Here is a 71,256-nt window from a genome sequence, read left to right as displayed (position 1 = left end):
GCGGCCTGGCCCGGGAGCACCGCCCGGACTCCGTTCCGGCAGTCCGGGGCCGCTGGGCAAGACCGCGGGTCAGTTCACGGGAGTGAAACTCTGTTGCCTTCCAAACCCCCTCCTCACGGTAGAGGCGAGCCCTCGGGGCTTCCACATACACAGACTAGCTCGGCTGTATTCACAGCCACGGGCAAGAAAAAACAGGCCATCCTTCATGCTGGAGCATCGTGTCATCTCTCATCGGAGAGAGGCTGAGCTGGGGCAGTCAGCAGGCATTTCTGCGGCCCCTGCCAGCCTCCTTCCCTCAGGCCAGGCCACTCAGCACGCCGCCAACCAGAGGCCACAGTGAGTCCCATGCCCTGGGCGCGTGTGCCCCCCGGGAGCACGACGCAGAGGCCTCAGGGGCAGTGAAACCCGCCTGAGAATGATCAGGAAACCAAAGCCTACAGGAAGTGCAAGGCAAGGGGTGAGCAAAATTGGCTCTGGGACAAGCTATGCCATTCATTAAAACATGAAAATACATGCGGGCAGCATCTCTCTGTGCATGCCCCGCTGCAGGAAAAAAAGCTTTCTGGTTGGTGGGATGTCAAGGCTTTTATTGAATCCTTCTCCCCCATTTCCCTGGGTAGCCTTGCTTCAGAACATCTCTGATTTTAACCACTAGTCTTGTCCCTTCAAAAAATGGAGAACACAGCCCTGGCGGAGGCCCGGGACAGGGCTCAGCATGTCATTCCCCTCCCTGCTCCCTACTCCCACTTAGTCCGGCACTGAACACAGCAGCAGCAAGACGCTTGAGGAGAATCTCAGCCCTCTGGGTCTCCGGGTGAGACAGCAAACGCCTCAGCTTCCTCCTTATCGTTTCTATCATAGAGAAAGAGCCACTAAGAGAAGCCAGAGGGATGTTGGGGAGGTACTGCCTTTTATGGTGGGGACCAGTTGGCTGACAGTGTTGTTCACATGCTCCACATCCTTCCTAATTTCTTGTGTGCTTGTGTTATTGACAGTTGAGATGTGGGTACTGAAATCATTAGCTCTGCTTGCGGATTTGTCTGTTTCTTCTTACAGTTCAATCACATTTTGTTCCATGTATTTGGAAACTCGCCACACAAACATTTAGGGTTGTTATACCCTCTTGACGAATTGATCCCTTTATTGCCAAACGATTCTCTTTCTCTTTGGTAATATTCTTTGCTGTGAAATCTACCTTGACTGATATTAATTTAACCACTCCAGAGTTCTTTGATTTGGGTTAAGATGGATTATTTTTCCATCCTTTTACTTCTAACCTATTTGTGTCTTCATATTTAAAGTGATTTTCCTGTAGGCAGCCTATATTGGGATATCACTTTTTGATACAATTTGATCATCTTTGCATTTTCATTGGATTGTTTCCATCATTTGGTATGACTGGGTTTAAATCTACCATCTTGCTATTTGTCTTCTATTTCTCTTACCTGTTCCTTATTCCCTTCCTTTTTCTGCCTTCTTTAGATTAGTTAAATATTTTTTATGATTCCATTTCATCTCTTCCGATCGCTTTTTAACTATATCTCCTCGTGTTACTGTAGTGGCTGCTTTACTCTCTGTATATACATCCTTACCACAGTCCAACTTCACTTGGCATGTCGTTCACTTGATATGTACAGCATAAGAATCTTACAATGGTATTGTCCCATTTCTCCCTTCTCGGCCTTTGTGCTGTTGTACAAAATACAGTTTGACTTCCGCATTTGTTGTAAACCCCACATTACATAATTAACAGTTTTGCTTTTAACCATTGTCTGCTGTCAACCTGGTGTCACTCTCCTTCAGCTTGAAGGACTTCCTTTGACAAGTCTTGTGCTGATAGTCGGCTAGTGATGAATTCTTTCAGTTTTTGCATGTCTGAAACATCTTTATCTCACCCCTGTTTTTGAAAGATAGCTTTGCTGGGTAAGCAATTCAGCACAGACAGAATTCTTTCCTCTCCATTAAAGATATTGCACTTCCAAAGGAAAGTTCACAGGATTAAGATTTTAAGATTGGAACACTTTGAACAAAAGTGAGAGTTAAAATATGTATCTATTTAAATTTGCAAGTCCTCTGCATACCTTAAAACCTAACTGCACACACGTGAGTGCACATACACACACTCTCAGAAAAAAGGAAGGAAGCATCCCTGAACCAACAGCCATGGAGATGAGCGCTCCATTCATGTGTTTTCTTTCTATCTCAGGCTCAGGGAAGAATGGAGGCAGAGACTGGAAACAAAGCTGAAATTGCAGAACAATCCAGAGGAGACTGAAAAGCGAGCAAATGTTGGCCGACAGCTTCTTGCTTCATTGACACAAGAGGATCCCAAGCACTGAGGTCCTCTGCTAGGAGAAGTCAATACACGTCCCTGAGTCCCTTGGCTATAGCAACAGATCTCACACTGTGGTTTCCCCACCTGTGGGGGTTTACCTGTCATCCCTTCCCAGCACTAAATGGAAATTACTAGCCAACTCAGTCCTCTCCACATAGGCCCAGGATATTATCCCAAATGTCTCTAAAGATAGTTTATTTAATGTCGAAGCTCCATGCAGTATACGTTATTTCCAGATTTTAAATTCTAAGCACACTACAGGGATGATCTTCATGCATAGTAGTTTTGCTCCTATTTCTAGGAAACTGTTGCATGTCATCCTTCTCCTTGTTTTCTTTTTATGACAAGAGAAATGCACCTACCTGCAGAAATAAAAATATCATGAATAGTCATTAAATAAGCTTAGCAAATAAATTAACCTAATATAATTTTTTCTTCATATGAATTCAATTGGCTTATTCAAAACCATGTTTACCTAGAACCATTCAATAAGCTCAGGATACTTTTAATCAAACTTGGCTGCCTTGCCATCGCTGGGGTGCACGCTGTTTCACTGCCTCCACATGCTTGCACTGGTTAGCTATCAGCTCAGTGAAAGTAGGTCAGGCCACCCCAACAAGTGTTTGCCACATAGATTCTGGATTTGAAATATCACTTCCCAGCCTTCTCTCAGCATAAGGTCGGTGCTTCTAAAAGTGCAAACTATAACTGGGCCTGGGGCAACCGCTCCCAACCCTGGCAGGGGAACAGAGAGCTGCGTGTTGCCAAGTACCTGATGGCTGTCGATAGCACCTGCAAGGCCGTACATGCCCAGGGCAGTGCTACCAAAGACAGAGAGCAAGGCAGGGGCGCTCTGGACAGGAGCAGGTGTGGTGTTGCAGTCCTGTAAATGCCCTGATGTGCCAGTAAGTGCTCCACCCACATCCTCAGGGAGCTCAGAAGGCTCCATCGGGGCAAGGGGAGCCCCCAGGAGGTAAGAAGCGTTGGGGGAGCATTTCCCCAGGTCCCCTTACTTATGTGAGCGAGGAACTAGGACTCCAAACCCGCCCTTCCACGATGGTCTGTCATCTATTCTGGGATTCAGTTCAACTGGCAAAGTATGAAATTCATCTGGGTTCATTTGAGAGCATTTTAATGAAAGATGCATTTCTACTGGATATAGAAAGAAAATAGGAATTAAATAGAAGGAGGAGACAAGACAGGGCTTGCAGGCTGAGGGGCCTCAGAAGAAAGGCCTGCCCCCCATGAACTGCAAAACGCTGCAGCTGGAATCGAAGTGCAGCTGTGAGGCTGAACACGCAGGGGAAGGTTTGATGTTCACTTCCTTGTCCACCACACATCAAGCCCAGTGCTGGACAACCGGAATGCAGTGCAGGGAACCGGAGCCACTGGCTCTGCAGGCTACAGTGTAGGGAAGTCAGCAGGAAAGCCCAGGTCATTAAGTGTGAGGGACTTTAGCACTGTAAGTCACACCCCCTATAGGGACCCATTCTCACCTGGGGAGGACTTAGTAAGGACAAGCTAGTTAAGCCCAAGCAAGCATGACCCAGATGAAGCTGAGGCACACAGCTCAGCAGTCCTCGGCACCTTGAGGAAATGCAATCAGCAAAGCTAGATTGGGAGTGAGGAGGTGTTGCAAGAGCCAGAGCTGCAGAAACCAGCATCCAGGCCTTGCTGGCTGGGAGCCTAAGCTTTTCCGAAGGCACAGGAAGCCACTGAAGGACATTTGGCCAGGGGAGTGCCACAGTGGTCACAGTCCTGAGGTTCACCCTGAATGGAAAGGCAGGAGGACAGAGGTGGGAAGGCCAGCCAAGATCTGCTGCAGATGCCCCTCGAGAGGCTGGAGGGCCTACGCTAAGGCCTCAGTGCCCTGGAAGCAGGGACTGGAAGGAAAGGGGGAGACAGGCGTGAGTGCCACTTTCTCACAGTAGAGGGGGCTGGAAGCCCAAGGTCAAAGTGCCAGCAAGGTCAGCTTCCACGGAGAGCTCTTTCCTGTCCTGAAGGTGGCTCCCTTCCCAAGTGTCCTCCCCAGGCATGGGGAGAGAGGGAGGGACAGAGAAAGGGAGGAGAGTAAGATCTCTCTGGTGGGTCATCTTCTAAAGGCATTAGTCCCATTACAAGGGCCCCACCCTCATGACCTCATCCCAATCTAACTGCCTCCCAAAGGCCTCATTCTGAATACCAGCACATCAGGGCTCAGAGCTTTACTACATGAATTCAAGCAAGTGGAGGACACAATTCAGTCCATAGCAGAATGGGGTGCTTTAAATCAATGTATCAAGTCCGGCACACTTCTCATTTGTAAAACTGACCAGGATCAACTCAGCAAAAACCTCGGAGAGTGAACTATGGTATGGAATACTGCCCAGATTTCACACTGGTCTCTGGGTAGCATACAAGCAGCAGACCACAAAAGCATAGAAAAGGCTTTGAAAAGTAACCGACATTTAAATCATAGCCCACAAAAGTGGGCCAGCACAAGAATTCTTAACATTAACAGATGGCCTGCTGCTAAAATAGACTTGTAAAGGAGAGAGTGTCTCATAACCGTGTACTCAAAATGTCCACGATGCAATCCAAAATCACTCATAACAAGAGCCAAGAAAACCTCAACTCCAGTGAGAAAGGATAATTAACAGACACCTGTACCGAGATGATACAAAGGTCGAAATTATCCAACAAGGACTTTAAGGCAGTTACACAAATGCTCTAACAAGCAATTACAAGCACTCTTAAAACAAAGGGGAAAAGTAAAACCTCTCAGCAAAGAAATGAAAGATAGAAGAATCAAACGGAAATTTCAGAAATGAAAAATACAATAACCAAAGTAAACAAAACAATAAAAATAAAACTGGATGAGCTCAACGGCAGAATAGAAAAATCAGAGGAAAGTACCAGTGAACATGCAGATAGTTCATAGAATTATATGATATGAAAAACAAACGGAAACAGTTTTCTTTAAAAAAGGGAACAGTGCCTCAGGACCTGTGGGACAATAACAGAAGATCTAAACCTTATGTCACTGGAGTCCCAAGAGGTGAGGATATCCACTCTCACCACTTCTGTTCGACACATTACTGGAAGTCTAGCCAAGGTAGTTAGACAAGAAGAAAGAAATAAAAGGTTTATTCTGTTTACAGATGAAATGCTCTTATATTTAGATAACTCTAAAGATTATATGCACACACAAAAGAAACTTTTAGAAGTATTAAATGAATTCAGAAAAGTCACAGGGTACAAAATCAACATGCAAAAATCAGCTGCATTTCTAATATAGCAAGAATAAGCTATCTTGCAAAGATTATGAAAACAATTCCATTTGCAATCACATCAAAAAGTATAAAATTCTTAGGAATTAATCAAAGGCCAAAGACTTATACACTGAAAAGTGTAAAACATTCCCATACTAAATTAAAGAAGATGCAAATAAATGGAAATACAGACTCTGTTTATGTATTAGAAGACTTAATATTGCTAAGATGCCAATACTACCCAAAGCAATCTACAGATTCGGTGTAATCCTATCAAAATACCAAGGTGCCTTTTACAGAAATAGAAAAATTTGTCCCAAAATTTATATGGAATCTCAAGAACTCCAAACACGAAACAATCTTGTAAAAAAATTAAGTTGGAGGGCTCACACTTCCTGATTTCAAAATTTATTACAAAGCTAGTAAACTAGTAATGAAAGCAGTGTGCTACTGGCACAAAGACAGACATAATACGATAATGGAATAGAAAGCCTAGAAATAAACTCTCATAGATGTGGTCAAGTGATTTTCGACAAGGTTGTCAAAATCCTTCAATGGAGAAAGGACAGACTTCTCAACAAACGGTGCTGGGAAAACTGGACACCCACATCCAAAGGAAGGAAGTTGGACCCTTACCTTATACCATATACAAAAATTAACTCAAAATGAATCAAAGCATTCATTATTGGCACTGGATTTGGCAATGATTTCTTAGATATGACCATAAAAGCATAGACAAAGAGAGAAAAAGAAACAGGAGTACATAAAATTTAAAACTACTGTGTATCAAAGGATACAATCAACATTGTGAAAAGACAACACATGGAATGGAAGAAAACATTTGCAAGTCATGTATTTGATAAAGGGTTAATATCCAGAACACATAAACAACTACAAGTCCACAACAAAAAATTAACAACCTAATTCAAAAATGGGCAATGGACTTGACTAGATATAGTCAAGTAGAAATTCAATAGAAATCTCCAAAGAAGATATACAAATAGACAATAAGCACATAAAAATATGTTCAACATCTTTAATCATTAGGGAAATGCAAATCAAAACCACAATGAAATACCACCTCACAGCTGTAGGATGGCTACTATCCAAAAACCAGAAACAAGTATTGGAGATGTGGAGAAATTAGCACCCTGTACACTGTTGGTGGGAATACAAAAGGGTGAAGTTGCTATCAGAAACAGAATGGTGGTTCCTTAGAGAATTAAACATAGGATGACTACATGATGCAGCAATTCCACTTTTGAGTATACCCTCAAAGGAATTGAAAGCAGGGTCTTGAAGAGATCTTTGTACACTTGTGTTCATAGAAGCAGTATTCACAATAGCCAAAAGGTGGAGGTAACCCAAGTGTCCATCACAAACAGATAAGCAAAATGTGGTATATACATAAATAAAATGTTATTTAGCCTTAAAGAAGAAATGTCTGGCACATGCTACAACATTCATAAACCTAGAAGCCATATGCTAAGTGAAATAAGCCAGTCACAAGGGACAAAGATTGTATGATTTCCACCAGACCTACGTGGATGGGGAAGAGGCAGTTACTCAAATAAAAAGTGGCAAGTATACTGGGTACAGAATTCTGATGGTCCCCACAGAGCCAAGAGGACAGTGACCAAATGGCACAGACCTCCTCGATGGGGCCCAGGCATGCTCCCAGCCTTGACTGTTCTGAGCAGCGTCTGCCCAGAGCTAAACTCAGAGAAGTCTCTGGTGATTCCTCTCCAACTCTGGGGCCCCCACACAGCCGTGTTTGTACCATGCAGCCCCGCCGTGTTTGGTTCAGAAGAGAACACAGTGTAGATCCAGCAGACATTTCCCCCAAGTGTGGGGTAGGGACAAGAAAGAATCCATTTCCCTCTGGGCATCTGAACTAACACGGCGGGAATTTGGGAGCTCTGGGGGCACCACTGTGAAGGCAAAAGCAGAGAAGTCCAACAACTGGGAAGTAAGAGGGTAGCAGCAGCTGGGAGAAAAGCACAGGCGGCGCCCCGGCGCCCCCTAGTGTTCGGGGCCGATTTCCACCCTCAGCTCTGGTCCTCGCCAGTCTGGCTGCTTTCCTCACCTGGCCTCCAGGAGTACTGCTGCACACATGTAATAAATTACTTCCTTATTAGCTGCCTGGATTTCTATTACCCAGAGAGTCACAAGTATTACAAATTCAAAGGGGGTGTCAGGGTCGGGTCTAGACCAGGGCACAGGGCTGTTCTTTAGAGAGACGGCCTCCTCCATCGCCTGTGAAGTCTGTTGGTTCCTGAGGCCCCAGGTGTTAGGACAACGCTCCACAGTGCTGGGTCACACCGCTAGGGGAGGGCTTGGATCTGAGAGTGTGGCGACGTGGCTTATTTGCCAGGAGGACAGCTCCCAGCGACCATTCTTCTCAGGAATGAAATCCTGCACCTACGGGGGAACCTGGGCTGTCCAGAGGAGGCCTGACCTCAAATGTGCTACCAATCTTGGATCTCGTGTCACAATTTTTGGTGAAGAAATGGTCACCATGAATGTATTCCAAGAGGATTCCAGTGACGTCTCAGACACGTCCCTCAGATTCACCTTTCTCAGCAAGTAAGTGGCACTGCACATTCTGTGGTGAAGCATCCAGCGATCAGAGGAAGCTAAATGGACAAAAAAAAAGAGCGTGGATTTCACAGGTACCAGGGAGCTGGTGCTGTTTTGAAGCCATGAAGGACCTACTTATTGGGCTAACTTTCTTTATAATGCAAGTACACAGAATTCTACTGTGCATAATTCTAGTCAAGTTATTTAAGATCTGAGCTCCAGCTTTGTCATCTTTAATATATGGTTATAACAGTACCTTCATTATTAAAGTACACTGCCTGACACATAGTAATTTACTGTAAGCGAACAGATGGTGTAAGTGGCTAAGTCAAACCGAACAGATGCCGGAGTTTCCACAGGTAATCATTGTTTGAGTTACAGACGCGCTTCAAGTGAGTGCCCTTAAAGGCTGCTTCTCCATTTAGACTTTCAAGATCTATGCATATTTTCTTCTAAAAATGTTATTCCAGAAATTTCCTCCACATCCACCAATTTCCACCAACCCTCACTCTCACTGTCTCCATAAACGGTGCCCAGTTCACCCAGTCAGTTACTCAGGCTAAAATCCATCCACCCACAGCTCCTCTTTCTCTTAACCCATTCATCTAAGCCCCTCAAAAATCCTGCCAGTTCCACCTTCAAAATATCAGTTCCACCTTCTGAAGTTTACAAAATTTATAATCTAACTACTATCAACCTAGTTCAACAGGGACAGTAATCTTAATACAATTAAAATGTATCTTTATGCTGCTCAACTGTAAAGAGGTCAGAGCCCCCATACCCGCCAGGACCACTTCTACGGATATGGCATGAAGATCTGGCATGTGGGTCAGAGGTTATAGAAGGCCACTCAGGAAGCTTGGTGGAAGTGGTATTTGTTAAGTGGAGTGTGACATGGAGGCAGAATTCTATTCCCAGGTCACCTCCCAGATGGTCTAGAACATGACCTCCTCAGGACACTGTAAATACTATAAGAATGGCCATCTTGGGGCCTGTTTTGTTGTCTGTCTGGCCTCCTAAACAGGGGGGATAGAAACTTCGTCGAACTCTTGGCTGGCTTCATGCCTGTCTCCAGTGCAAGTGATCTGACCAATCAGAAAGAATGATGAGTTAATGGCCAAGGGGGTGAGTGAGACTGAGTTTGGGATTTGGAGATCCCATTCCTTTTTTCTTTTTCTTTTTTTTTTATTGAAGGGTAGTTGACACACAGTATTACATTAGTTTCAGGTGTACAACACAGTGATTTAACATTTATATACATGATAATTCTAGGTACCAGTTATCACCATACCAAGTTGTTACAAAATTTTGACTATATTCCTTATGCTATACACTACATCCCGGTTACTTATTTATTTTACAATTGGAAGTGTTTACTTTTTTTTTTTTTTTGTGAGGGCATCTCTCATATTTATTGATCAAATCGTCGTTAACCACAATAAAATTCTGTATAGGGGGGTCAATGCTCAATGCACAATCATTAATCCACCCGAATCCTAATTTTCGTCAGTCTCCAATCTTCTGAAGCATAATGAGCAATTTCTTACACGGAGAACAAATTCTTACATAGTGAATAAGTTACATGGTGAACATTACAAGGGCAGTCATCACAGAGGCTTTTGGTTTTGATCATGCATTATGAACTATAAACAGTCAGTTCAAATATGAATATTCATTTGATTTTTATACTTGATTTATATGTGGATACCACATTTCTCTCTTTATTATTATTTTTAATAAAATGCTAAAGTGGTAGGTAGATACAAGATAAAGGTAGAAAACATAGTTTAGTGTTGTAAGAGAGCAAATGTAGATGATCAGGTGTGTGCCTGTAGACTATGTGTTAATCCAAGCTAGACAAGGGCAATAAAACATCCGCATATGCAGAAGATTTCTCTCAGAATGGGGGGGAGGTTCTAAGCCTCACCTCTGTTGATCCCCATTTTCTCACCTGATGGCCCTCCTGCGACTGTGCCTGTCTTAGGTTGTTCCTCCCTTGAGGAATCTTACCCGTTTCTGGTTAACCAGTCATCTTCCGGGGCCATACAGGGAAATGTTAAGTTGGTAAGTGAGAGAGAAGCCTTATTGTTTGAAAAGGTTAGCTTTTTACTTCTTTGCATATTTTATGCCCTGTGGCTTCTATGCCCAGCATTTGTCTTGAGGTGTCTTTACCACTTGGAAGAATTATGATACTCGGTAAATTCGATATGAGGCACGAATTCTACTTAAGGGTTATAATTAGGAAGGAAGAAGAAAAGCTATAGAAGTAGCAGGTGGAAGAAAACCTGGGAAGATTGATTATTTCTTTGACATATCTTCTTGTAGAGTAACTTCAGCATGTATAGGTTTTAAACTACTAATTAAATTGCACACACACATTAACATAATAGGAGTACAGTTACATAACCAAAGCATACCTGTAATTACCAGCCATCTCCAGGGAAACCAAGAAAACCAGTTAGGCACCTTAAGCATTTGTGAAAACTTATCTATAATATGGTGAATATTGTCCAACTGAACTTGAACAGTCTGAGAGAAATCAGACAAGTTAAAACAACCCATTCCTGGGGACTGTTCACATCCCATATGTTCTTTTAACAGTAAATAGTCCGTAGTTGTAAGATTTTGGAGTGCTACAATTTGCACTTCTCCTAATTCTTGGTTGAGTTCCAACAGTTTAGATCCAGTCAAATTTGTTGTTTTGCTGTATGCACAGGCCAGCTTAGATATCTCCTTCTTCATTCCCTGGCAAGTCCAGGAACTGGTGGGATGAGTGCATCTATACCTGTAGCAGTGCATGGATCTTTGTTGGGGTTTTTTGATGGTCATCTTCTGGCATGAGTCTTCCCGAGAGTGCTGATGTTGGAAGTTCTTTTTCATATCGTATCTTAGTTCATTTTCGGGGTAGTCAAATTAGGCTTTGATCCTCTGTATAAACACAAACAGACCCTATGCCTACACTTTTATATGCCCTTTATATCATTGTGTAGAACTCACTGAAGGTCACCACACAGAAACTGCTTTTTTTTTCTTATCATTAATCTACACTTACATGATGAATATTTTGTTTACTAGGCTCTCCCCTATACCAGGTCCCCCCTATATACCCCTTTACAGTCACTGTCCATCAGCATAGCAAAATGTTGTAGAATCACTACTTGTCTTCTCTGTGTTGTACAACCCTCCCCTTTCTCCCACCCCCCCATGCATGCTAATCTTAATACCCCCCTTTTTCTCCAACTCCCTTATCCCTCCTTACCCACCCATCCTCCCCAGTCCCTTTCCCTTTGGTACCTGTTAGTCCATTTTTTAGTTCTGTGATTCTGCTGCTATTTTGTTCCTTCAGTTTTTCCTTTGTTCTTATACTCCACAGATGAGTGAAATCATTTGGTATTTCTCTTTCTCCGCTTGGCTTGTTTCACTGAGCATACTACCCTCCAGCTCCATCCATGTTGCTGCAAATGGTAGGATTTGCCCTTTTCTTATGGCTGAGTAGTATTCCATTGTGTATATGTACCACATCTTCTTTATCCATTCATCTATTGATGGACATTTAGGTTGGAGATCCCATTTCTATGGCTAACAATTTTATTATGGGTGTATTGACAGGTGCAACATTTTGTAAGTTTCTGTTTCTGAGTATTAAAAACATGTCTATCTTTTAAAATACCCAAGCACTGATGACTTGTTGGGGCTCTATCGTATTCCCAGGCTGAATCTATACTGAAAAGATTTTTACTGATTGGTATGTTTTGGCTACAAAAGTTTTTAGATGCCTTTTTGTAAAGCACACAAGTACAAGCAGAATGGAATTACTCTTTTAGGACTGATACACAAAGTCAAATTTTCATGTCCACCTATATGGATATCATGTATCACTTTTAAAGCTCCAGTGGAATTCCTGTTAGGAAAAACATGTTTCCATGGAACCTGACTTACTTCCTGGAAAATAACAGATGTAGACATGGGATTTGTTTGTTTAAGGTCAAAAAAAAAAAAAGAACCTTAAAGGATGAGTCAGGCTTGAAGTCCAGCCCCCCACTCATTCCGCCCCACTGACTTAGTGTCCTCTCAGAGATCTGAATTGTCCAAGTGTTGATCCTTGGAAAATATATCCCTGGAGATGAGCAGACACTGCTACCTTTTCTCTCATCCATGGAAGGGTCACCAGGAGAAAGCACCTATGGGGTTGGAGGCCAGCTTTGGGAGAACTTGAAAAATGCAAGGGGGAAAGCCATGAAAGGAGGGTCCAGCTAAATGGTCTGGCTGTGGGGAAAGTGCAAGATAAATTAGGACAGGGCCAGAATGATGCAGGACCTAGCTCAGCGGAAGCGGAGGCTGGATGTGAAAGCAGAGAGCTTGACTGATTTGGCATCTGGCACATCCCTTGGGTCTGGAACAACACTCATAATATGCTGGGGGACACAAGACTTATCTGTTGGATGAATGAATGGAGGGTTTGCACAAGCATAGTGTTTTATGAGGAACTCCTAAACCATACTCCACTCATGGCAGAGCCGAGGCCGCTGAATGCATGCAGCTTGAGGCTGGTTTCCTCTCCTATGGCTGAGAGCTGGCTCAGCTTGTCTCAGTTAGGCAACATAAAGCAGGCTGACATCAGTTGCTAAGTGTCAGAGGTTCTTTGTACAAGGCCACGTTCCGACCGGGAAGCTTTCAGCATTTCAAAATTGCCCAAATATTTCCATTAGGCCTACAAATGAAGGGCATTACAGGGGTGCGATGCTTCTGGAACCTTCCTACAGGGTACCCTGTCCAGCTGTCGCAAGCCCGAGTCCACCTCTGGATGTGCTCTGCAGCTTCTCTGCTGGGAATTTCCCCCTAACGAACACAACTGTACATTTATACTCCGAGTGGCTTTGGTGATGGGTGGTCCATGCCCCGTGCTCACAACAGTGGCCCCATTCAGATCCTCCCAGCCTCAGAAGGCTGTCCTGGAGAACACTGCCAGGTCTATGGAGGATTTGAGACAGGAAGGAAGGACACACAGAAGGCAGTGAACAAAACTGAAGGACATAAAACACCCAGAGGTATAGTTTTCTGGAAAGACTCTTGCACAGGGCTTTTGAAGAATTCCTCCTTGATCTGATTCATCTGACTGACAGAGGCTAGCCAGATTCATTTAGTTTGACTCATACACCATTTCATCAAACCAACTGTGAAGCCTTCAAGCCACAGGATGAGGCCAAACTGACCAACATTGACCTCAGCTATGGTCCCCAGGATCCTGGACCCAACCAGCTGAACAAATCCCATGAATCACCAGGGATTTCTACTTTACAAACCAGGTGGCTTTCTCCTTAAGCTGTTCTATTAACCTTTCCTCTTGGCCCAAGCGGTTAATCCAGGTTCACAGAATGTATTAGCAATTGCAGACTCCACTGTGGCCAGCAAGGAGGAAGGCTAGGGAGATACCATCATCTATACCAACCAGGGCCAGGGAGCTAAGGCTGCCTGAGGCCACCAGGCCAAGGTGGTGTCATTGACTTCAGCTAAAGTCAGGGACAAATTTCATCCCACTTTTCCTAATTGGATGACTCTCATTGTAGGGAAAAATGCCCTGAGGGTATACATATATCGTCTGAGTAAACAACAGCAGCCTTATTTGGAAGAGATCTCTGCAGTTGTCTGAGGGCCATGGGATCCACTGGGGGTGTTTCCTTAAGCCCTTGAAGGTCTCTTAGGACAACCCAAAGGTACAGGTCACCTGGGGGCCTAACAGGATGGAGACATGTCTGTAGCCATACATATATCGTCTGAGTAAACAACAGCAGCCTTATTTGGAAGAGATCTCTGCAGTTGTCTGAGCCATGGGATCCACTGGGGGTGTTTCCTTAAGCCCTTGAAGGTCTCTTAGGACAACCCAAAGGTACAGGTCACCTGGGGGCCTAACAGGATGGAGACATGTCTGTAGCCAACAGAGCCATGAAAGATTACATCCTCTCCTTGGCTGAATTTCCCTAACATACTTGATAGGTGTATGGCCTCTGACCCCCTTGTGGGAAGGGAGACCTCTGCCCCACCCCAACTCATCTTTCCCCTGAAAGGCGTTGAGGTTAGGACAGAGCAGTGGAAGTGCTGCCAGGCAGGTGCATCTCAGGAGGTCTCTCCCTGCACACTAGCTGAAACCTCAAGATGGATGGGGGAGGGTTCTTGACTCTGAACGGGAAAGAATTCTGGAGCAGGTCTGACTAGTATAGATAAGGAAGGAGTTAATTAAAGGGAGAGTAGCAGGGGAAGGCAGCTGCTGTGCAGGCAGCAGAGAGCAGGATGAATGGAGGGAGGAAAGGGAAGCTCACTGAGCTCCTGCTCAACATAGCAGATCCCTTTCCAACTCCTATAGCGTCCAGTGTCTTCTTGAATCTGCATGTCTTCTCGAACTGACTCCCTACCACCCCAGGATTTGGGGAAGCCACAGAGCACTGATTGGAGTGAGATTATATTCTGAGAGCTTCCCAAAGGCCAAGAAAGGAGATTTTCAGGCAGGCTACCAAAGAGCATGATCATACAGCTGCAGTCCTGTCCAGATCACTCAGGCGACAGGAACGTGTAAGCCCAAATCAGATCTTAGTAGCCCTTCCCTACTTGTCTGAAGTAGAACAGAGACAGTGAAGACTTGTGCTTAAATTTGGAAAACAGAATGAAATGGCAAAGTAACAAAGACGCTTAACCACTGGAAGAAGGCAGAGACTAAAACCAATTACGTGCAGTGAGAAGTCAAAAAGCACACACTCAAAGAAAGGGGAGTGTGGGCACCCTCAGAGAGGAGGCGCACTTAGAGGCTTAGGATTCTGCCTTTTAAGGCTTTCAAGATTGGGACAAAGGGTGGTAGTGGGGTGGGCGTTGTTGGGCGTAGGCTTGACATGTGGTTTCATGATGTGTATTTCCAGTGAGAGACATTATATCACTATCCACGGTCTCCCCTCTAGATGTCCTGTACAATAAACTTAACACAAGGAATTTCTTGATCTGTTCTTCTCCAAGATAGTGATTACCCTCAATCAGTGGGGATGTATCACTTAGGACTACTTGCCTGAGTTAAGATAGGGTCAGTTAAAACAGGTGGCTGATTACCAGAAAATGTGTTAGGAATCTTACCTCCTAACTCCCTGTTTTTTAAAATGGAATCTTAGCCTTCAGATGGGGTTCCTTCTGTTCTTACTATACTGTTTATATCTCAGCATTTTTCATCATAGGCAGGAACAGTTAATCATGATGCTTGTCCCCATCCGTGCCCTACCTCAGAAGAATCGACGTCCTGTCATGTTCGCTTACGTCTGGTTTGTGCACTTCCTGTGGTGGCAACCCTGCTGCTTTTGACATTATTTTTGTAGACTTTTAATTCTGCACTTTGCTTTTCTGATGGATCCTTGAATGAAAGGTTCAAGTGTAACTGTGGTTCTGGCTTTCAAGAGCACTGGGTCAGGGAAAAGGGTAAGGGAGGGACTGCTGGCCGGAGCACCTAACTCTGTCATCACCACCTGCGTGATCCGCTTGGGAACCTCTCCTCCTTTCACTGAAATGAACCACACTCTGAGCCTACACACACCACCACGGGATGCAGTAAGGACTCAGCTACTGCCCCCTACTGTGTCCCAGGGTCCCTGGGATCCTTGGCCCCAGGGAGCACCGCTGTGGCTTTCCTGGCTAGGCATCTGCCTGACCCCTTCAAGGAAGCCAAGTCCAAGCATGCTGGTATTTGGCAGTGCTGGGATCGCCCTTCTCCCCACCTGCAGCATGGGGAAGGTCTGTGAGGCGCAGAGATCTTCTCTGCCTTGGCCTCCAGTGCAGGGCTACGAGGCTGCGCCTTTGCCTCCAAATGCCACAGTATTGTTCTGCCAGGCCTGATAAGCACACCCTGAAAGCAATAAGGAATAAAAAGAGTCTTAAGAGTCCATAAGAATTCCAAAGATTTACCTCATGGCTCTCAAATAGTTGACTAATAGACACATGAAAATAAATCAACTTTTTAAAATATAGTGGTTCAAAGCTGAATTTGTTATTTATCTTTCTTAATTGAGAAAGGTTTTTCTGTGTACTCCAATACACCAGCAACATACCCACCCTCAGACAACAGTTCCTGAAACCTTCAGGTTTTCTTGGATATTTATCTAACAGTAAATCTATTATGTATTCACATGTACGGGAACACCAAACTACCATCCGCTTCCTGAACCAGGTTTCTATCCTATGCACTGATAGGTGGTACAGCTATTTTAATTCTGTCCAAAAAACATTTGGCATCATCAACAGTTGATGTTTGTCCTTGAATAAAATAGTCTTTCACATCTTAGTTTGGGGGCTTATTTTCCTGTCATTTCTTCTAATATTTTTTAGTTCTCTTTTTGCCTTTGAACTATTCCATTCATCTCGTATGTACGTTTGTGAAGGTTGGGGGAAGAAGTTACGCCATCCCTTTTTTAGAGAGAGGTAGGTGGGGTCAGTGGGGGTTGTCACCTGCCCTGAGTGGGGTCCACTTGACTCGGACCTAGGGTTGGGGCCAAAAGCCCCAGCTTTAGGGAGGCCCTACGTGATGACAGGGGAATGCATAAATGAAGATGTCACAGTGGAAGGAATAGAAGGGTGGCTAGGAGCCTGGGAATCCTGTGGGGTGCGTGCCATCCAGGGGCCAGTGACAGGAAACACCAACTCAGAGACATACAGGCTGCCTCAGAGGGAAGATTCTCTTAGAGTCAGAGCCAGCCAGCACAAGAGATGGAGGTGGCCGAGATGGGGTCTGCCCTGAGCTCACACTGCCCGCCATCTGGGGTGATGAAGTGCATGCAGGACTTGAGGGAGTTGGAGTCTCGGCATTAGCCAAGGCCAGGGAGCTTGAAATCATGCTGTTACAGTAACAGAAATTCACTCCAAAGCATGAACGAGTGAGTGTGCTAAGACTGCTATAGCAAATCGTCATGAATTTAGAGTCTCAAAACAACACAAACTGATTACCTTTCAGTTCCACAGGTTAGAAATCCCACAGTGCCCTTACTGGGCTGAGCTTCCTTTTGGAAGCTGTAGGGGGGAAATCCATTTCCTTGCCTTTTCAGCTTCTCTCAGGACATTTCCCCCATAGTCACCTCTCCGTTTCTCTACACGTCTCCCCTTTCCACTTTTACGGGGCCCTTGTGCTTAGACTGGGCCCACTGAGAAAGTCTAGGCTAACCTCCCATCTCCAGGTCCCTAACTTAAGTACATCCACAAAGTCCCCTTTGCCATGAAGGGGACATATTCACAGGTTCCAGGGATTAGGCCATGGACATCTCTGGGAACAATGACTCTGCCAATCACACCCAGCAACTGAAGAACTGAAAAGGCAAAGAGAATTCTCAAACAATTGGAGGAAGCGACTTCCTCTCCCTAGGACTGGAGGAAGGCATAGTAGAGGCTAAAAATATTACAACTTAAGAAACATGGAAGATGGGCCGCACTGGCAGGAGCCCAGAACTCAGAGAAAGGGGTGCATCTCAGTGGGTGTGAGGCTTGTAAAGGAGCTTGGTGAACTGTTCTGCAAGCTGGACTCGGCCCTCACCTACTGAAGGCAACAGGTAGAAACTGAACACATGGTCTGTTTCCTCTGTATTTCTTCATAGAATTGTCTTCCATTTACTGCCATTGATGATGGATTTGCACAGACATAGGGATATTAAGTTTCCCATCTTAATATATTCCAATTTTTGAAGCATACAAAAGTTTTTAATTAAATGATAAATAGTAGATATGGAAGAGGACTGTTCTGTTTATCTATTGCCACATTAAAAAAGACAACCCAAACGGTAGCCTGAAACAAGAGTGGTTATTTGGGTTGCTCACGAATTTGGGGTTGACAGGGCTCTCAGACCAGCAGCTATGCTCAGGAGCATCTCCTAAGGTCCCAGTCGGGTGGTGGCCCAGGCTGCTGTCTCCTCAAACGTGTTCTCATTCATGTGCCCATGGTCTGGGCTGAAAGACCCAAACACTAGACCCCGTATTTATTTGGGCTACTGGGAATCACTGTCTCTCTCACTGCATCAATTACTCCATTGTAGTGTCCCCGATGGTCTCTGCCTGTGGCAGCTCAGGGGTGTGACTTCTCACTGGGTTACTGAAGGCTCCATCATGTGTCCCAGGGGAGCAGGCAGAAGGCATGTGACCTTTTCTAACCCAGCCTCAGAAGGCACACAGCCCCCCAACCCCTACTCCACTTGTCAAAGGCCAAGCAAGGTTTAAGGGGAGGGGCTGTAGCCACCATGTCTTGGTGGGAAAAGTGTGAAAGAATTGGTGGAAATGTTTCTCCTGACCACCAGGGCAGAAAAAAAATCAAGTGAGGCTGAAAAAGCAGTACTATGGGAAAAGCCCTCTTTTTTGCAGATCTTTCTCACTTTGACTTTGCCTGGCCTCTCCCTGACTCATGTCCCAGCTCTCTACATGGAGATCCAGGCCCTTGCACACCTCCCAGCCTTTCCCTCTGTTAGGCATGCCATCCCTCCATCTGGCAAACTCATTCTTCAAGGCCCAGTACCACGGTGCCTTCTGCCAAGGCACAGCCCCCACCCCATTCCGCCCCGACCAGTGTCTTCTAGGCTCTTTCTCTACAGTGAGTGGGGCCAACATCGCCTTTCCTGAGGCTCTGACAGGGTTCACTCACCTGTTGTCACCTGTTTAGCCCTAGGATGCCTGGAGCCTGGTACCAACTCTTGGCCAAACCTGAATGAAATGCACGAACTAATGATTAAAGGAGTACTGCACTAGGTCTGGGACAGTTGCGGGCCAACCCCAAGCAGCGTGTCTGTGCTGTCCAGGGCAGTGTGCCCTGGGCTGTTGGCACCTGGTTTTTCAGGTTCTTTTGGTTTCTGACATTGAGCTTGGTTTAAGTGCACAGCTCCTTGAGGCCAAGGTGCCTTCCATGTGCTCTCTCTTCCCATTGTCACCCCCTTGAGTAGGGTCCCCAGCACTTCTCAGGAGGATCACAGCACTTGTGTGGGAGGGAAGAGCTCACCCCGATGGCAGGCTTTGGGGTAACAGGTCAAGGACTGGGGTAAGAGGTGGCAAGCCTGCTGGCTTTTTGTCAGTGGTCCTCACCTCTTCCTACTCACAGACCCAGTGTCCTCCCTGCCATGCACAGAGCAGCCCAGCTCCAGGTTGCTACCCTGTGAGATCAGCAGCTCAGGGTGCAGAGGGCACCCAGCTCCTCCGAACACAGAGGAAGAGCCTCAGTGCTGCCCTGGGCAAACCAGCCTCTGCAGGTCCTTTCAAGCCAGCAGAGGAAATGGAAGATGTCATTGTCCCACTGTAGACAGAGCAGGACTCATCTGTCCCCCGTCACCAGCGGCCTCCACCCAAGGGCACTGCATGCACTCTGATTAGCTGTCTCTCCCCACGCTGCCTGGCAAGGCCCATGGGACTGCTCAGCCCAGGGGTGAAGAGGGCAGCCAATTTGCATGGAACCCAGAGCCACATAACCTTGCTATTCAGCCCCCTACTGCCCTGGCCCTGACTTCCCACACCATAACCTCAACTCCAGAAAAAGGCACGTGCTATACACCCCTCCTGACCTCTTCTGCTTCCACCTCCCATCCATCCCTGGGTCCCTATTTACTAATCAATCAGGGTTGAGGGATTTCCTGTTCAGACCTCTGGTGTGAATTTAAAGAGATACACAATGCTTCCATCTCTCCTTACCCCCTCCCCACTGGTGCCAGGCAGAGCCCAAACCTCAGTCCCTAAGTCTCAGGGACATGCTGCCTGCTCCCTGATACCAGGGCCAGCAGGTCTTACTCTCTTGGCTTGGAGTCCTTACTCCTCTGTTCCCCTGCCCAGCCTCACTGAATGAACATTCCTGTTTAAAACTGGAGTAGGGACCTGAGGGGGCCTAGACGTGGCTCTCCAGCCTCAGGTGTGTCATGAATCATGTTCTTAGGTGCTTAAGCCCCAACCTGGAGTCAAACTGAGTCCTTCCTTATCACCCATGCTGAGTACCACACCTGGAAGAGACCACTGCTTTGAATCTCCTTGCTACTGTGTTCATTAAACTGGTGTGAGGCCTAATGCGTGCTTTAGGGATTGGATGGGGAGTGGGCAGGGCCTCACAGAAGGTGCTGGGGGAGCCACGGTTTCTTTGTTGTCATTTATTCAGTGCTGGACCTTGTGCTAGGCACTGTTCAAGGCCTGGGGGTCATGGAGTCACCCACCCAGGCAAGGTCTCTCCCTGCCCTCCCAGAGTTCCCAGTCCAGCAAGGAGCAGGAACCGTAGCCAGGAGACCATCAAGGATAAAGCATGCATGGTGACAGAGTGTAGGGAGGGGCCAATGTGGGCACACAGCTGGTCAGGGAAGTCTCCTGTCAGCAGCAGCATTTAGGCCAGAAACCTGAAGGGCAAGGGCAAGCCGGCTTGGGGAAGGCAGAGACAAGTCCAGACAGAAGACAGGTCAAAGAGGCTCAGTGCACTCAGAAGCATCAAAAGCGCTTAGCTAGAGTGGTGGGAATGCAGAAGGCCAAGAGGGTAGGGACTGTCAGCGGCAGGCAGACATCCTGGGTGACCTCAGAGACAGGCCTGTGGGCCAAGGTGAAGAGACCCGAGTCTTATTCCAGGTGCACTTCCAGGGAAGCCTTTGAAGGCAGGGTTTTATTTTACAAAGCTCCCCCTGCTGCTCCATGGAGAATGGGCTAGGGTGGGGGCAGCAGAGGCAGCAGGAAGGCCAGGGAGGCTGGAGCAGGTGCCCAGCTGAGAGGTGACTCTGGCCTGCATAAGTGGGTGTCCAGACATGGGAGAGAAGCAGATGTTCTCAAAGCCCATGGTGGACTTAAGACTGACAGTGTGCTGATGGAATGTCAGATCTCTGGTTTGGAAACAGTTGAGTAGAGAACTGGCTGTGGCTCTGCCCTGGCACCCTGCTGACCTTGCACATACCCACATAGGCCCTATAGCCAAGGCTTGGCTGCAGCCTGACCTAAGTGTCAGCAAAGAATATCCAGGAACTCCTCCTTGGAGCAAGGGGAGAGGAGGCTGGTGAGGAGCCACCACGAGGCCTTTCTCAACAATCTTCCTAGTTACACACACAGCCCAATCAGGGGATAGCCACAAGCTATAAAATTGCTTGGCTGTAATTTGGAGGCAGCCCCTCAATGGTTGAGAGGCCCACACTCCCACTGTCTGTCACCTGGCCACCCGGTTCAGTGTTACACTGTAGGACAAGGCATGTGGGAACTGACCTTGCCTGTGCTGTCTGTGTAGATGAGAAACTGTCTGAATCCATGCAGCTGTTTCTTCTCTGGGTCTCTGGAAGCATGGCAAGCCCATCCAGCACCTACAGTACTGTTAGCCACCTTGCAGCTGCTAGAGGACTACTTCACTGCCTGACAGATTGGTGCCCAACATGGGTTTTTGCAGACAACACAAAAACAATGTCTTCTTGGAGAAAAGACACCAGAGGCCCACATGGTTAAGCTGAGGGATATAAAAGGACTCCTCAGAGCCTGTAGGGCCTGCAGTCACCCAAGTGGGGGTGAGGAGGGGAATGAGGGTACCCCCCTGTCTGGTCTAGTAGGCTGTGTCTGGAGGCTGAGCAGCATGCAGTGGGATTGAAACCAGCCACCAGAATGTCAGCTACTTGAAACTTAATTACAGTGAGCCTGGGATGCAGAGCTGCTCCCTCCCTCCAGGCCCCATCTCTACTTCCCTTCTTCTGCCCTCAGCTGCAGTAAAGAGAAAAAAAAATCCCCGAGCACAAGCACTCTCTGGATTTCCAGAGAGGACGAGAAGCTGCAGTGGTCTGTGAAAGCCAGTTTCCAGCCCGCACTCCCAGAGATCCGGCCTGCAGTTGGCACGATCTCCTGCCCTACCACCAGCCACGGCTGACACAGCCCCTGAAGTGCAGGGCTAACTCATAGGTCCCTGTCCTTGCAATAAGCAATCGCAAACCTCAAGGTAGCTGATAGGAAGTGGGCAACACTGACAGTGAGTTTACCATGATCTTATGAGCCTTCTGGCCCATTCAATGTCCTGCTGTAGAAACACAGAACTGGAGTAGATGTGTTACACATGTCCCCATTAAGGCTCATGAGGCATCAGGGAAAGGTCACTGTTCAGGGCGCCACCACACATAAAAGTGCAGAGGCACAAACCACCCTGCATGAGCAACCAGCAGTTGGGTCAAAATTCAGCACCAGGCAGAATTCTATCCTCTGATGAACTGATTCACTCTACAGATGAAGTCTTTGTGTTGGCAGGTCAGCAGCTTCAGCCTCAACAGCCGGACCTCGCCACACCTCCACCAGCAGGGGCTGATAGTCCCTAGCACAACCCAGGGGCTGCTTGCCAAGGAGTGTCTTGGACCATGTGGGTGAATTCCCAGCACCCCAACCCTCCAGCAGTCAAGAAAAGAACTGCTGCCCCTACAAGGCAGAGGAAACTTTCTGATGCACAAACCACTACTACCTGCCAGATTCATAACTTCCTGTCAGAACTTCTCCCAGGAACAAAGGCCACATTCTGCAGGGCTCTGGCCGCACCTTGCTCTGCATCAAATCTTAGACCTCTTATCTTCTTGGTGCAAATGGTGCTGCTTCACAAATATTAAAACCTTTTCAGTTAACATCTAAAATTTACAAAGAACTCACAGGCCTCGACACCCAAAAACAAATAACCTGATAAAAAAAAAAATGGGCAGAGAATCTGAACAGATACTTCTCCAAAGAAGAAATATGGATGGCCAACAGGCACATGGAAATATCTCCACATCGCTAATCATCAGGGAATGCAAAATAAAACCACATGAGATATCACCTCACACCAGAAAGAATGGCCAATATCTAAAAGACAAGAAATAACAAATGCTGGCAAGGGTGCAGAGAAATAGGAACCCTCCTACACTGTTGGTGGGAATGTAAACCGGTGTGGAAAGTAGTATAGAGGTTCCTCAAAAAACTAAAACTATAAATACCATTTGACCCAGTAATTCCACTCCTAGGAATTACCCAAAGAAAACAAAATCCCTGATTCAAAAAGATATATGCACCTGTTTATCACCAGTTTGCAATAGCCACGATATGGAAGCAACCTAAGTGTCCATCAGTAGATGAATGGATAAAGAAGACACGGTACTCACACACAATTGAATATTCTTCAGCCATAAAAAGAAATCCTGCCATTTGCAACATGGATGGATCTCGAGGGTATTATGCTCAGTGAAATAAGCCAGAGAAAGACAAGTATCATATGATTTCACTTATTTGTGGAATATAAAAACAAAGCAAAACAGAAGGAACAAAACAGCAGCAGACTCACACTGAGAAGTGATTGGTGGTTACCATGGGGGAGGGAAGTGGGCGGGGGAGGGTGACTGCTGAACTGCCGTGATGTACATTTGATATAAGAAAAAAACATTTTCAGGTTACAAGTGGCAGTTACATTCCAATCAACAGACTCTGGCCTTACCATGGACCCTGAAACTAATCTGTGTTATTTCATTTGATTGACATTCCACACTCAAGTAGCTGAAGCTGTGTACAGGGTGAGTAGATGTTTCATGTATGAGTAATACTTCCTCTGACTATAAGGGATGCTCCACTGGGGAGAGACCAGTTAGGACAGGGGAACAAGAGCACAACTGGGAGCCCACCAGGACCCCTTCACCCCAAAGCCCAGCTATGTGGTGACAGTAAAGCAGTACAGACGACAAGAGAGATGGGACCAGCTAAAGAGCTACTAGATGCAGAAGTGTTTAAAGGAACCATGCTCAGGCCAGCTGGTCCTACAGATCCTTTAAAATTACAAGTGTCTGGTGACTGACAATTATAGAAACTGGAGTCCAAGGCACAGTGAGTTTACCATGATCTTATGAGCCTTCTGGCCCATTCAATGTCCTGTGTAGAAACACAGAACTGGAGTAGATGTGTTACACATGTCCCCATTAAGGCTCATGAGGCATCAGGGAAAGGTCACTGTTCAGGGCGCCACCACACATAAAAGTGCAGAGGCACAAACCACCCTGCATGAGCAACCAGCAGTTGGGTCAAAATTCAACACCAGGCAGAATTCTATCCTCTGATGAACTGATTCACTCTACAGATGAAGTCCTTGGCATTCTGAATACAGCAATTCCTGACAGACACATCTCAGTATAAGGCATCTTGAGTGCCAATTACTGGCTCAGGACTCAGCACCTGTGGACAATTAGACACCAACCTCCAATGCGGTGTTCCTCTCCAGCACCCCCACTATGGCATAAAGTGGACACTGCCTAACAAGCAGCCATCATTCAATGAAAATAACAGATCTGGAGAAAGGAGTAAACCACCCATTGAATCTCCCACTGTATGTAAGGTTGCCAGTCACCCCCTGGGCAAAACCATCCTAGATGTGGGGGCTATGCCAGCATCTCTGGCTCCTTGTGAGCTTCAGTACACCAAGATGCCTGAGGATGCTGGGCCTGACTCACAGACCAGCCAAGATCAAGGGCCTGCTGGCTGGGCAGCCACAGGAAGCTGCTTAAAGCTATGTAAGAGGATACTCTACCACCTGGGCAGAGTTGCATATTATGGTGCTTGTCCTGGAAAACACTCCCCAGGCCCCCAAGAAGGTACCTTGTTACATTTTTACCAACTTGTAGTTGGTAGTCAATGGGCTGACAGTGTGGCCTGGTACCTGACAATGAAACAGCTGAATAATGAAGTCCCAACCTCTGAGGGACAAGCATTACAGCAGCAAATTGCACAGGACCTCTGCCCTCCACTGAGACCCAGATGGATGCCCATGTAAAAGGACCCTTTGGCAATGGGCAGCAGTGGAATTGTCAGGCCTGACTGTAACTCTAAATGAATCCTTTCCCCAGTGCCAAGGGCAGTCCTGCCCCTTGCCTATCCCACAGTAGGCAGCCATCCCTCTGGGAGAGCTGAGGGCCGAGGCCACACAGCCCCTGCCTGGAGAACCTTTACTTTATTCACTCTGTGCACTGCTAAGTCCCCTCCAGCAGCGACAAGTCACTGCTGACTGGCCCTTGCTCCCACTCCCTCCAGCCTTCACTGCCTCCGAGCACCCTCAGGAATGATTTGAATATGCAGAGGCTTGGTCAGAATTTGGGTCTTCTAGATGTCAACTAGCTCCCAGTTTGCATTAGTTACGGACTCGGTTTCTGCAGCTTCCTTGTCCCACATGCCCAGCAAGCAGTCTGCTGGTGCCTTCCTGAAAGGAGAGCCAGCCATTCTCACCTTGTTTGCTGTGTTCGACACCATATCCCACTCGGAACATAGCTGTCATCCAGGAGGCCCCTGGTGAGGCTTGCTGACTGCGGGAGGAAGTCAGTCCATGCAGGGACTTCATGGAACCACCCTGTGCCCGTCCCCTTCAGGACGACACATCCATCACCCACAACTGGTCAACAGCATTAACCTGGCCATAATATGGCATCTCCTGAAGTGGGGGCTCAACACTCTTACAGACTGGCATTACTGCTAGGTGCGGGTGGGATACTAGGCCAGGAGGGCCAGGCCTGAGCCCCTGGTGCCCAGGTAAGGTCACCTGAGCCCTGGGAGCACATCTTTTTGTCTTTCCTTTCTCCTGAGGCTTTGACATCAGCTTCCTGTCTACTCCCCACCCGAGTTTGGCCTCACCTCCATTTCCCTGTGGGTCCCTGCCTGTCCTGGTCATGCCTGAGTGCTTCTGTTGGTAGGTACTGCCCTGACTGGGCATGGATGCAGATTTGCCCTGGACTCCAGGCCCTTCAGTCTGACCTTTCCTGTTTCCACCCTATCTCCCACTGCTACTGATGCCAGCCCAAGGAGTGGCAGTGAGCTGTGTGTCTGGAGAATGGAGGGGGAGCAGGCACCCACCCATCACGCACCACTAACATGATGAGGCCAGGGTGGGGCCCATGGAGAAGGGTTGGGGAGGAAGAAGCTTCCTTCCTTAGGTTCCAGGGGTTTGTTGTAAGCTGGGCCTTCAAGGACAGAGCAGCCTGGGACCTCATGGGATTGGAGGGCATTTCTGGGGGACGGAACAATGAAAGGCAGGCCTGAGAAAGCAGGGGAGTAACAGATAGGTTTGGCTACTGAAGGGAAAATGACTGTGGGGAAAGCAGGGGTTGAGAGGTTCCTGAGATAGCATGTGGCACTAGGGCTGCAGCTGGGGACAGGGGCAGGCCACCTGGGTCTCCAGGGTCAGGACTGCAGTTGGAGGGAAGTGGGTGGTCAGGCTGTATGACTTGGGACACACATGCTCACAGAGCAGCCATCCAACCTCAGAGGCGTCCCTGTCTGTGTCAGCCCTACATCCAGGCCCTCAACAGCAGGGCTGGTGTGGGCCTTCGCAGTCTGTCAAAGCTGCCTGTGGGGCGTCAACCCAGTGTCTCCCTTGGCCTCTCATCTCTGGCCCGAGTAACCAAGAAGTCCTGTTTGGGACTAATTCTGAAGAATTTCATCACTCCCTCAGGATCGTTGCCAAAAGAACCCTCATCCTGGGGAAGAGATGGGGACCAGAAAGGTGGAAGGTGGAGAGCACCTGAGCTGGGCCCCACCAGGCCACTTCTGACACTGGCCAACTGCCAAGGTGCTAGAGCCCCTGACCAGAACCTGACTTCCAGAGCGGACACCAGTGTGCTCCCACTGCAGCTGAAGGGGATCCTGCAGCAGCTGGGAGACATCACCATGCGGGTCGCAGTGGGAGACCTGTCTCCATCAGCCTCCCTGAGGAACCCCGCAGAGCAGGTGGTTATCACCTGGCTCCAGGTGTCTCCTCTGTAAAGGAAGCAGACAGCAGTTGTCAATTTCCTGCTCCAGGGTTTTGTTGTGAGAGGGTCTGATACAGCCTTGGCTGCCCTTGGAATTTCCCAGGGCCCTGTCCAGAGGCTCCAGTCCAGTTGGCACTGGGCGAGGTCCAGTGAGGAGGTGCTGGAAGGGTCCTGGTGAATCTTCAGTGCACCAAGAACGCATGGACCCTGAAGAAGGCTGGCTGGTATGCAGGGGTCTCTGGAGTGAGGTTATATAGCATTGCACCAACTCAGGGCCGCCCTGAGGCAAAGCTGTTCTCACTAGTCAAGGGACAAGAACTTGCTGGTGACCCCTGGAGAGGATTAAAGTGCTAATGAGCTGCCACGTCCGGGGTCAGCGTGAAAGCCCATGGCATCCTGGATGTCCTCACTCTCCATTAGTTCTACACCCTTCTAGGGACCTTCGTGGAAACACCACAGGGGGTTCTGGAAAAACCAGAGCACAAGACCTTCCAAGCCACCACGTTTGGTGGAACCAGCCAGAGAAAGCTTCACCCCCACCCCCACAGCCCCACAATGTCTCTGGGAGGCTGTGGGTGTCTCCCAGCCACCCTGCACCTTGAGGCTCCCAGTGTGGATTTGGCCTTGGGCTCATGTGTGGCTGTTTTCTGGAGCTTCCCTCAGCTCTACCCTTGAAGGCTGGGGTCGGTGCTTCATTTATTGAAGACATGCCTGGGAGCCAAGAACAACCTGGCTTGCGTACAGGCTACACCTGCAGGGTGGGCCCGGCTTGTTCTCAAGGTTACACCCCCACATAAATCCACCCTCTCCCCATGCCTCACTGCTGGACCTCTGCAGAACAGTCACCCTGTGTACTGGCACACATTTCTTGTTGAGCAGAGGGAGCCCCTGCTGATCACTTGGGTCAAGCCCCTCGATGTGGGAAAAAACTGAGACCTAGCAGGGATGAAGCTGCCCCAAGACCCAACTCCTGCATCTTTGGGTCCCACACTAGCTCCACTGTAAACAAAGTATTTCCCTCCCAAAGGCACCTGTGCTCCCAGTGGCCTCCCCTGAACCCCCACAGTATCCTCAGCTAGAGATGCTTCTTGATCTGGGCACAGGCCAGCCTCATGCTCCTGCTGCCCTTTTCACGTGCAGGTCCACAGAGGTCACAGCTATGTAACTCATGAGCGACTTGGGCACTGCTGGCAGTGATAAAGGCAAGGTAAGCTTCCTCCCACTGCCCTCCAGCTTGCTCCAGCATCTCCGTCCCCCAGCTTGCTCCAGCACCTCCCCATCCTCCAGCTTACTCCAGCACCTCCCCGTCCCCCAGCTTGCTCCAGCACCTCCCCGTGCCCTCCAGCTTACTCCAGCACCTCCCCGTCCCCCAGCTTGCTCCAGCACCTCCCCGTGCCCTCCAGCTTACTCCAGCACCTCCCCGTGCCCTCCAGCTTGCTCCAGCACCTCCCCGTGCCCTCCAGCTTGCTCCAGCACCTCCCTGTGCCCTCCAGCACCACTGTTTACATCACAGTACGTGGACTGCAGTTCAGAGCCCTCCAAACCCACACCTTCAACTGCCTACCCAAGGAGGGGACGGCCTTGCCAGAGGCCACCCAGCAAATCAGACTGAACTTTAAGAGGCCAGCTTGGCCCTGAGGCAGAGTCAGCAAGGAGCAAGGTTCCAGGAGACCACTCATGGGAAAGCGGCTCTATAAACAGAGTGGTTAGTAGCAGCTTGGAGCCTCTGACACTGAGTGGAGAAACAGGGAGCACGACCAACTGTGACAGAAGAATTTCAGTTACAGCCTAGCTGAGTCACGTCAGACTTCCAGAAGGACTCCAGGATCCAGCAGTTGGTGGGGAGGAGGAGATCCTTGACAGACCATCCTGTCCACTATTTTATAGACTGCAATACTGAGGCCCAAAGAGCCTTGATAACTTGGGAGCAAGGTTCAGGCAAGGAAAAGCCAGGGCTCCTTGCCCCCAGCCTGTGAGCTGCTGCAAGTCAAGGTCATCTGGGAAGGCCTGGTGATGGGTCAGGGGTACGCCTGTCACCTGACAGACAGCAGCAGCGTCTGCCTGAAAGAGACTGTACACCCATTTCCTCCAACAGCTGCCTCCGGGGGCCCATCCTGCTCTCTGGCCCATGGGCCATGCTCGCTCCCACGAAGTCCAGGGCCGCCCTCTCAGTTCTGCAGTTTGTCCAAGAAAGGCTGAGCTACAAGTATTCCCTGGAATCCCAGCGGATGGGCAAGTGGTGCAGCCTCATGTCTTCCTTCTGGATGTGCTCGTAACAGGACTGTGGGAAGAGGTAAGCTGAGGCTAGCTGGCCTGCCCACTCTGTTATCCGCACAGAGGGCCTGATGCTGGGGTGCACCCACCTCCTGGGAGTTGGACCACTGTGTCTGCAACTCAAAATGGGGACTTCCCTCTCCTGTGCTCAGGGATGCAGCCTGGAACACACTCAGGGTGCTGGGGACCCAAGGGCTGTGTTGCAGTGTGGGGCTACCCCCCCCCACCCCGGCTCCTTTTAACTAGGGCAGGACCAGGGGCTCTGTAGGACCCTTCCCATGGAGCAACACATGAGCTGTGAATCCGAGTTCACCCCCGTGAGGGGGTCTGGGCAGGGAAGGAGTCTGCCCCAGCGGCCAGGGCATTCCTGCCGTGGCCCTCCACCTCTGGCCCTCACCTCCAGGGCTGTGAGCAGGAAGTCATACAGGCCTCCTGTGTGGATGGGGTTCATCATGTCACGGATCAGGTGGATCTCAGCTCCTAGGTGCTGGATTCTGGAGGACAACCACCCCCACAGTGAAAGGGAGAAGGGGGCCCACCAAGGACAGGCCCTGAGCACCTGAGAACAGACCCGTGCTCAGCTGACTGGCCACCTGGGGTCCCTGCCCTGCTTTTGAAATCCATGGGACCCAGGGTTGGCCTCTCTGGGCCTCAGCTTCCCCTTAAGTACCAAGAAAGGCTGCACTATAAACCCCAATGTTCTTGGTTAGGGGTGGGGCAGGGTGGGAAGGGTCCTCCTGCAGCTCAACCCCCAGCTCCTGGCCTGGTGGAGCTCACCGGGCACGTGACACCACGTAGATGAGCAGTGGCAGCAGGTCATCCATGGGCAGCTTGTGCTCCTGGCCCAGCACCCGTGACACAGTGGTCTCAATTTCCCCGTATGTCCTCTCCAGCACCTTCAGCTTCTCCTGGGGGTCCACTGTGGTGCTACAGCAGGGTAGCTGGCTCAGATCATGGCTCTCAGGTTCAGTCCCAAGAAGGGCCCCAATATTCCTGCCACTTTCCCCCACCATCCCAGAGGCACAGACTCACATGATCTTCTGCAGACACTCAGTGGCTGACAGGAAGCACTTATCCCTGACCAGGGAGTATCTCTGCATGATGGGGGAGCACGTTGGATGAGGCCATGGTCCCCCAAGCTCTGTCACCTCCTTCCTAGGGTTGGGGCTGGCCCTGAGCCCCTTGCCACCCACCTCTTCTCCATCACTGATTCAGCACAGCCCTGCCCAGAGATTGAGTGAAACAGGGTAAATTACAGCTCCACTGTGAGCCTCAGTTTACCCAACTGTAAAGTGGCTTAAATGGTCTCCAGGAGGTTGAGAGGATCAAAATGGATAAAGAAGATAATAACCATAACCACCAATGGTCACAGGGGGCTGCCCAGTGCTAAGTGCCTACAGCAATGACTCTTGAACCCAACAACTTGTTGCAACACAAATTCCAGGTCCACTCCCTGAGTTTCCGACTCAGTAGGCCTGGAGTGGATAAAAGAATCTGCTTTTCTAACAAGTTCCGGATGATGCTGATGTTGCTGGTCCAGCAAGCACACTTCGAGAACCATTCCTCATGTGTACATGCCCACTTCCCCTCACGACTATCCACGAGGTAGTACTAGTACTGCAACAGGGGGCCCTTTCACAGATGAGGAAACTGAGGCACAGGACAAAGTATCTTTCCCATGGTTGCACCAGTAAAAGGGGCACAGCCTGTGTTTGTGCCTGGCCATGGTGGGCCAGCAGCTGTACCCTCCCTTCAACAGTGGGTATCAGATTGACACAGGAAGCCTGGTATCCCCCTGCTCACCCACCTATGCCCCACCCCCGCTTCTCTGCAGCCTCTGACCAGCGATCAAGAGGCAGAGTGCTGCCTGGAAGCCTGAACAAGTTTTGGGTGCCCAGCTAGGGCTCAGGCCTCCCTCTTACTGAGGCAGGTAATGGGCCCACCCTCTCACCTGATTGGTCGACAGTTTGAGGTCTTTGAGTGGCCACAGGTGCCTGAAATTAAACAAGTGAGACAGGAGGCTTTGCCAGGAAGAAGGAAGGAGCAGGGTCCTAAGTCAGAGGGCAAATTCCCTGTGCACCATGTTTCCCAGCATAGCAGAGCACAGGAAAAAAGGTCCACTAGAACTTCAATGGAGCTCAAGGCAAAGAGAGGCTGGAAGGAATTCCTGCAGAAGGCAGCACTCCATCCTGCACTGAAACATGAATAGGGCTTGGACAATGTAAAGAAAAGACAGAGGGGCAGAGCTGCAGGCCATGGGGCCCTCACAAAGTCCTGTTGGTCAGGCCACAGGGTGACAATGGAGGAGACTGTTCTGAAGGCTTGAAAGACCAGTGCAGGCTAGTGGGCAAAATGTAATGCAACACGGATAGGACCCAGAGACAGTGAAGCAAGGAGGCCAGAGTGGAGGAAGCAGCACAGAGGTGGCAGGAGTGGGTCGGGAGGAGGACCACTTGGGAAGCTGCTGGTGAGCAGGTCTCTTGGCCAGTAACTGGTCAGATTCAGGAAACATTCACCATGACAAAAGAGGAAACAGGATTTGGGGGATGAGTCGGAAGCACCATCACTGTGTGACAAAGGAGACCAGTGTGGGAGGAGAGAGCATCCATGCCCTCTGTCAGGCAGAGGATCACTCGCATTAGAAGAGGCACTGAGAAGAAAGGATATCTTGGGGATCAAGAGTAAAGGGGGGTCCTGACCTGCTTCCAGAACAGCCCTCAATCTCCCCCTTGAGGATCTGCCCTTTCCCAAGAGCCAGAAGCAGACCTTCCTTGCTCCAGCCCCAGTGGTAGATACTGAGGCAGGCCTGGTTAATCTGGCAGCATTCAGAGGCAGACTCAAGGCCCAAGCCAAGACAGTGAGGGATTTTAGGGGCCATGCTAGAGCTTTGGGGAAGGATACACCAACTCCCTGTGGGTACAGTGGGGGGACTGAGCTGGAAGGGTATAAACCTCAAGTGGCTAGTGCCATATTTATCACCGTAAGGCAGGGGGAGGAGCAGAGATGAACGAACAAAGAGAGAAGCTGTTTCCCTCTGCCCTGTGGCTAGGCACCTAGATCCAGCCACACCTGAATCTAGCAACCCCCATATAACTCTAGAACTTCTTGGGTACATGAGCCAATTCACACACACCCCTTTTTTGCTGAAGGCAATGGGAATTGTGTCTGTATCCTCTGCGACACAGAGCACTGGCAAACATGGCATGGAGGGAAGTCTTACTTCTGCACATCGAGGAACTCAAGTAGCTTGGTGTCAGGGAAGAGGCTGAGGTTGATGATGCCCTGGCTGTAGAGACTGTCCTCCCTCTCATGAAGAAGTAGGTAGAGAGTGAAGAGCTCTGAGTAGAAGCTGGGCAGCACGAGGGGCAGCACCAATGCATGCACCTGCAGGTCCCTGAGTGAAAACAACCAGGACAGGTTGGGGGGGCTCTTGGGGGTGGGGAGCACTCCCTGCACTGCCCTTCAAAGAACCCCCAGAGCTCGTCATTCCACAACAGTATCACTACCTTCAGCCTCCTCCACTCCCTAGAATACCCTTCCCAAGCCAGTCATTCATCACTCAGTTGATATCTGTGGCCACCTCATTCTCTCATTTGACTCTGAAGAGAAGCATGGCACGTGGGGCAGAATTTGATTCCCATATGATTGAAAGCAACACTAGGGCTCTGGATGGACAAGTGACAAGTGACTTTGTCACTTGCAGCAAAGCACTCAGCAGCCATTCTAGGCTAGTCCGGTGGCTGCCTCCTAGTTTTCTGAGCTTCCTAGGACTCCAGGGGGAGCATTCTCCCTAAGGTCTAACCCCATTTCCCTTGTCTCTTGCAGTACAATGACAGAAAGGCCTGTCTGATCAGGATCTCTGTGCCTGGAATCTGAAGGGATAGGTCTGAATAGCTCTGTGCCTGGAATCTGAAGGTTTGGTCTCAGGAAACCAGGGGAGATAGATTTAATGACCTATTTAACTCCTGCTCTGTCACCTCAGGCTCAGCCTGCCAGGCCTGTTTCCCCATGTGTGTGCAGGGACAAAGAAGGCATCTAAGGCAGTTGCTCACCTTCTGTACACCTGAGAGATGAGGCCGAGATAACACATTTAGAACACAGATGCATTTAATGCATTGTGGCTGTACCCCCTCCTGTGTTGCTCAAGGAACAGATGTCATGGGTCATTCTAATCCTTGGATGGTCAGTGAATCATGCTTGGTGAAGCATGAACCTCCAACACTTACCCAAAAGTGCCCCTTCCCCTGAGGGAGAGGACCCCACAGGCCCCATGGGAGCAGTCCCCCTGAGGGAGAGGACCCCACAGGCCCCATGGGAACAGTCACCTCGTCTCCACATCTTCACCTTTCTCTGGGGCCTGGCCCTTGCGCTGTAAGGCAACTTGCAGCAGACCCCTGAAAACCAATGAAAGAGGTATAGTGTGCTGTAACCCCCCACAGAACCCAGGTCACCAAAGGCCAAGCAGGGAGGCTCCACCCCTAGAACCATGCAGTGTGAGGCCTACAAAGCCCACAGTTAAGAGGGCTGAGTCCTAGAGCCCCACAGTAGCAGATCCACAGAATCTGGACCCCTAAACCTACTGTTTGATGGAATCACAGCTCAAATAGGATTGGAGATGGGTTCTGAGTCCAGGGTCAGGCTCAGTCTGCAGTGGGGTTAGAGTTCTCCTGGGGTTAGGGGTCAGCCCTGGGCCTGACTGTGCTCGGGCCTTGCTATCAATCTCCGTGCTCACCAGCTGTACATGACCAACCCACCTTTTGGTTCTTTCTTAATCCAGATGTGAGGTGAAGGCACCACTCCTGCCCAGGGTACCAGGCAGAGCTGACACCTGGAAAAGGCAGAGCCCCACCCTCCTGGGGTCACAGCACTGTGATTGTCCTCCGTACCACTGAGCTCACCTGTAGGCAGCCCAGAGTTCCTGGGCATGCTGCTTCACCTCCTCCTGGGCTAGCCCCTGCAGGTGCTTGTTGGCCCCAATGCCTGCATACGTGGCCTGGAAGGTGAGCATCAGCATCCGGAGCAGCTTTCCAAGGGGGTGCAGTGCGTTGCTCAGAGCCTGGACAGGAGAAAAAGCAACACGATTTCAGGAACTGGAGCACAGCATGCTCAAACAAGACTGCTCCCATTTCACTATTCCTTCCTCAGAATAACACTGAGGCCCTCTAATCGGCACCAGGGAGCAGTAAGGAGTCCCCTCCCCTAGGCCGCCTCCCCAGTGCCCTTACCTTCCTGAGGCACTGCTGCAGGGCTTCGGGTTCCCGGTTCAGTAGCAGGTCGTCTAGGATATCTTCTATTCTGCCCACACCATCCTCAGGCTGAGTCCTGGGGCACCATACACATGTCTCTCACCCACACATGGGCCCAGGTCTGCCCTCTCCAGGAAGCCTCCCACCCCAGCCCTCTCTGAGCCCCACTGACCCCAACCCTGGCCCTCTGGATGCCCCCATGGGTGCACATGCACATGCATGCGCATGTACACACACGTGCACGCGCCGGGGCCTTACCTCTCACAGAACAGGTACTCCTGGGACCTGCGCAGCTCCCTTGAGTTCTGCACGTGGAAGCCCAGCAGGGCCTCCTGAAGGTCCCCTGGGCAGCCAGCACGCACAAAGTCCTGGAAGGGGCCGTAGACGCCCTGCCAGCGGCTCTCCACGGGAAAGGCACCCAGACCCAGTTGCCTGCGATGGAGGCAGTGGAGGGTAGGAGTAGGGATGGAGCTGTGGTGGGCAGGACCCAGTCCAGGCCGTTGGAGAGGAGGGATATCCAGCCTGGCCAAGTCAGGGAAGGGTGAACGGACTGGGGGATGCAGCTTACCCCCAAGGCTCCAGGAGGAAAAAGGAGAGGCAGGGAGAGAGACAGAGAATCTACTCCAAGGTGGAAAAGACAGACAGGGGCACACAGAGCCCTGGAAAGCAGACAAAAAGATCTGGAGAGCTAGCTGGAGGACAAGTCCAGAGCATGGGATCTTAGCCTAAGAGAGAACAGGGCCAGAAGTCCAGGATTCCCCCACAGTGAGATCCTACTCTCCCTCCCACACCTGGTTCATTCCTGAGACCCAGCCGGAGCCTGTCTTAGCCAGCAGGCCTGGGAGTTGGGCTGCATGAGTGTCTAGCAGACACTGTCTAATGGAGCACTGCCCTCCCGTGTCACACTCACAGATTTTTCTACACTTGTACCCTACCTGGGTTTGGTCATGCCCCCAGGGTTTGCTCTCCACTCTTATTCCTGCTGTCAGTAAGCAGCAGCATGCAGAGATGGTGAGTTGTGACCAACTGCATCCTCTCCCCATATCTGAAATGCTGGCTGGGACATTAGAAATACTACCCATACCTCAACAGACATGGTTAGTTACCACATGAACTAGTTTTCTAAAGAAGAACTCTTTTCCCATAAGGAGAAGTCTCTCCCCTTCTCAAATATTCCATGGTAGGGACACTGATTCTACTGAGCAAGTTCCTTTATTTACTTTGGCTGCCAGAGAGCTCAAAACCGGGCTTCTGCTCATTCATAACAATTGAGGGGCTTATCTGTACCTCCCTTTCTTTTAGGCTTAACCATACTTTTATTTTCCATTTTATTCTTGTTTTTTATGATTTATAAGGTTATACCCTTCCCATTAAAAAAGCAGGATGTAAGCAAAGCCTATGGAGTTACCACTAACTACCCTTGACTTTAAGAGTCTCTGAATTGAAGGTTGTGTGACCTGGGCTCTCTGAACTCTCCAAAGAGCTAGGATGAAGAAAAGAAAAGCCCCTCTTATGACACCTGAGTCCTTGGGGTGGAAACACACACACACATACACAGACACATCCAGACGTGCTCCAGAATGCACACACTGACAGCCAGGCTCTCACCTCCTGCGGGTGCTGCTTGGGTCTGGTGGGAGGGCAGCTGTGTCCAGCACGCCCTGTGTATGCAGTCCTCTGCCTGCCCCACTGCCAAAAGAGCCCTCCAGGGTGAAGCCATTGGGGAAGGTGACCTTGCCCTAGAAGCCGGGAGAGGGAGGCAGGGGTGTATGTCCACCTGTCTGTCTGTCAGCTGTCCTTCTATTCAATCATGACAGGCCTTCATGTCTGTCCGTCCTGGGTCATAGAGGATGGGTGGGTGGACATGCCATCATCCATTCAATCTGCTCCAGCCTAAGAGCTCATAATCCTCCATCTCTAAGGAAATCCCCTCAATAGCTGCACCTGCCACCCAGGGACTCACCTCAGAGGTATGAGATGGGGAGGAAGAGAGGAAGGCACTCCTGGGTCAGAGTGGGGACAACCATCACTGTGGGGCTAGTAGGGGGAGGGGGCAAGTCCAGGAATAGGCAGAGGCCTAGGGAGGGTGTTAAGTACCACTGGCACTGGGGAGGGCAGTTCCCTACCACATGGGACTGTCCCTATCCATTAGATACCATAGTGCCCCACAGTCATTATGAAACCAAAATTGTGGCCACATTTCCAAAGGCCCAGCAGGGACACCACTCCTTGGGCTGGGGAGGCGGGGGCAGGAACATATTGAAGGCCAATGCTCCAGGACACCCACCCAAGGCTCTGCTGCTGCTGGTGGAAGGAATCCAGTTCCCAACTAGGGGCCTGTGGAGAACACAACCTCGATCCCAAAGCAAGGTGCCTGCCCCTCCTGACTCCTGCCAGGATCAAATCACACCTCCGCAGCAGGCAGGAGGCCCTGCACCTGCCTGCAGGACCTAGTGGAGACAGGAGAGGCCTTCCCCTACCTTCTTGGCCCACTGCCCACAGCCTTGGCTCTGGGTCTAAGCAGGGAGATTACAGACTCCAGACAAGGCCTCAGCAGGGAGTGGAGTAGGTCTCAGTGGCTCTCACCTTCCCAACAAGGGTCAGGTGTCTGGTAAAGGTGCCTTCGTACAAGGAGTCGTCTTCAGAGAGGAGGATCCCAGGGCCCTAGGAAAGAAACCAGGGAGAGCAGGAGCCGTAGGTCAGGAAAGGCAGGAGACTGAGAGGCGTGGGCAGTAGGTAAGGGAGAAGCAGGCACTAACCCACGGGCAGAAGGGGTCCTGGGCCCTGGCACACCTCCTAGCCCTGTGCTAGCCCTTGGCCTGCTGAGCGCAGGGTACCAGCCCTTTGGACCGCATCCCCGGGTTTCCCTGAATGACTCCCTAGGACCTGGCCCCTTCTCTCCAATGTTCTCTCTCTCAGGAAGCCTCCTGGGGGACCCTTCCTTCTCACCCAGGGCTCAGGAAGCACTGTGCTTCTCCCATACCATCCCTACTTCCCCATCACTAACCCTGGGGACAGTGGAACTGACCCGGCTCCCTCGCCACATTGGCTGCCAGGAAACTCAGAATCAAACAGGATACAATTTGTGTTCTAACTTATTTCTGAACCTATTTTATATGTCTATTCCTGTCTTTTTCTTTCTCTTTCAATCCTTTCCAAAACAAAGTAGACTTAAGCAAACAAATAAGCCATAGTAACAATAACAGCCTTCAGGCCAGAGCCCTACTATGCACCAGATACCTGGCAGGGTGTGGGTGAGGCAGAAGGCAGGTGCTGGGGTAGCCAGGCTCAGGAAACCAGGGTCTGAGTCCCAGCTCTGCCACTCAATAGAATGTGACACTGGTTCTCTGACCTCTCTGACCTCACCTCTATCATCTATATACTAGGTTTATAAGACTACAGGGAGGATCCCACAAGATTATGCTGGGAGGTCAGGCATGCAGAGCTAGGCACCCAGTTAGGGGGTCTATAAATGCCAGCTGTGGAGGCTGCTGGCATCATTGTGACCATACACTTCAATCATGCAGTTTCACTGAGTCTTTATGATAAATAGTTAACCTAAGCTGCTCATAGGGAAACTGAAGCTGCGAGGGGCAGGGACTTGGCCAAGGCCAGGTAGGTGGTTGGTGGAACTGGATTTTTACCCAGGATCTGGCTTCCTCCAACACCCAAGAACCCAGCTTCCTGCCCATCCACCTATGACCACCCTCAACTCAGCTTCAGGGCTCCCAGAGCAAGGACGCTCCAGAGTTCAGCCCCAACACAGGGAGAGGAGAGCTCAGAACACACACGGGTCACCATGCTCACCATTATCTTGTCTGCCTGGAAGGTGCCCTGATAGCAGATGCCCGCCTGGGTGACAAGGACCCCTGTGCCATGGCGCTGGTCGGCCTGCCACATGCCAATATAGCGCTCACCTCTGGAAGAGGAGGGGGCGTGGCCAGAGTTTGGTCAGAACTGTTCCCATGCACCTTCTGTGTGCTCTGCTGGCACGGCTCAGGGGGTTGGGGTGCAGATAAGGAGCAATGATATTGCCTGAATCCACTCAACTCAGACACCTGGCAGGTGAGGTGAGGATCCCCCGCCAAGAGGAAGAGAGGGAAGAGGAGGGAAGGAGCATGGCCAGTAGAGGGCATCCTGGCAGACTTCCCAGGGGAGGTGACAGATGGAGTGGGAAGTGCCATTCCCATGCATGCAAAGCCATAGAAGTAGGAGTGCACCACAGATATATGGGGACACTCAGTAATTAGCAGACTGGAGGGGTCACAGAAAGCACAGCAGGGGTGAGCTGAGAGTGGTAAACAAGGCCGTGAATGCCAGGCCAAGGACTCAGTGCCTTGTCCCACAGCCCAGAGAGCCTAGAAGGGCCATGACTTAGATGGGACTAGGTTAGGGAGTGAGAAACTCCTCTCCAACCACCCAAGGAGGGGGCCAGGGTGGGGAGGCTCCGGCAGTTGGGTAAGGCTCCCTCACCCTGAGCCTCAGCAACAACCCAGAGAGTGGGCAGGAAGTGAGGGGCTTCAGAGAGACTCTGGGGGAACAAGCAGCATGGGTCCACTGATTATGGGGAGCCTGCACCCTGAGGCAATTTGGTCTGTAAGGGTCCCCTCTGCCCCCCAATCCTGAGGCTGCCGCTGCAGAGTGCTCACCTGTCCCCGTCCTCCTCGATGCCATAGCCGCTCCTCTGACCCCTTTCCCAGTGACCTGTGTACTTGCAGAGCTGAGGGGCCTGTGGGGCACTCTCAAGGACCCCAAATCCATGCCGCAGGCCCTCCCAGAAGTAGCCTTTGTACACCTCATCAGTGCTGTACCTGGAGAGGGTCACCAACGGCTGACCCTGCCTTCCAGAGCTCATCCCAGGGGACATGCCTGTCCCACAGCCCCAACCCACCATCAGGCCGAGGTCACTTACTCACAGATGCCATAGCCACACATGCTACCTTTCCACCAGTGGCATTTGTAACAGTCAAACTTGTCCTCAGAGGCCTGTGGCACCAGGTGGATGCCAAAGCTGTCAGTGTGGGTGGGTAAGGAGGGAAGTCAGCACCCTGACCTGAGACACCCTATCACACCCCCTCCATGACACCAGCAGTGTCCCTGCCTCCAAGAGAGCTTCTCAATGGGCAGAATCTCATGGGTGCTCAGCCTCCTCTCCTTTCCGGGGGCCTTCTCAGGACCTCCCCCCTCCACCTCATCGTCATGCACCCTGGAAGCACCTTCTGGCCCTGGGACACTCCTTCCGTGGCCCACCCCACCCTGTCCAGGATTCAGCTCCCCTTTTGTAAAATAAGGGGAGCTGGACCAGATGGCCTCTAAGTTCCTGTTTAAAGTTTAGGAATTTAGGAGGCCAGGCTGGTGATGGGGTGTGAAAGCCACTGCCCTGCCCACACACCCCCACACCAGCCCCAGCCTTACCCGTGTTCCAGGCCCTGACAGAACTCCCCCACATGATGCCGTCCATCTGGCCACTTCAGGGTTCCTCTGAAACACAGTTGAGGTCCATGGACATCAGGTCCGCTATACCCGTCCTTCGGCATAGGGCCCCCAACCATCCTCTGCCACAGACTCACGGGCCTAGATTCCCCTGGACTGGACTCTCTGCCCCCACCCAGCCCTCTTCTCTGAGCTCTGTGACCCCACAGGGGTTCTTAGCCCTTCTCTATACTCCTGATGTAACTGCCCCAGCAGCCTCTCAGGGCACGCTCACCACACCCAGTGGGAGAGCTCTGGACATAGCCAGTTTCCCTTTTTCCTCAGCTAGCAGGAAGTGCAGAGCTAAACTTCAAGCTCAAGACAAATGCTAATCAATGGGGGTTCTACCATCCTCCTTTCCTCTTCTGATCCAGTATTGTTTCTTCTGTCTTTTTGTTCATAAGCTTCCTCTACCTTTTCTAGAAGTGGGCAGGGTATCAGATGCTAATGGATACTCATAACCTTGGCAAGTCCCTTCTGCTTTCTGGGCCTTGGTTTCCGCAGCAGTAACACAGGGTGGGGCCACATGTTCTTCAAAAGCCTCCCTGCCTGTGGGGTCCTGGTGACCTGTGATTGAGGCCAGGCTCACCCTACAACCTGCCCTGAGGCCTTGGGCAAGACATGCCGGTATCTTGGCCTCTTCCTTACTCGTAAAATGGGTGATAACACTTCTCCAGAGCATTCTTGTAAGTAAGTAAGGACTGCTTAAGATAGGATGTCTACAATCCATTCCCACCACCAGCAGACAATGCTACATGGATACGAGAATTACTCTTCTGCCTTCCTGAGACAGGACAGCAACTGTAGGCCCTGTAGGTCTGCCACGTGATGCCTGCCTAGGCTCTCCAGCATCACCATCATCAAGACTATTTGGAACAGACCTACTAGGGGCCAGGTCCTGTCCAAGAGGACTCAGGAGAAACTCGGGAAGACAAACAGAATTGACCAACTGACCACAGAGAGTAACAGATTTGGCCCATGCCCAAAGCAGTTAGGGCCATGTGGTCCTACCTGTCCCTCAGACTCCCCAGAGGAACCCTGCCTTGCTCAACCTGGTGCCCCAGTCACTCACCTGCCATGGGGCCTCCCCCAGCACCACTCGCCCTCATAGGTGGCCTGGCAGAGCCGGCCCTCAGCACAGAAGGTGTATGCTACACAGCGGCAGGCGGGGGGTTTGGAGGGCTCCAGGCCCGCCCCCAGCACTGGGAAGCCCTTCTTCCCACGCAGGGCCTGGCACACAGCCTGGGTCATCTTCCACTGCCAGACCACCTGGTGGGGCAGGGAAAACACAGAACAGGTCACTGCTGCTGCAGGCAGGCCCCCTAGGAAGGCTTCTGGGGCAGCTCCAGGTACTGTCCCTTTCAATCCCCACCACAACCTGCCAGGTGGGGGAAACTCTAACTGCTTCACACTGCTCCCTAGAATGCTCCATCCAGACCTGAGATCCTCATCTGCAGTTTAAGGGCCTGCCCAGAAGGGAAAGACAAAACCTCAATGGGCCCCAATCCTGGCTTCAGAGAGAAAAATACCCTGTCTCTATAACATTTGATGCCTGACCCACTCTGACCATCGCCTCAGACGCCTGATACTCCCATGGAGACTCCTGAGTAATATACCTGTGCCTTCCACCTGCCCTTCTGTCACCTTCTCTGACACCTGACCCCTCCCCCAATTCATGGCTCATCCATACTCACCTGGCCTTGGGGGTCATTGGTGCAAAGGGAGAACTCTTCCTCGGGTGTGAGAAGGTGAAACGTGCACCTAGACAGATGGAGGCAACAAGCCCCAGCTTTGTCCTGAAGGATGTTAGGGGAGAGCCCAAGTCGGAGCCCTGGGGTACAGGCAGGTTTCATGGGGGTGGAGGGAGGGGAGGTCTGGGTGTCATTGGAGGGGGTTGCTTACCTGTCCTGTGCAGGATCTACCCACATCAGCTTCAGATCAAAGGTGTAAACATTGTGGCCCTAGAAGAAGATGGGACACCGGTGTTGTCCAGGGCCCAGAGGACATGTTCACCTACTTCTCTGGCCCGGCTTCACCCGCAAGCCCAGCCCACTGGCACCCTCCTGGATATCCCCAGGCTGCTTGGTCCAACAGGCCCAGAGCTGAGCCCCTCACCACCCTTGCCTGTTCCCCATCTCCAGGGTAGCTCCTCCATCCCCCTTCATGCCAAGGCCTGGCCAGGAACCTGGGATCAGCCTCCCTACCCCCCACATCCTGCTCCATCGTGGCCACCAGAGTGGTCTTCTGGAAATGCAGCTCAGGCCCTGCCAGCCCCTGTTGGAAATCTCACTAAGGCTTCTAGTGCCTGGGGGATGGAGACCTCACTGCTGAGCCTAACACCTGGGACCACACACACCACTCCCAGCTCTTGGCCACTCCCCACTGACACCTTCTAGAGCTGGCACCAAGCTCTCCTCGATCTCAAACTCTGCTCCTGCTGCACCTTCTACCTGAAATGCCACCCTGCTCTGACAGGCAGACTGAACATCTCTTCCCCCAAGAGATTTTGTATAGTGACCTCCCTCCTGGCCCAGACAGGCTGGTCACTGCCCCACAGCCACAGGAGGAGAGGTGCAAAAAGGCTCAGTGCACTTTAACTGACAGTATCTTGTCAGTGTACCCCTGGAGCCCAGAGTGTGAAATCAGTAGAGGAGAACTCAAACTGAGCCAGAAGCAACCCCAAAAACCAGCCTTCAGGAGACTGGTTTGAGCAGGGCAAGTAGCATGCCTCCCAGGCCTCAGCCTGTCTGCAGGGGAGTTATAGACTGACATTCTAAGAGGGCAGAGAAGATAGTGCTGTGGCTATCACAAGGGCAAAATGAGTTGAGGAGGACTAAACACCATCAGGGTTACTGGCCACATTACAACGCCAAACCCCAGGCTGGCTCTCTCCTGACTTCTGTAATGAGGAGAGCCCAGCCCTGGTCTCCACGCTGTTCTTCTCTAGGAGCCCTATGTGTACCCTGAGTGGTTCATCCAGCCCTCCTCAGCCACCCAGGGCCATCCAGGGCTTCCCATCTGGAGTTTCTCTCCTATGTGAGGACAAGAACTTGGAGTTGCCTGGCATCTGCAGCAAGACAAACTCATTCACAATTATCTCATTTTCCAGCTGAGGAAACCGAGGTGAGGACATTTAGCAGAGACGCCAGCTGGGAAAGGTTCAGGACAGGATGCATTTGAATCCACAGCCCACACTCCTCCAGGGGTGGTGCCTGCCTATGGCCCCCACCCCAGCACTCCACTATTCTGCCCCCATCACCTCCCTACCAGCCCAAGTTCTTGCTCCCAGCTGCTTATCTATCCTCCATTCCTCTTTTTTTTTTTTCAACCAGACCCCAGACCCCCACAGTGGCCCCAAGAGCTCTGGTCAGCTCCCAATCCCAACCTGCAGCAGGACCAGGACATCATCAAAGAGCAGCACACGCTCTGCCCGCAGTGGGGTGACTGTCACAGGTATGTCCCGACTGTCTTGCAAGAGTCGGCGAGCAGGGGTGCAGAGCACATCCTGGTTAGGTGAGGGGAGAGGCACAAGGCTCAGACACTCTGTTCTGGACACTGCAGTGTGGGTCGGTTCTGCTCAAGGTCTAGCCCAGGAAGTGCTCAGCAAATGGGTGACGGCTAGACCAAAGGACCTCACAGCCACCTGAGGAAACTGAGGCATGGAGAGTACAGCTCAAGCCACCCAGCAGGCCCCTGCCCAAGGGGAACTTCCCTGCCTGCCGCTCAGGCCACAAACTCACTCTTTGCCGGCTGCTCAGGGTGTGCCAGAGGGCCTGCGTGGCCAAGGCCTGGTCCAGCGCCTGCCTCACGAAGGACTGTAGGTTCTCAAACAGTGTGGCTGCGTGCACCGCCAGCTCCCAGGTGGGATGATGCTAAAAGGGACAGAGCAGCCACGGGAGGGGGCTGCTTTGTCAGAAACACGCTCCCACCCACCCCACAGTTGGCTGCCCCAGCCCTGGCCTGGCCCCAGCTTGTCGGAGGCATGGTTCTAAGCCAAAGATTTCCCTTTTCTCCCTACCGAGGCCTCCTCCGAGAAGGGGCCAGCATGAAGGTTCTTCCCAGGACCGCCCGATGACTCTCACACGCAGTACCTGATCCTATGTCTGCTCTCTGGGACTGTGCTGGCTCCACTAGGATGGGGCCATGTACCCTACATACCATAAGGCAAGGACACGGCCCTTCAGATGCCCCAGGATAGGGCCATGTCCCTGAGGCATGTCCAGGTCCTTCTCAAACCAGGCTCTTGAGTAAGACAGGTCCCCTGAGACAGGACTGTTTCTCCCTACCTCAGCTTCCCCTCATGAGCAGTACCTGGCCCCATGCTCTCCCACCACCTACCTTCCCGATGGTGTCCCTGAGGCTCAGGAGGAGGAGCACATATTGTTGCACGTGATGGGAGAGTGGCTGGCAGAGGGACTGGACCAGTGCTGTGCCCACCCGGCCCTCTGAGCCCACGCCCGACAGGAGTTGCTGCAGCGCCTTCTGCTGGTCCCTCCAGTACTCGCTAAGTGGAAAGAGGGTCACACACCACTTTCACAGCCCCCTCCTCCATTCCCACACCCACCACCACACCCACTCACTTTCCCCACCCACCTACTTTGCTAATCCCCCAGATCCCAGAACCAGTCCCAGACCCCAAACCTCTCTCTTACCGGGTAAGTAATAGTGCCTGAATCACCCTATTGGAGATTTAGCAGCAAATGTCAGAGTTCAAAGAGATCATTGATTCCACCCACCCACCCTGGGTAGGACTGCCCTCCTGCCCTTCCCCAGGGTCAACCCTGGCTAGTAGGTATCTGGATTCCAGTCATGGCCTCACTGGGCTTCTCTCTCTCTCTTCCTGTGTTGATCAGTACAGAATTGTTAGAGCTAGGGGCACTCGGGCTGTGTCACTTCTCTGGGGACAGGGCTTCCCCAGCCCCTCCCTCCCAACAATCCCACCACTCACAGGCCCACTGTGCACTGTGCTCACCTCCTCCTCTTTGCTGCTTTCTGAAAGGCCTGCACCACCACGCAGTTCGTGTAGGACTCGATGTACCTGCAGGTAGCACAGGGGACACTGTGCGGGCCCAGTTCTCAACTCTCAACCCAAGCCCCTGCCTTCTGGGGTTCTGAGATCCCACTCTCTGAGTGGCTGGAGCACTGATGGCCCAGATGGTGGCCTGGCTCTGGGGACCAGAGACCTTCAGTCCTGACTAGCTTAACTAGACAATTCCAACTCACAAAGTCTTTCTACCCTGGGAGGCCCCAAGGCTCAGGTCTGGGATGTCTGAGCCTATGTCAGGCTATTGCCCAAGCCCACTGAGGCCAACCCCAGGAGAACACCACCCCAAGTTGAACTGAAACCTTTCTTCAGCCCTGACTCAGGTGAGCCCTAGTGCCAGGTGGCTTCCTGATACCCAGGCCAAACCCTAGCCCTTCCGCACTGTCTTACTCTACATGGACCTGCACAACATGGTCAGCGCTGCGCAGCAGTAGCAGGGATTCCAGACCAGTGGAGTCCAGGGGGCACAGCCTCTCCCGCAGTGAGTGCAGGCTTTCCTCTGTCACCTCCCAGAGCTGCTGGAAGCTCCGGTGCAGCTGCTGCAAGAGCCGCAGGCACTCTCTGCCCTGGGGGTCCGAGGGCTCTGGGGCTGGGGCAAAAGCACAGCCACACTGTGAGGGGCCAGGACCGCTCCCCCTTCCAGGGCACAGCACCCACAGCTCAGGATCTGCAGCCAATCTACAGCATTCCTGGGGCCGAGACAGGTTTGGAAGCCACTGTGCCCCCTTGGGCTCAGCAGGGGACAGGTAGGTTGGAGAGGTGGGCAGCACCCTCGAAGAGTAAATGCAGGCACATGTCCATTACCTCACTAAACAGGGACAACACTGATGACCTAAAAGGCACTTAGTACATGAATTCCTCCTGAGTCTCTGGGCTTCCCCGGGTCCAGAATATGGAGTCCATAGGGCCCTGCAGTCCTGCCATTCACAGATCGCAGACAGAGACCCCAAGGAAAGGTATCTGCCCAAGATCACTTCACCAGGAAGACCCAGGCTGGAAGTAAAAGCTGAGCATCCTGCCTTCCAGTCGTGCCCTGGGTGAGGGCAAGATGAGAATTCAGGCAGAGAATGCAGACCTGAGCCCTGGGAGAGGTAGAATTTCAGCATTATGCACAGAGGTCTAGGCTAGAGCAGGGCTCTTGGCCTGGCCCCTCAGCATCCCTTGGATGGGGTGGCAGCCAATAACTGATGCCACAAATGGCAACAGAAGATGTCAATACCAGTGTCACCACCTGCACATGAGGTTGAAAATGCTGCAGGGCAGAATGCCCAACAACGTTGGATTCTTTTCACTGGGACAGTTCCTGTTTCCCCCACCTTCCCCACTGAGAGCTGAGACTCACCGGCCTTGAGCAGGGGCTGGAGCACAAGGCTGTTGATGCGGGCAAGGGTGGCCAAAAAGACCTCCTCTAGCCGCAGGAGAGTCGCCTCCTCAGGGCTGCACATGGCCAGGGTGCTACACTCAGGGCCTGTGAATGGGGCACAGATCAGGGTGAGACAGCACCACTGGGCGCAGGGCGAGTGCCCACAGACTCAGGCTGTGTGCCCAGAAGTAAGGCCCATGTCTAGCCCCCATCAGAGTTGAGCAATGAGCCCAGGGTGCCTCAGAGAGGAGTTCTTGGACTGGCTACTAACCCCTGGCCAGCTCTGTACCTGGGCCCAATAGAGGGGAGCTTAAAGTAGGAGAGAAGACTCAGAACAGAACTGCCAAGGGAGGCATCCTTTTTACCCAAAAGGCAGATGCTCCTCCAGCCCACTTCTGGCCTGCTTATTCCCGTGCTCTCAAACACCTGCCATGGCTCTGAAGGGCTCAGGCTAGAATCTAGTGGCACTCTGACCTACCCCCTCTCCACTGAACCTCTGGAAACAAGGACACACTGTCAGAGGAGCCAAGAGCCTTTTTCTTACAGGCATTCCTGCCCCACCCTTCCTGCTTACCCTACCTGTGTAAACAAGGAAAGGTTTGGGAGAACAGCAGGGGTTTCCTGCTGGAGCCATAAGCAATGCGCAACAAATAAAGAGGCAGAGAGGAGGACAGGCATGCAGGTGGGGGAATCATGAGAACAAAAGACACCCAGCATACAGGCCCAGGCTTTGCAGGTGGCCTAAGAGCAGCCTAAGTGGCTGACAGAGTTGCCATGGAGGACCTCACAGCAAAGGCATGGTGGGATACAAAGTCAGAACTGGAGAGATGGACTTGGTGACAGGTACAGGAGATGCTAAGCAGTGAGAGGGTGAGGTCAATGTACAAGAGCCAGAACCACCATGCCCCACCCCAACCCGACTGACCTTGCTGGATGGATCCTACTTAAGAGGTGGGGGCTGTGGGAGTGGGCAGGTGGGCTTACACCTTCGGACTTCCTGCCCTGGAACAAGGGACCCTTCAAGCAAGCAGGGATCACCTGGCAATTGGGCCTCCTGACTGGAGGAAGGAGCAGCAAGGGGCCTGGGCTCAAACCCACCCCCACAGTCAAGCTGTAGCCTCCAGTCAGACACAGGCCTCCCCCACCAGACCTGGGGCGTGTGCCCTCACCTGGCAAAGATCATCTACCCAGATAATCTGACCAGATGTCTCAGGGTTGAGAGTTAGAGGGTCTTTGAGTCCAAGACCCACAGGCTCTGCCTCTCCTTGGCTCTGAAACTCTGAGACTCTGGCATTAGCTGACCCAGGTAGGGCGGTAATATAAATGAGGCAGCCAGTGATGGGCAGGTGACACAGGCAGACCCAAAAGGGCAAACAGGAGAGGGTCTCATTCCTCCCCACCCAGCCCCCAGGACACCAAAGGGTATTCCAAGCCCCTGGCAGAGTCAACAATTCCCAGGGAACTGGCTATGGGGCAGTCTGGGGTGGGTGCCTCAGAACTCTGGCCCAGCGCTCTGGCCCAGGCATTCCTGCCCCACCCTTCCTGCTACTGTTGCACCAGGAGGGCAAGGTCTTGGGAGTAAGAGGTAGGAAAGGAAGCCACTGGAAGCCCAGCTGCTCTGCTGGCCCCTGCAGCAGCCTCGGGTGGGGGCAGGCTGCTCCCAGCCAGCTCAGGCAGACCAGGAGAGCCCAGCCAGGGGGTCAGGGGTGCAGCACGTGGGACTGGGCCCACCTGTCCCTCATTCTTATCTCCAAAAACTGATGGAATGAAAGTCCTTTGTGGGGTGACCTTCCCACCCTCAGCTGGCAGTCAGTCAGCTGGAGCCAGAGCTGATTGATGATGACACTGGCTTAAGGTTGGGAGGTACTGTCAGGATGGGAGGAGGTACAGACCAGGAACCAGATCAGGGCGAGCTGGAGACCTGCAGTAAATAACTTGCAGGTGGGAGGCCTTGAACACCAGATCTCCCACACTTACACCCACTAGGGCGCCCACCCCAAACCATGCCACACCCAGGACTCTCTGCCCTCTCCACCTCATGCTACTTCCCCCTCTAACATGGGCCTGGCAGCTGCTCCCCACCCGAGACCGATGACCCACATCTCATCTGCCCCACAGGACCCTCTTTTGAGTGTCCATGCAGCTATTCGGCTCTGGCCATGCCCCAGCTCGTGCAGAGGCCTGCTCCTCTCTGGGCCTCAGTCACCTCCTCCATGAAATGGGGTATCCAACTAAACCAGAGCTTTTCAAACTATTTTGGTCCTCCCTGAAAAGGATAACCAGGTGGAGGGGAGCTGCTCTGAGTATGGGGACCTGGCCCTCAGCCTCCCTTACCTCTCAAAGCAGTCTGGGGCCCCTCAGGATGCATCATACAGTCCCAGATTGGCAGACACTACTCTAGGACCCTTCCAGGTTTGTGGCCCCAAAGGGATCTCTAGCCCTAGGAAACTGAGTCACACTGCCTGGCAGGAAGGCTAGAAGTTAAGATGTCTGGTGAGGTGAGTGGGAGAAAGGGCTGCAGTTGAAGCTGGGAGTCTGCTCTGGTGGCCTCTGCTCCCAGGCTAGGGAATCTGAGCTTCATCCTGGAAGTGATGAAGAGTGTGTGAGGGCAGGGCCAGGCCAGACATGAGCATGCATGGGAGTTGGGGTGGGGGCGGGGATGCTGAATCCTAACAGGAAGCACCCAGTAAGAATACAACCCTCTCAAACTCTAGTACCTCCCCCAACCCACCCTTTCTGGTCAAGGGCATGCATGGCTTCCTTACCCTCTCCCTCCATCCAATTCTAAGGTTTCTTAGTAGTAGACTGTACATGATGTACATATGGAAAAACTGAGGCCCAGGAAGAAATGGAGGATACAGAGACACTATCTGTAGAGATGTACAGGGCTCAGACCCAGGCCTCTGGCTCCCCAGTCCCACCAGGCTTACCTGAGCTAGGTGGTTCAGAAAGGCTGGGAGACTCACCACCCCTCCACCCACCCCCACATAGCAAATTCCTAACAGGGCCCAGCCTCCTATATTCCCAGGCAACCTTGATGCTCATCATGGGTCAGGATGTGGACAGAACTAGCTAGTCTTGGCGTGTTCAGGTGAGTCAGCTCTGTCCCCGTGGCCATCTAACCAGCAGCCAGACCTGCTCTCTTCCCTGCATTCTCGGTGGCTGTCTACACTGGGTCCTTCTTAGGCAAGGGTCCCTGAGGCCTTCCCCGCCCTCTCCAAGGCGTGGCCCCTCAGCCACACCCTATCATGGAACCCACTCTGGTATTTCCTGGTCTGGACAGGCAAGGAAGTTCTGCTTGCTTTGGGAGCTTTTTCCTGGGCTGCCCTGGAGCAGTCTTGATCAGCCAGCAAGCCCAGTGGTAGCCAGAGGAGAATGGGGCCGCGGAGGGAAACAGTGCTGACCTGTCACAGCTGACCCCTCTGCCTCGCCGCCTGGTACACTGCCCCTCTGCAGCTCCAAGTTTCCTGTCCTTGATACCCTCCACTCCCAGTCCCTCTGGTCGCATATTTCACGGCTACCCTTCCTCTCCCTCCCCAGGCACATACAGTCACTGGAATTCCCCAAACATGGCATCTGTTCCAGCCACCAGACACTTGCCCACACACAGTTCTCACTGCAGGCAACACCAGGGTGAGTCTCCTTCTCCCGGGGGTCTCAGGCTGGGTGAGGCCCCGTGGCCCGTGCACCAGGGCCCAGCCCAAGCCCTTGGGCACTGCGCTCAGGCGGTGCACGTCCCTGTGCTGCCTCAAAACCGGAGACAGGTGACCACGGGGCAAGGAGGATGAAGCTGAAACCCGCTGGTGGGGAGGAAGCCTTCGCGAACTCGGACGACCGGGTGTGGGTGCGCCGGGAACCAAGGAGCCGTAGAGGGACCACCGGAGGGGACGCGGAGGTGAAAGTCCCACGCGGAGCAAGGAGAGCTAGGAACAGAGAAGCCCGCCCACAGAAGAACGACCCCCCCCCACAGCGCCCTTACCTTGCGGTGCGAGTCCGACAGCTCAGCTGCGACGGTCGCCGCCACCTCCCACACGCCGCCGGCCCCGCCCCCCAGCTCCGGCCCCGCCCCCCGCCTGGGACGTGTGGGAGAGGGGCCCGCCTGGAATGAGGCGGGGCAGGGCGTCCCTCCGCCCTGCGCCCCAGGGGCTCTCCTGAGGGAGGTCCCTCTCCTGTGTCCTCCAGCATCCGAGGGCTCCTGGGACAAAGCAGGGTGAAGGCAAGGGGCTTGACCCCTCCACCCCCGCCGTACCCCCGCCACACACATAAACGCACACACAAACACACTCACACACAGGCTCGCCTCGCTTCCCGGCAAACGTGTCCGGGCAGCGGCCTCGGCTTTCTCTTCCTGGCGAGGACCTTCCCAGTTCCCCTCACCGCCCTTGCCGATTCCGACCCTCTGCAGGCCTGGGTGCAGCCCCATGACATCCTCAGCCGGCACCGGGTCAGAGGGGCGTGTAGGAGCAGAGCGCTGGGTGGGTTCGTGTAACTTGCAGCAGAGTAGGGTACACAGAGGCCATCCCTTGCATCAGGCATTCGGCAGCGGCTACTCCTCCCTGGGTGACTTTGGGGAAGTCCACCTGCCCCCACTCCTGGGTCTCAACATAGCCCAGCAGAGTGTAAAGCCAAAGGTTGTCTATGCCAGGGCATGCGACCTTGGAAAAGGTTAGCGGAAGCCAAGTCACTGAAGGCCTCCCCGGAGGGGGTGGGGCTGTGGTGCTCTCCTGTAACAAAGGAGCCCACTGTCCACGGCCTGGTCCCCATCTGGCCACCGGGCCTGTCCCCCATCACTTCCCATAATTGGCAGGTTCCAGGGGGTTACCAGCATCACTACCCCTTTCACAGCTGACAACACAGAGGCCAGCAGGCCCCTGTCCAGAGACAGGCAGTGGAAGTGCACAAAGGTTGACCCACCAACCTAACACAGTGGGAGGTTGCCTCATCCTGACAGGCTGAAGAGAGATCCCCAGCGGAAAGGGGTTTATGATGGGTTTGCGGTCTTCCTTCCTAGAAGTGAGCCCTCTAGCACATGGGGGTGGGCAGGCAAGGGGTTTCTGACACCCGGGAGGAAGGGCAGAGGGCTGGGGAGTGGCCATGGCCACATGTAGAGAAAACAAGCTGCCCAGGAGCGGGGATCCTCACCACTTCTGACAAACAGGGCAGGTGGGGCAAGGCACTGAGCAGGATGGACCGATCATGCTGGCTGTCTCTGGGCCAGCCCTTCTGTTCTCTGGGCCTGAGTTTCCTCATCTGTACCTGTCACTGAGGAATGGCAGTGCTGCCTGGGCTCAGGCAGGAAGGAAGGGCCCCCTTTGCTGTGTCCCCAGAGCTCAGACTTTCTGTTCAGCCACATCTAGAGTATTTGGAAGACTGGGGGGCCAGTCTCCTTCACACACTCACCACTCACTGGATCACCTCATGGGCATTGCCAACCCTAGTTTTATTATCTGCCAAATGGGGCAGTTCCTGCCCAGCCTCTCTCCCAGCTTGTCCTTGGTCTGGGGCCATGTAATCTGTAGTGACTTTAGTAGTGCCCAAAAGACAGCCTTGACTGGGTCCACCTGCCCTTGGGCCCCTGTGACACAGTCACAGGTGAATGGGTAAACAAACTGTGGTATATTCATGCAGTGGAATGCTAGTCACTCAGCCTATAAATACTACACTCTCCAATATATACACAATGAACTACCGATACATGCAATAACATGGATTAAATCTCAAAAACACTGTGCTGAGCAAAAGAAGGTAGATAAAAAGAGTACGTAACTTTGTGATTGTTTATGTGAACCTCTAAAAACAGTAAACCTCATGTCTAGTGATCAAAAACAGATCACTGGTTGCTTGAGCCAGAGGGAGGGACGGTTGACTGAGACGAGGTACAATGGAACTTTCTGTCTGCGATGATGGAAAGGCCGTATTGCTTAATTGTGGTGGCAGTTACACAGATGTGTATGTCAAAAATCAAAATGTACATGCATAATGATGTATGTAAATTATGTACCCTCAATAACCTTTATTAAAATGCACCCAAAATAGGGCATCACTTCAACTTTTGTCTTAAGCTTGCCTTCATCTATACCACAAGAACATACTATGTCTGGAGAAAACATACAACCATCTTCTTAAATATATTCCAAACTAAATTAATGAAATGGTATGAAAAGCTGTGGACCTCATATTCCTTAGGCTGCTCAAATATAGTTTATCTTCCTTGAGCTTGGTTTCTTTGTTTTATGCGATAGACTAACACCAGGGCCTTATCCTTGAAATCAACATCAATATTATACGTAAAAGTAATATGGCAAGGTCTCTCTCAATATAATGCCACTCAAAGAGTCCAAGCGAGCCTTCCTCAAGCTGAAAGACATTATCAAAAATATCATTAAGAAACAATTCTATTCCTGACTTAAAACACAGCCTTGTCCTTAAGGCTAGAAATAAGCATTGTTTAAGGTCAAAGCTACAGAAACCATAAACAAATTTTATAACAACATCCTTTTAGATAGCAGTTATATAGTTCATATCCAACAAGAGGATATGAAATTGTCAGTTGATGCAGTATGTATTTAAAACAAATAAACTTAATCTAATAAGTTAATTTTAAAAAGAACATATATAGAATGCTAAAACATGTACTAGGGAACAGTGCTTCATACATCTCATTTAACCTAACAATGATGTTATCATCCCCTTTTTATATATGGGGAAATTAAGTAACTCGGCCACAGTGACTCAGCTAGTAAATTACTGGATAACCCAAACTCTTAACCACTGTGTTTGCTCCTCTTAAGAAAGTAACGCTCTATTCAAAGGTTAACTTCAGATGCATTAAAGACCTAAATATGAAAGGTAAAAGTACAAAACTATTAGAATAAAATCTAGGAAAATATTGTTCCAATTTATGGACCAGGAAGGATGTCTTATTGCCCACAAATTAAAAAATTTGACAGATTTAAGTACATTAAAATTAAGGATAACTGTACCATAGTCAGCCAAATATTTGCCATGTCTTAAACCACCAAGGGACTGCTATCTCAAACACACAAGGAATTCTGGGAAGCAAGTCAAAACCCAACCAAAAGGAAGGGCAAAGGGCATGAAAAGATCAGATGTGAAAAGAGACACCCAAAATGGCTGGTGGGGATATGAAGAAATGATTGACCTCCCTCATAAACAGAGAAGTACATATTACAGCAACCATGAAAACCTATTTAACAACAGTTAAATCAGTAAAGGGTAGGATCATGTTGCACAATACCAAAAGCTGGCAAAAATGTAAGAAAGTAAGAATTTCTATACCTTGTTGGTGAGGGTAAAAATTGGTGAAGCCGTTTTAGAAATAATCTGGCAGAACTTAGTGAGACTGAATATGTGATATTTAACATAAACCTGCAACAGCAATATCGTGTGTGCCTGTATATCCCCAGAAAAACTTTGCCACAGCCATTAGCAACATCTAGAAAGATGCTTATTACAGAATTATTTTTACCGAAGAGTAGGAGTCAACCGGCACACCCATCACTAGAGGAACTGGTAATTTGTGCTAGAGCAAATGCTGAAATATTGCACAGTTAGAAGCAATGAACTGGTTGTACATACATGAACAGAGCTCAAAGAATGCTGAGTGAACAAAGTAAAATATATAGCAAAACAGCAGTTATGTAGATGCCACACACACAAAAAACTACGCTATTTACAAGGATAGAGACATAACCAAGAACATACATAAAACATGTTACATTGGGTACAAGTGAGGATTGGGAAGGATAGAGTGAATGGTGGTTGAGAATGGGAATTAAAAGGAAAAACTGCAATCCAAAGAACATCCCTCTAAGCAATACTCTATACAACTCAAATATTTTCTTACAGTCACATCAACTATCTGAGATGACTGTGCATTCTACACATCTTGGTCTCAACTACGATAAATTTGAAAATTCATGGCATCTAGTTCTCAGTTGTTACAAATGGTCTAATAAAAGGAATACTGAGCTCCGAACCTGAAAAAGCTGTAACCTAGTCCAAGCTAACTAGTACTAAGCACCTTAAGCAGTCACTTTATCTATGTAATCTATTTTCTTATCTGCAAAATGGATTTGGATTATTCTCCAAATTCCTCCAGCTCCAAAATTATTTCATTAATTTTCTTAATATTTATTCATATGCAATTACTTTCTCTCCTCCAACTACCCCCCTCCCAGAAAAAGAAGCAAAAAACAAGAGTATCAAAAGAGGGTTGAGACCCCACCGTTTCCTGGACTTGCCATAGGAATGAGGAGGGAGATGTCTAGGCTGGCATGTGCATACAGTGAGACAACGAATTTGACTAGATCTGTACTGTTGGAACTCAACCAGGAGTTGGGAGGGGTGCAAGGTGTAGCACTCCAAAATCTTATGACTATAGACCATCTACGGTTAAAAGGACATATAGGAGGTGAACAGATCCCAGAAATGGGCTGCTTTAATTTGTCTGATTTTTCTCAGTTCAAGTACAGTTGGACAATATCCATCATATCATAGACAAATTTTCACAAATGCCTAGGGTGCCTAAATGGTTTTCTTGGCTTCACTGGAGATGGATGGTAATTATAGATTTGCTTTGTTTATGTCACCGTATTCCTATTATGTTAATATGTGTGTACAAATTAGTTAGTAGTTTAAAACCTATACATGCTTAAGGTACTCTACAAGAAGATATGTCAAAGAAATAATCAATCCTCCCATGTTTTCTTCCATATGTTACCTCTATAGCTTTTCTTCTTCCTTCCTAATTACAACCCTTAAATAGAATTTGTGCCTCATATCGAAGTTACCGAGTATCATAATTCCTCCAGGTGGTAAAGATACCTCGAGACAAGTGCTGGGCATAGAAGCCACAGGGCATAAATCTGCAAAGAAGTAAAAAGCTAACCTTTTCAAACAATATGGCTTCTCTCTCACTTACCAACTTTACATTTCCCTGTATGGTCCCGGAAGATGACTGGTTAGCCAGAGACGGGTAAGATTCCTCAAGGGAGGAACAACCTAAGACAGGCACAGTCGCAGGGGGGCCATCAGGTGAGAAATTGGGGATCAACAGAGGTGAGGCTCAGAACCTCATCCCCCCTGCTTTGAGAGAAATCTTCTGCATCCGTGGATGGTTTATTGCCCTTGTCTAGCTTGGATTAACACAGTCTACAGGCACACACCTGATCATCTACAATTGCTCTCCTACAACACTAAACTATGTTTTCTACCTTTATCTTGCATCTACCTACCACTTCAGCATTTTATTAAAAATAAAAATAATAATAATAATAAAGGGAGAAATGTGGGATCAACATATAAATCAAGTATAAAAATCAAATGAATATTCATATTTGACCTGATTGTTTATAGTTCATAATGCGTGATCAAAACCGAAAGTTTCTGTGATGAATGCCCTTGTACTGTTCACCATGTAAGAATTTATTCACTATGTAAGAATTCGTTCACCATGTAAGAACTTGTTCGTTATGCTTCAGAATATTGGAGACTGACGAGAGTTAGGCTTGAGATGGATTAATGATTGTACATTGAGCATTGACCCCCCTATACTGAATTTTATTGTTGTTAACAACCATTTGATCAATAAATATGAGAGAGGCCCTCTCAAAAAAAAAATAATAATAACCTTTGTTACCAAAGGAAAAAAAAAAAAAAAAGAGGGTGAGAAAAGAGATGTAGCAACAGGAGTGCATAGCAAGTTAGTTCTTTAGTGTAGAAAGGAGAAAACATTGAAGTGACAGTCATTTTTTTTACAGCCTCTTCAACTATCTAAGGCAGAGTAAGATTATCTTGAGTCCAAGTTCAGATGATCTATTCTTTGAAGAGTATTACTGTATGCTGTCCCACCTGTCACTACGATCCTTCTCAAAACCATGTTAGAAAGCCTCATATGGAGTTTCTACTTGAAGACCCTAAATTTCAGCTTATCTGCATCAGTTTTCACATAATAAATGACCTTTGAAGATGCCTTCCATATTAAAAATATAAGATTCCAACAGAACGATGAATTTTTTTAACCAACAAACTAGTCACACTCTGAGCATTTAACAAAAACCCAAACATTCAGTTACAACTATGGATCAAATGGATATAAAGATCTTAAAAATTAGGAAAATTAGAATATATTGTAAGTTGATGACCATGAATAGTAACTGAGGTCAAAAAACAATGGTATCACATTTTATAAAAAGAAAATTGAAATTGGATTAAGATATTTAAAAACCAAAATGGGAATATTTAAAATATCTGAAAATTTGGAATTAAAATACTTTAAAAGAGAAAATAGAGATCTTGCAATATCCTTAGAATACAATAAGCATGAGAAATTGACCTAATTCCCACATGTATCTTCCACTTACATTTAATTTTAAATATGGATGGGGAAAAGAGGGAGGGAAGCGGGAAGTAAGAGGTCACAAACCATCTGTTACTAGTAATTCCAGCACACATGTAGTTGGTACTGCACAAGAGATGATGAAGGTTTTCCCAGGTTGCTGTACTCTTAAGGTCTTCTACTAACAGTTACAGTTTATACCTCATACTCCATGCTTCAAGTCTCAATAAGCATAAAATTGACTATAAGGAGAAATGTATGTATGGGCAAATAAATGCAATCCCGAAGAGTATAGAGGACAGGTATTAAATAACAGGAAGATGTTTCAATAAATGAGATAAAAATAGCTTTAGAGAATAAAAAAATAATCTAATAATATTTCATAGCTAAAATACAATTGTACCCTTGAACTTGGCTTTTTCTACTCTACCTTTGGAGTTTTTCAATTGAGCTACACCTAAGTGATATACTCCAAAACACAGTTTAACAAAGTTAATGAAGTGAGTTTTAAATACTAAAAAATTTTCTTCTCTGAAAACCATCTGAAAGCAAATTTTACTTATTAAGGAGCATTTTGCTATTTAAGTAGGAATAGTATGTTGTCCTATTTTCAAGCAAATCAGTTTCAGGTAAACAAGCAGCATTATCTAACCTCATTAAGGTTAAAATCTAGACAGGCTGACAACATACTGAAATTTTTTGTTAAAATTGATGTCCCAATAATGCTTCTTTAGGAATACAATTCTCAAAACACTGTCCCACCCAAAGGAAAGATTATTTCCGATAGCAATGCCTGTATAATAGGTCAGATTTAACTTTTCTTGGCGGTGCTAGCTACAAAACTTTTTTTACTCTGTGTATATCCATTTATTTTCTTTAACTTCCACCTAGCTCATTGATTATTTAGCTAGGACTGTGTAGAAACTACAGGCTTTCAAAATACATTTTAAAATTCCATTTTATTTTATTTCTTAATCAGGGCACTTTTCCATTTCAAATATTTTAAAAATTTCCTTTCAAACCGAAACTTTTATTTTAGCTTTTATCTCTATTAGAAATTAACATGCATTTCCCCATAAATTAGTGATCATGCTGCAAAGATTAAGAAACCTTTCTTTTCCAATCCTAAATACTATTTCTACGATTCCATAAAGTTCTCTAACCTCTCACTGTACTTCTGCATGCTAATGCATATCTCCTTCCAACATCTATATGATTTTTTTTTTCTCTACTGCAATTCAGTACAGGTAGTTAAGAGTAGCTAACAATATAATTCCACATGATATGGCATCTGTGTTTACATCTGGCTCTAATCACATGCTTAGAAGAGATTTATATAAGGGAAAGTAAACAAGGAGAAAACAAAATAAAAACACAACTATGAGAAATAATGATTGCTGTTATTTAAAAAATATTCCCAACTTATAGGTAGAACTTTCTCACCACATGCTTCAAAGCTACTAGGATTACAAACATAAGGTACGGCATTCAAAAATGCTGGAAGGAAAGCAAGAAAGCCAGGAAGGAAGCAAGGAAGGAAGGGAGGGAGGAAGGGAGGAATAACCAAACATCTCCATATGCTTTCACATAAGGGTCATCTTGACACATGACTGATGCTTTCAATTTACACAATACTTTTGCTCCACGCTACAGTTATATATGTCATGGCTTGGTGGTAAAGTTCCTTAGTTCCTTCAAAAAGTAAGTGAATCACAACTATTTACTACTCCTATCTAGGAATTTAGGGAAAAACAAATTCAAGAAACATCAGTCAGGAACCATAAAACTGTATTTACACACACATGCACACACACACACACACTCTCGAAGAGCCACGACATCCTCAAATGAGAAATTCACAGTCTTACTTGATAATTCAAGCTATTTCAGCTTAATTCAAGATAAGCAGTATTACAATTACATTATGGTATTGGCAGTACACTCACAGAAACACCATTAAAAATAATTGAGGAAGGATATACAAGAAAAGATGGTGGCATGAGAGGAGAGACAGAGGCTTCCTCCTAAAACTGGATACAATTAGAAAATTTAATTGGCGCAACTAATCCTGAGAGAGCAACAGGAAAGAGGACGCGTCAGACTGCACACACCTGAGAAAAGAGCAGACCTCCCCGAACGAGGTGACGCACCAGAGCTGGGGCTCCGCGAGACCCGAGCTCCTCCCCCACCCCAGCTCACAGGTGGGAGGAAGAGAAACAGAGCTGGGAGGGAGTGGAAGGCCTGGGACTGCTGAATACCTAGCTCCGGAGACCTGCTCAGGGAGCACAAACCTACAGTTCATGGTGCTTTCATGAGGCTCGCATGACTACTAGGTTGGAAAGTTAATACAGACAGAGTTCCTGGGGAGACTGGGATTCTGGCCACTTGTGGAAAGCAGGGATCCATATCCGATTGCTCTGGGACAAAAACTTATACCTGTGTGACTGGCCCACTGGCTCAGGCAGTGGACACAGGCACAGCAGCTGGGAGGCGGGGAACAGCTCTTTCCTACCCCCAAGCACAAGTACCGCTCCCCTGCGACCCCCGACATTGCTTCAGGGGCTCAGCAGTTTCAGAAGAGAGCTCTGGGACACTAGAGGGCAACATATACAAACATGAAACGCCAAGGAAACTTGTCCAGAGTAAAATTGTTAATACAGCTCCCGAGAAAGATTTAAATGATATGGACCTCGTGACTCTTCCTGAAAGGGAGTTCAAAATAAAAATAATCAACATCCTAATGGAGGTACGGAAAGACATACAAGAACTCAGGAATGAATTCAGGTCAGAAGTCCAACTGTTAAAGAACACAATGGAGGGTATTAAAAGCAGGTTGGATACGGTGGCGGAGACAATAAATGAAATAGAAACTAGAGAAGAGGAATACAAAGAAGCTGAGGCACAGAGAGAAAAAAGGATCTCTAAATATGAAAGAATATTGAGACAACTGTGGGACCAATGCAAGCAGAACAATATTTGCATTATAGGGATACCAGAAGGGACAGAAAGTGTCTTTGAGGAGGTAGTTGCTGAAAACTTCCCCAATCTGGGGAAGGAGATAGTCTCTCAAGCCATGGAGATCCACAGATCCCCCTACACAAGGGACCCCAGGAAGACAACAGCAAGACACATACTAATTAAAATGGGAAAGATCAAGGATAAGGACAGACTGTTAAAAGCAGCCAGAGGCAGAAATAAGATCACATACAAAGGAAAGCCCATCAGGCTAACATCAGACTTCTCAGCAGAAACCTTACAGGCCAGAAGGGACTGGCATGATGTATTAAATGCCATGAAGCAGAAGGGCCTGGAACCAAGATTACTTTATCCAGCGAAATTATCATTTAAATTTGAAGGACAGATTAAACAATTTCCAGATAAGCAAAAGCTGAGAGAGTTCACCTCCCACAAACCATCTCTGCAGTCTATTTTGGAGGGACTGCTATAGATGGAAGTGTTCCTAGGGGTGGATAGCTGTCACCAGAGCTAGTAAAACCACGGTAGGGAGGGTGGAGCAGCTGACTGTGAGGCAAATGAAAAATTAAATTGACTATCCCCAAAGCCAATCAAGGGATAGAGAAAAAGTATAGAATCTGATACCTAATATATAAAGAATGAAGGAGGAAGAAAAAGGAGGAGAAATAGAAAAGAACCTTTAGATTGTGTTTGTAACAGCATACTACGTGAGTTAAGTTAGACTCTTAGATAGTAACGAAAGTAACCCGGAACCTTTGGTAACCACGAATCTAAAGCCTGAAATGGCAATAAGTACATACCTATCAATAATCACCCTAAATGTAAATGGACTGAATGCACCAATTAAAAGACATAGAGTCACTGAATGGATAAAAAAACAAGACCCATCTATCTGCTGCTTACAAGAGACTCACCTCAAACCCAAAGACATGCAGAGACTAAAAGTCAAGGGATGGAAAAGATATTTCATGCAAACAATAGGGAGAAAAAAGCAGGTGCTGCAGTACTAGTATCAGACAAAACAGACTTCAAAACAGGAAAGTAACAAGAGATAAAGAAGGACATTACATAATGATAAAGGGCTCAGTCCAACAAGAGGATATAACCATTATAAATATATATGCACCTAACACAGGAGCATCAGCATATGTGAAACAAATACTAACAGAACTAAAGGAGGAAATAGAATGCAATGCATTCATTTTAGGAGACTTCAACACACCATTCACTCCAAAGGACAGATCCACCAGACAGAAAATAAGTAAGGACACAGAGGCACTGAACAACACACTAGAAGAGATGGACCTAATAGACATCTATAGAATTCTACACCCAAAAGCAACAGGATACACATTCTTCTCAAGTGCACATGGAACATTCTCCAGAATAGACTACATACTAGGCCACAAAAAGAGCCTCAGTAAATTCAAAAAGATGGAAATCCTACAAACTAACTTTTCAGACCACAAAGGTATAAAACTAGAAATAAATTGTACCAAGAAAGCAAAAAGGCTCACAAACACATGGAGGCTTAACAACATGCTTCTAAATAGTCAATGGATCAATGACCAAATTAAAATGGATATCCAGCAATATATGGAAATAAATGACAACAACACAAAGCCCCAACTTCTGTGGGACGCAGTGAAAGCAGTCTTAAGAGGAAAGTATATAGCAATCCAGGCATATTTAAAGAAGGAAGAACAAACCCAAATGAATAGTCTAACGTCACAGTTATCAAATTTGGAAGAAGAACAAATGAGGCCTAAAGTCAGCAGAAGGAGGGACATAATAAAGATCAGAGAAGAAATAAATAAAATTGAGAAGAATAAAACAATAGAAAAAATCAATGAAACCAAGAGCTGGTTCTTTGAGAAAATAAACAAAATAGATAACCCTCTAGCCAGACTTAGTAAGAGAAAAAGAGAATCAACACACATCAACAGAATCAGAAATGAGAAAGGAAACATCATGATGGACCCAACAGAAATACAAAGAATTATTAGAGACTACTATGAAAACCTATATGCTAAGAAGCTGGAAAACCTAGAAGAAATGGACAACTTCCTAGAAAAATACAACCTTCCAAGTCTGACCAAGGAAGAAACAGAAAATCTAAACAAACCAATTACCAGCAAAGAAATTGAAGTGGTAATCAAAAATCTACCCAAGAAAAAAGCCCCTGGGCCACATGGATTTACCTCAGAATTTTATCAGACATACAGAGAAGACATAATGCCCATTCTCCTTAAAGTTTTCCAAAAAATAGAAGAGCAGGGAATACTCCCAAACTCATTCTATGAAGCCAACATCACCCTAATACCAAAACCAGGCAAAGACCCCACCAAAAAAGAATCCCAATATCCCTAATGAATGTAGATGCAAAAATACTCAACAAAATATTAGCAAACCGAATTCAAAATTACATCAGGATGATCATACACCATGACCAAGTGGGATTCATCCCAGGGATGCAAGGATGATACAACATTCGAAAATCCATCAACATCATCCACCACATCAACAAAAAGAAAGACAAAAACCACATGATCATCTCTATAGATGCTGAAAAAGCATTCGACAAAATTCAACATCCATTCATGATAAAAACCCTCAGCAAAATGGGTATAGAGGGCAGGTACCTCAACATAATAAAGACCATATCCTATAAACCCACAGCCAACATCATACTTAACAGTGAGAAGCTGAAAGCTTTTCCTCTGAGATCAGGAACAAAACAGGGATGCCTACTCTCCCCACTGTTATTTAACATAGTACTGGAGGTCCTAGCTACAGCAATTAGACAAAACAAAGAAATACAAGGAATCCAGATTGGTAAAGAATTTAAACTGTCATTATTTGCAGATGACAATGTATTGTACATAGAAAACCCTAAAGACTCCACTCCAAAACTACTAGAACTGATATCGGAATACAGCAACATTGCAGGATACAAAATGAACACACAAATCTGTGGCTTTCCTATACACTAACAATGAGCCAATAGAAAGAGAAATCACGAAAACAATTCTATTCACAATTGCATCAAAAAGAATAAAATACCTAGGAATAAACCTAACCAAGGAAGTGAAAGACCTATACCCTGAAAACTATAAGACACTCTTAAGAGAAGTTAAAGAGGACACTAACAAATTGAAACTCATCCCATGCTCTTGCCTAGGAAAAATTAATATCGTCAAAATGGCCATCCTGCCCAAAGCAATATACAGATTTGATGCAATCCCTATAAAATTACCAACAACCTTCTTCAACGAACTAGAACAAATAGTTCAAAAATTCACATGGAAACACCAAAGACCCCGAATAGCCAAAGCAATCCTGAGAAGGAAGAATAAAGTGGCAGGGATCTCACTCCCCAACTTCAAGCTGTACTACAAAGCCATAGCAATCAAGACAATTTGGTACTGGCACAAGAACAGAGCCACAGACCAGTGGAACAGATTAGAGACTCCAGACATTAACTCAAACATATATGGTCAATTAATATTCGATAAAGGAGCCATGGGCATACAATGGGGAAACGATAGTCTCTTCAGCAGATGGTGCTGGCAAAACTGGACAGCTACATGTAAGAGAATGAAACTGCATCACTGTCTAACCCCATACACAAAAGTAAATTCAAAATGGATCAAAGACCTGAATGTAAATCATGAAACCATAAAACTCTTGGAAAAAAACATAGGCAAAAATCTCTTGGATGTGAACATTAGCAACTTCTTCATGAATATATCTCCCCAGGCAAGGAAAACAAAAGGAAAAATGAACAAGTGGGACTATATCAAGCTGGAAAGCTTCTGTACAGCAAAGGACACCATCAATAGAACAAAAAGGTACCCTACAGTATGGGAGAATATTTTCATAAATGACAGATCCTATAAAGGCTTGACATCCAAAATATATAAAGAGCTTACGCTCTTCAACAAACAAAAAGCAAATAATCCAATTAAAAAATGGACAGAGGAGCTAAACAGACAGTTCTCCAAAGAAGAAATTCAGATGGCCAACAGACACATGAAAAAATCCTCCACATCGCTAGTTATCAGAGAAATGCAAATTAAAACCACAATGAGATATCACCTCACACCAGTAAGGATAGCCACCATCCAAAAGACAAAGAACAACAAATGTTGGTGAGGTTGCGGAGAAGGAGGAACCTTCCTACACTGCTGGTGGGAATGTAAATCAGTTCAACCATTGTGGAAAGCAATATGGAGGTTCTCCAAATTCTCAAAATAAAGACTTACCATTTGACCCAGGAATTCCACTTCTAGGAATTTACGCTAAGGATGCAGCACTCCAGTTTGAAAAAGACAGATGCACCCCTATGTTTATCGCAGCACTATTTACAATAGCCAAGAAATGGAAGCAACCTAAGTGTCCATCAGTAGATGGATAAAAAAGATGTGGCACATATGCACAATGGAATATTATTCAGCCATAAGAAGAAAACAAATCCTACCATTTGCAACAACATGGATGGAGCTAGAGGGTATTATACTCAGTGAAATAAGCCAAGTAGAGAAAAACAAATACCAAATGATTTCACTCACCTGTGGAGTGTAAGAACAAAAGAAAAACTGAAGGAACAAAACATCAGCAGAATCACAGAATCCAAGAATGGACTAACAGTTACCAAAGGGAACTTTTGGTAGAACTTAAGGAGAATGGGAGGGTAGGGAGAGTTAAGGGCGGGGAAGAAGAAAGGGGATATTATGATTAGCATGCATAATGTGGGGGGTGGAGGAAAGGGGAGGGCTTTGCAACACAGAGAAGACAAGTAGTGATTCTACAACATCTTACTATGCTGATGGACAGTGACTGTAATGGGGTTTTTGTTGGGGGACTTGGGGTAGGGGAGAGACTAGCAAACATAACGTTCTTCAAAAAAATAAAATAAATTAAATAAATTAAAAAAAAAAAAAGAATCCAAAGACTTTTGTTACAAAATGGTAAAAAAAAAAAAAAAATTGAGAAAGTACATACTTCCAACATTTGACCTAATGAAATACTTTTTTTAGGAATGTATTAATATATGCAATTATAGTAACATAATAATGTGAACATAAATCAAAGAGCATAACTAAATATTTTAAGTCGTGCAATTATTTATATGTGAGAGTTATAATACCGATTTACATGGTCGGTTGAAAAGTGAGAATTCTTTGAATGTGAGCCTAAGATAATGATAAGTATCAAGCCATAGAGACTTTTACACTGCATTTAAAACCCCAAAACAAAGTTAGTTTCTTAAATTGATTAATTTAAAATGCATATACTACCTGATTCTGATTCTTAAAGTACAAGGAGAAGGAAAAGATAAAATTGAGAAATCTCTAGTACCTGAGTGAGACTGCTCGTTAAGCAGTTGTCTGCCAACCTGCGTTTAAGTGTACACAAGTTATGGGAAAATAATTACACGATACTATCAATCAATTACTTACAATTTTTCATTTGACGTTTTAATGTCTAAAAATATTTTTTCAGGGATCTTACTAGGAATAACAAGGTTAAAAAGTATGGTAAATATGCAAAAAAAAAATACAGGCCAATCATTAACATATTCTTCTCCAAACCTAACACCATAAAACTTTTTTTTTTTTTTTACAGCAGTAATGCATCGGGTCTAAAGCAAGACTAAAGTGATAACGACCTCAATTTCAGGATATATAAAGCTCAAATTTATAAAAACGTCCAAACTAAAACATTCCTACTTCTTTCCAGTCTTAGTATACTGTCTAGAAAATACATATGCCTAATTGACCCAGGGCTAATTTTACACATCAGTAGGACTCAGAATTACACCAAGCATCCCTAGCCATGCAGAGGTCCCAATCAACAGGAGACAGGAACTAAGGGTACTACTACACCAAACATCACTTTTGTTTTAGCATCCTCTACTGGTGGTTTCCAAAGACAGCAAGCAGAAATGGTGTAAATAACAGAAAAATATGTACCTGCTAGTCCATCTAAAGTAAAGTAATCAGATTGTGGTCATTCGTAGCTAGAATAACTTCCTCAAAAAAAAAAAGGAAGAAAGAAAACCACACAGAGTATAAGCGGAAAATGAGAAGACAGATTTTTAAAATACAACAAGCAAAGCATTACATTATAAATGGTAAAAATCGATTTAAGCAATTCAAATACCACTCCTTTATAGATTACTAACATCATTACCATCAAGTTACTACGTACGGTTTGATGCTTTGGCCAAACCATGCTCACTTGCTTTACACTTGTCAAATTACATTATTTGATTCTCCCATTAATATCCTAAACTGCAGATATATTCCGGAAAGGAAATTAAAATATTTTACGGGAGGCTTAGCAGTAAAATCTGCATACCTTATTTTAAAACGAATTTAAAAATATTTACATATAAGTAACAGCATAAAGTATCTCTTCAACTATCTGTCACTGTATACATCATTCACCATCATTAAAAAGACAAGAGCTAACATTTTTCCCAAGCAATTCTCTTCAATAAACAGCTGCAACTTAAATATGATTGCATTGCTAAGAAATATTAACCAGCACCTATCCTAAGGCTTCAGAACACAGTGGCATATAACCATTTTTAATTCGCAGATTATGAGGCTTACCTCAAATAACATGGCTGTAATCATTAGCACTGGATGAAACTGATTTGAGAACAAAAAGAAATACAAGCACGGAGCCAAAAATGGTGAAAATGGAAGGTACCTGTAGTAGTACAGTGCTATCCTAAAACACCTTTTGTTTTCCGAGAGTAATCCATACTGCAGACAAGATATTTTGTGCTAAACAGCCCCAAATCTGTTCTTCTAATATTAAACACAAAAGAAAAACACTAACAGCAAGTGTGGTAAATCAATCCCTCCCTCAAGAATGAAAGCAGCAGACAGAGGGGGGCTCACATACAAGCAGGAGAAAACTCAACACCATCTTTTTTCTACCTGCACAAGGTGCCATTTGCTGCAGCGATCAAGAACCTCTTTTTCCTGCTGATTCCAAGTACCTTTCAGGATAGCTTTTTTTCCCCTCAAGTCATCTGTTGATATGCCTTATGGATGTGTTCATACTATAGGGTCTTTAGAAGAAAAACCCATTCTTTCCTGTTCAGGTAAACATATTTAAGTAGCTGCACAGACGCTGCTGGGGCGGTTCAGACTCACATGTCACACACGTGTCGTCATCAACAAGAAAATACCCTTTCTCTGGCGATGAACATTTTAAGTAAGGTAAAGAGTGAACAGCCCTCACCAACCAACTTACCTTTCCTAAAGCCAGCCACATCAACAGCGGCTGCAGCTCAATACAGAACACACAGTATTTAACGCTAAAACAGGAGATTAAATTGCAATGGCCTGTGCGCCACTCTTTGCCGTAAGGTGTCATCTCTCCACAATGAGGATACCAAATGTGAGTTATCAATCCTAACAGACGTCTTCAAAAAGCAAATGTTTATTCGAATAACTAAAAATCACTCATGAAAGCAGTGACTTCAGTGTCAGCCCAGTGTATTATAAATGTTTACGACTGGAAGGAAACATCAAGAAACAGCTTAAAATCTTGGTATCTGCTTCTAGACAGGAAATCCCACACAAAATCTAAAACCACCAGGAAAGGTAAGAAAACCTTACTGTTTCACATCCCAGAAGGGAGGGAGAAAGGGAGCCAGGTGGGTCTGGGGGTCGGGGAACGCCATAGAGTTTACACCCACACACACATTTCCTCATTTTTCTGGAAGGTACAGCGATCCCAATTACAGGCGCGTTTATTGGCCTACTCCTAAAAACTCGTTTTAAAAATAACGCAGGAGCCAAAAGGAGCACCTCCGTCCGAACCTACGCGAAATTCCTTACATAGCCTGGGCTGCAGCCGGCGGCAGGGTCGTTGCAGCCCACTATTATACAAACAGGTACGGGGTCGCCGGGAGGGGGACTTCGCCGGTGCCCGCCGCCCCCGTGCCGGCAAGTCTCGCTCCTCTCGCCACAGGAACGGTCTAGGTAAGAGCGAATCAGCAAACATTTCGCTGCTGAACAAGAGGTAGAGCCGGCACAGAATCGCCCCCAAGATAAGCAGAAGTGCAAACTTACACAAATCAACAAACACTGCAGCTGCAGCGCGAGCAGCGGACCGAGCGTCCGTGGGACCGTCCACCCCCTCCCCCACCCGCCTTCCACCTGAGACCGAGCGCGCCTTCCAAGCTCCATTACCCGACGCAGCGCTCCGCGCGTCCGGCCCAGGTAACAACTTCCCTAGAAACCCAAAGAGAAGACAGGCGTCCGCACAGAACGCTCCCCAGGGAGGGGATCTGTCTGCGGTGCTTCCCGGTCTCCGAAACCAGGTAACAACTCCACAAAGGCACCCGCCGCCCGCTCCAGGTCTCCAGCGGCGGCAGGCAGGTGCCCGCTCGCGGCCCGAGTCCCCGGCCGCCCCGCCAGCTCCCCGCGGAACGTGCACGGCGCTCACGGGGCTCGCCTCGCCGGGGCCAGCTGGGTCGAGGAGCGGCGGGGGGCCACTTAGGGCCCCGCGCCTCCCGACTCCGCCGGCGCGCCTCGCCAGCCGGTCACAGCTTCACCGCCACGGGCCCAGCCCAGTCCGCCCGCGCGCACGAACACGGACGGCACGCACCCCGCAGCCGCGGCCGCACGTCGTCCGCAGCCCGAGCCGGCGGGTCCAAGCCGCGGAGCCCGAGAGAGAGGCCCTTGTGTCCGGGCCGCGCCAGGCACAAGTTGGTTCCTCCGCACTGAGGGAGGGTGACACGCAGGGGGTTGAGTCCCGGAGGAGGGGCCGATGGGCAAGAGAGTGGGGTGCGTGCGGGACAAAGCAACGGCCGCTTCTCCCGGGACCAGAATAGGGGCCGGCCGCGCGCGGCATGGCTCCCCGCCCTCACTCCCCGGGGCGCCCCGGCTGCCGGCTCTCCCGGCTTCCGCCGCTCCCCGGTCCGCCCCGCTGCTCACCGTCACGGCGCCGCGGGCTCTGCTGCTTTCTGCGCTGACGCCTGGGGCCGGCGCCTGCTCCTCCTCGCGTACGTCGGAAGGCTCCAGGCAGGTCCTCCGCCTCTCGCCGCCCAGCGCCTGGCTTACGACCCTCGCGGCTTCACGACATCACGTTCCTTACACTAGAGCCGCTCGCTCTACGGCGGCAACCTTGTTGCTAAGGAGAGGACGGTTTGCGCCAGCCCTGGAAGCTGCTGAGTTTGAATGGAGGGGCGAGGGAAAAGTTTCCCTCAGTGTCGTGAGATGGGGGAGACTTGATTGAAAACAATAAAACATTACTGAGAAAGGGTGGGTGGGTCGGTAGGGAGGGAGAAGGGGAAAAAGGGGCATTACAATTAGCGCACATAATGTAGGGGGGACACGGGGAAGGCAGTACAGCACAGAGAAGACAAGTAGTGACTCTATAGCATCTTACTACGCTAATGGACAGTGACTGTAATGGGGTATGTGGGGGGGGACTTGATAATAGCGGGGATGTGGTAACCACAGTGTTGCTCATGCGAAACCTGAGCATAAGATTGTGTCAATGATACCTTTAATAATAATTTTAAAAAAGGATAGTCAATAAACTAAAGACCAAGGCATGTTTCCTTGGCTTGGAAATCCCATTTAAAAATGTAACTTAAATTACCCCGAGGAAAATTAACTAGTCTTCCATTAAAATATCTTTACTAAATTAGGAAGTGTTGTCGTCCATGCAATCAAGTTTAAGGTATAACTTTCCATTATTTTTGTCTTTTATTTCATCATTAGAGGTTTATTCCCGGAATTGAGGTATTTTATATATTATACTATAAAGATAATATTATTTTCATTTTACTTCCTGCCTGTATTATTATGTAAAAGTGTAATTATTATTATTTATTCTTACAGATGGACTTTTCTATGCATTCTTAATGAAGTATTTTTGATGAAACGAAGTTTTCAAAGTTTTGAAATTCAATTTATCATTTTTTTTATGCTTAATGCTTTCTGTGCCCTCTCCAAGAAATCTCTGCCTATTCTAAAATTACAAAAAAACTCATCTGTTTTCTCCTCAAAGCTAATAGTTTTATTTTTGCATTTATGTCTATAATCAGTAGACCTGTGGTTTGTTGGGAAGTATGGATAGAGGTTCATTTTCTTCCTATAATAGTTATCCACTTGTCCCAGCATTGTTAGTGAAAAGACTATACTTTCAGCATAGGATTAATTTGGCACCTCTGTCAAAGAATCAATTGGCAATTTATGTGTGACTCTTGCTGTGATCTGTTTGTCTATACTAAAGTCAGTACCACACTGCCTTGATTACTGAAGCTTTATATTAATTCTTGAAATTGGGTTGTGTAAGTTCAACATTTTTCTTTTCCAAATTGTTTCAGCTATAATATGGGAGAGACTGGTGCCTTGGGCAGTGGCCTCTGCAACAGACTGGCCCTCAGCCCCAACCCTCATCCTCTCCCGACATGTCCTCTACCCTCTTGGGGGCTGAAGGCATCAGTCTTTCCTCCTCCCTCGCTGCTGGCAGTATCTCCCAGGAGTGCCGCCTGTGTTCTCAGTAACTCAATCTCTTTCTTAAGGGTATCCCACAGGTCCTCGTCCATCTCCTCCAAGCGATGCTGAAGTGTGTCCCTCTCCTGCCAAAGTCTCTCTCTCTCTCATTGATAACCCTTTCCTCTATCTTCAGTAACAAACATCCCACAATCCTGGCTGCTACATGCCACTCATGGCCTCTAAGCAGTCTTCGATCTCAGGGAAGGCTAATTCCACACCTTCTGGTGTCTCCACCCTTCCTCAATTCTGGGGAAGGCCCCACCCCTCTAGGAGGTGTTTCACCCTACGCCACTTCCCCACTGGGGGCTCCCCACTTGGAAGCTCAACATATTCAGGTATCATCGTCAGAGAAAAGCAAATCAAAACCACAATGACATATGACCTCACACCTGTCAGAATGGCTACTATCAAAAATAAATAACCAATGCTAGTGAGGATGTGAAGGAAAGGGAATCTTTGTGTACTATTGGTAGGAATGTAAATTGGTTGCAGTATAAAGGTTCCTCAAAACTTAAAAATGGAATTACCATATGATCCAGCAATTCCATTCCAAAGAAAATGAAAACACTAATTCAAACAGATATATGCCCAACCCCATGTTTACTGCAGCAGTATTCATAGTAGCAAGATATGGAAATGTAGGTCATCAATGGATAAATGGATAAAGATGTATATATATATATATACAATGTAATACTTTGCAGCCATAAAAATTAATGAGTCCCTTACCACTTGCCAGGAAATATGGAATGAACGTTGAGGGTATTATGCTACGCTAAACAAGCCAAACAGAGAAGACAGATATCTTAGCATCTCCCTTACTTATATGTGCTATCTAAAAATATATAAAAATAAAAATCAAGTTCTTAGACCAGGTTGGTGGGGGCCAGGGCCAGGGCCTGGGGGAATGGGTAAAACTGGTGAAGGAGATCAAAATGTACTTTATAATTTCGAGTTATAAAATAAGACATGAGGCTGTAACACATAGCATGGTGACTACAGTTAATAATACTGTATTGCATGTTTGAAAGTTGCTAAGAGGGTAAATCTTAAAAGGACAAATACTACATGATACCACTTAGAATAAAATAGTAAGCT

At 48.4% G+C, this 71,256-nt stretch overlaps 2 protein-coding genes across 16 annotated transcripts in view; one reads left to right on the top strand and one right to left on the bottom strand.

Annotated features, from left to right (window-relative positions):
- Positions 1 to 2,774, top strand: part of LOC140848516 (protein FAM240A-like) — a 3,768-nt gene extending 994 nt beyond the window's left edge. For 2 of the 4 annotated variants that reach the window (XM_073232415.1, XM_073232416.1), the window contains one exon: positions 2,207 to 2,774. In XM_073232415.1, coding sequence (XP_073088516.1) covers positions 2,207 to 2,339 — 133 coding nt within the window. In that variant the 3' untranslated portion in view covers positions 2,340 to 2,774. Of the gene's footprint in view, positions 458 to 2,206 lie in introns of all 4 variants that reach the window. The other 2 variants (XR_012129545.1, XR_012129546.1) reach the window with 2 other exon arrangements.
- Positions 2,775 to 23,371: 20,597 nt separating this feature from the next.
- ALS2CL (ALS2 C-terminal like) lies at positions 23,372 to 68,705 on the bottom strand. 12 transcript variants are annotated; one of them, XM_037004340.2, is made up of 27 exons: positions 68,587 to 68,705; positions 46,267 to 46,392; positions 45,315 to 45,513; positions 44,853 to 44,918; positions 44,219 to 44,384; positions 43,621 to 43,752; positions 43,266 to 43,385; positions 41,783 to 41,841; positions 41,575 to 41,641; positions 40,953 to 41,149; positions 39,824 to 39,889; positions 39,321 to 39,419; positions 39,058 to 39,219; positions 38,216 to 38,327; positions 36,995 to 37,072; positions 36,017 to 36,147; positions 34,667 to 34,840; positions 34,388 to 34,484; positions 34,061 to 34,218; positions 33,488 to 33,556; positions 32,383 to 32,556; positions 31,114 to 31,156; positions 30,356 to 30,384; positions 30,195 to 30,256; positions 29,940 to 30,081; positions 29,560 to 29,656; positions 23,372 to 29,169 (listed from the first exon to the last, which is right to left on the bottom strand). In XM_037004340.2, exons 2-27 carry the CDS (start codon positions 46,367 to 46,369, stop codon positions 29,089 to 29,091), a joined length of 2,883 nt encoding a protein of 960 aa, XP_036860235.1. In that variant the 5' UTR covers positions 46,370 to 46,392; positions 68,587 to 68,705; the 3' UTR covers positions 23,372 to 29,088. The 12 variants fall into 12 exon arrangements, 7 of the variants coding, with proteins under 7 accessions (XP_036860235.1, XP_036860236.1, XP_017512335.1 ...); XM_037004341.2 differs by lacking the exon at positions 68,587 to 68,705 and adding an exon at positions 68,258 to 68,403; XM_017656846.3 differs by lacking the exon at positions 68,587 to 68,705 and adding an exon at positions 50,267 to 50,409.
- Between the last annotated feature and the right edge of the window lie 2,551 nt (positions 68,706 to 71,256).

Source organism: Manis javanica, chromosome 3 (assembly GCF_040802235.1).
Source record: "Manis javanica isolate MJ-LG chromosome 3, MJ_LKY, whole genome shotgun sequence".
In the NCBI taxonomy this organism is placed as follows: domain Eukaryota; kingdom Metazoa; phylum Chordata; class Mammalia; order Pholidota; family Manidae; genus Manis; species Manis javanica.
Note: the sequence above shows the minus strand (reverse complement) of the source record. Positions and strands in the feature narration are given on the sequence as shown.

Bases quoted from the DNA above. Each gene is read 5' to 3' on its own strand.
- ALS2CL (XM_037004340.2), bottom strand. From the start codon at position 46,369: ATGTGCAGCCCTGAGGAGGCGACTCTCCTGCGGCTAGAGGAGGTCTTT. The intron at 41,642-41,782 runs GTAAGCAACCCC...CCATCTGTCTAG, and splicing joins GTAGATCCTGCACAGGACAG to GTGCACGTTTCACCTTCTCA. The intron at 41,150-41,574 runs GTGAGTATGGAT...CTGCCCCACCAG, and splicing joins CCAATGACCCCCAAGGCCAG to GTGGTCTGGCAGTGGAAGAT.